The sequence below is a fragment of the Quercus suber genome, unplaced genomic scaffold, assembly GCF_002906115.3.
Source record: "Quercus suber isolate HL8 unplaced genomic scaffold, Cork oak 2.0 scaffold_16, whole genome shotgun sequence".
In the NCBI taxonomy this organism is placed as follows: Eukaryota; Viridiplantae; Streptophyta; class Magnoliopsida; order Fagales; family Fagaceae; genus Quercus; species Quercus suber.
In genome coordinates this window covers 1,266,700-1,338,788 of record NW_027069481.1, presented here as the reverse complement: position 1 = coordinate 1,338,788, position 72,089 = coordinate 1,266,700, and the positions used below count along the sequence as shown (strand labels likewise).

At 35.9% G+C, this 72,089-nt stretch overlaps 4 protein-coding genes across 4 annotated transcripts; all 4 read left to right on the top strand.

Annotated features, from left to right (window-relative positions):
* The first annotated feature begins 45,284 nt into the window (after nt 1-45,284).
* On the top strand, nt 45,285-46,457 carry LOC112007114 (protein PHOSPHATE-INDUCED 1). The gene has a single exon (XM_024039418.2). The coding sequence runs from the start codon at nt 45,400-45,402 to the stop codon at nt 46,330-46,332; it is 933 nt and encodes a 310-aa protein (XP_023895186.1). The 5' UTR covers nt 45,285-45,399; the 3' UTR covers nt 46,333-46,457.
* A 3,591-nt stretch (nt 46,458-50,048) lies between these two features.
* On the top strand, nt 50,049-51,241 carry LOC112007116 (protein PHOSPHATE-INDUCED 1). Its single transcript, XM_024039419.2, has one exon. It carries the CDS (start codon nt 50,143-50,145, stop codon nt 51,097-51,099), a length of 957 nt encoding a protein of 318 aa, XP_023895187.2. The 5' UTR covers nt 50,049-50,142; the 3' UTR covers nt 51,100-51,241.
* Nucleotides 51,242-56,591: 5,350 nt separating this feature from the next.
* On the top strand, nt 56,592-58,818 carry LOC112007117 (protein PHOSPHATE-INDUCED 1). Its single transcript, XM_065782903.1, has 2 exons — nt 56,592-56,712; nt 57,770-58,818. The coding sequence occupies exons 1-2, from the start codon at nt 56,628-56,630 to the stop codon at nt 58,669-58,671; spliced, it is 987 nt and encodes a 328-aa protein (XP_065638975.1). The 5' UTR covers nt 56,592-56,627; the 3' UTR covers nt 58,672-58,818.
* Nucleotides 58,819-62,746: 3,928 nt separating this feature from the next.
* On the top strand, nt 62,747-69,677 carry LOC112007089 (protein PHOSPHATE-INDUCED 1). The gene is made up of 3 exons (XM_065782895.1): nt 62,747-63,473; nt 69,108-69,245; nt 69,354-69,677. Exons 1-3 carry the CDS (start codon nt 62,832-62,834, stop codon nt 69,528-69,530), a joined length of 957 nt encoding a protein of 318 aa, XP_065638967.1. The 5' UTR covers nt 62,747-62,831; the 3' UTR covers nt 69,531-69,677.
* The last annotated feature ends 2,412 nt before the right edge of the window (nt 69,678-72,089 follow it).

Sequence of the window (72,089 nt, the reverse complement as noted above, 5' to 3'; positions counted from 1 at the left end):
TAGTTGCATTACATTCATTAATTCATTCATTACCTTTTTTTTATTTTTTAGAGATGATGACACGTCCCAGTTTGTATTCTGATCATTTAGCTAATTTTTCGAAGCATTCTCACCTCCATAAATAAAGAATGCCTCTCAAAATTTAGGACACTTTTTCATGCTTTTTGACCCCCCCCCCTCCTCTTTCTGGCTCTTCTCTTCTTTTCCTTTCCCCTTACGATAAAGACATTCTAGAGGCTCTTGCCTTAGGAATTTCTTTTTAGGCTTCAAAGAGCTGAATAAATTTCTTTGAATTCTAAAATATTCTTTCACTAAGAAGAGCACGCTCATGCAAGAGGTAGTCTATTTCTTTTCTTTTTCTAGTCTTCTCTATTAATTTTGTTGATGATGCATGTTTGATTATTTCTGATTCTTGATATAGTTGCCATGTTTCGTTTAAAATCTTTCTTTAAATATTCTTTTAGATTTTTTTTTTTTTTTTTTTGTGATTTTTCTCTTGAATCTCAAAATCTACTAATTGTCAAAGATCTCTTTAAACTAAAAACTGATCGAAATTTTTTGGATCTAATTTTTAACATGCAAAACTTATCTAAATTTTTTAGATATGATTTTTAACACTAAAAACTTATTTGTATTTTCATTAGATGCAGATTTGATTTTTTTTAACACACAAAACTGATCTGTATTTTCATTAAATAAAGATTTGATTTTTTTAACACATAAAACTTATATGTGTTTTCATTAAATGCGGATCTGATTTTTTTTACTCTAAAAAAGCTGATCTATATTTTCATTAGATACAGATCTGATTTTTTAACACACAAAACTTATATGTATTTTCATTAAATACAGATCTGATTTTTTGAGAAAAAGTTTTCTTTGATAAAAATTGCAAATTTTGGAATTTAAAAGAAGAAATTAAAAATTAGGTTGAAGTCTCTTTTTTTTCTTGATATGTGATGCATGTAAAATAAATTTATCTCATGAGTGTAAATTCTCTTTCAAAAAGTCTTTTTTATGATATGTCCAACAACAGATCTGATTTTTTTTTTTAATTGTTCAAAAACAAATTTGATTTTTCTTTACAAGTCTTTTCTTTTTTAATTACACAAAAAATAAAAAATCTGATTTTTCTTTACAAATCTTTTTTTTTTTTATCTGCAGAAAAATAGATCTAATTTTTCTTTACAAATATGAATTTTTCTAAAAAGGGGGGATACATTCGTAAGATAAATTTACTTGAATTAGTTTTGGTCAAGTGCTTCTCATGTATGTTCAACATATCATTGACATCATGCAAAAAATGGGTATATTGGTCATTAGATTCTAGAAGACTAGACTTTGACTGGGCAAAATGGGTGCCTAACATCTTCCCATTTCGTAACCTAACCTCCAAACTTAGGTTTTTGGATAGGTAGATTAGTTTCTTATTTTATTTTTTTTTATTTTTGGTAGATTGTAACTAGGAACAAAAGCTTTGTATTCTTTTACATGGTTTGTAACTTGGACTTAAAGCCTTGTAAGGTTTAATTTACCAAAATTGTATTTATCTTTATTCAATCAATGACAATGAAGTATTTTGATCATGTATTTTATATTTAGTTTTTTCTTATTTTTTTGCACAAAAAAAATAAGTGGCGACTCCACACCACTTACCCAAAAGGAGAGGTGCCCTTAGAAGTACCCAAATCTCTTTTTTGAGAGCACCCTCTCAAGAAGTTGCGGTCTCTCACACACGGTATCATGGCAATCACAAATATTATAAAAAGCATACAATTGGAATATAAAACAAATATTCAAACAACATACATCATCAAATGCAATGCATGACTTACCTTCACTTACCTTTCAACAGCACAGCACCTGTGGCATTAATGAATAGACATGTGAATGAATGGCATGGAATTAAAACTAAGAAACCCTAATCTAAACATATGGTGGCAAATAAATAAACAAACATGTGAAACAGAGACTTTGGAAGCGTAAAAACACATAAAAGAAACTAAACAGGACAACATGTGAAAGTAGAAGCAAAACAAACAAATAAAAATTAAGGTTTCTAGGCAGTGGCTCACGCATGCAAAAACAGGCTTACGTACGCATAATCAAGCCTGCGTGCATGCAAGCAAGATTATGCACACGCAAGTCCTTGCCTAGAAAACCTGACAACATAGAAATAGAGTAGAACTTTAAAACAGAAATTCTAACAACCTAACATGCATTTTAAGCATACAAAAACTTAAACCTAACCTAAAAAGGCATATTAAAACATATTCTAACAAAAAAACAAATCAAGAAAGAAGATTAAAATGCAAAAAATAAAAGAAAGGAAAAAGAAAAGTTTAGACTAGATACCTTACACAAAAGCTTTCCAAGCTTGATTTTGACCATTCCCCTCAATCAAGTCTATTCGCAAACCAATAAGAAAGTGATTAGCAACGTTAAACTAAAAGGATTGGGGACAGAAAAGGTCCCAATCAAATAAGATTGACTTAAGGGTGCTTTGTAAAAAACTCATTTTTGATTCACTATTTTCTAATGAATCATGTATTTTTCCCTTGGGATTTCTATGTGTTTTGAAAATGTACCATGTAAGGCTTTATATAGTGGAAAAAAGGGGTTTGGAACGGTTCCTAGATGATGTGTTTTTTCTTTACAAATCTTTTTTTTTTTTTATCTGCAGAAAAATAGATCTAATTTTTCTTTACAAATATGAATTTTTCTAAAAAGGGGGGATACATTCGTAAGATAAATTTACTTGAATTAGTTTTGGTCAAGTGCTTCTCATGTATGTTCAACATATCATTGACATCATGCAAAAAATGGGTATATTGGTCATTAGATTCTAGAAGACTAGACTTTGACTGGGCAAAATGGGTGCCTAACATCTTCCCATTTCGTAACCTAACCTCCAAACTTAGGTTTTTGGATAGGTAGATTAGTTTCTTATTTTATTTTTTTTTATTTTTGGTAGATTGTAACTAGGAACAAAAGCTTTGTATTCTTTTACATGGTTTGTAACTTGGACTTAAAGCCTTGTAAGGTTTAATTTACCAAAATTGTATTTATCTTTATTCAATCAATGACAATGAAGTATTTTGATCATGTATTTTATATTTAGTTTTTTCTTATTTTTTTGCACAAAAAAAATAAGTGGCGACTCCACACCACTTACCCAAAAGGAGAGGTGCCCTTAGAAGTACCCAAATCTCTTTTTTGAGAGCACCCTCTCAAGAAGTTGCGGTCTCTCACACACGGTATCATGGCAATCACAAATATTATAAAAAGCATACAATTGGAATATAAAACAAATATTCAAACAACATACATCATCAAATGCAATGCATGACTTACCTTCACTTACCTTTCAACAGCACAGCACCTGTGGCATTAATGAATAGACATGTGAATGAATGGCATGGAATTAAAACTAAGAAACCCTAATCTAAACATATGGTGGCAAATAAATAAACAAACATGTGAAACAGAGACTTTGGAAGCGTAAAAACACATAAAAGAAACTAAACAGGACAACATGTGAAAGTAGAAGCAAAACAAACAAATAAAAATTAAGGTTTCTAGGCAGTGGCTCACGCATGCAAAAACAGGCTTACGTACGCATAATCAAGCCTGCGTGCATGCAAGCAAGATTATGCACACGCAAGTCCTTGCCTAGAAAACCTGACAACATAGAAATAGAGTAGAACTTTAAAACAGAAATTCTAACAACCTAACATGCATTTTAAGCATACAAAAACTTAAACCTAACCTAAAAAGGCATATTAAAACATATTCTAACAAAAAAACAAATCAAGAAAGAAGATTAAAATGCAAAAAATAAAAGAAAGGAAAAAGAAAAGTTTAGACTAGATACCTTACACAAAAGCTTTCCAAGCTTGATTTTGACCATTCCCCTCAATCAAGTCTATTCGCAAACCAATAAGAAAGTGATTAGCAACGTTAAACTAAAAGGATTGGGGACAGAAAAGGTCCCAATCAAATAAGATTGACTTAAGGGTGCTTTGTAAAAAACTCATTTTTGATTCACTATTTTCTAATGAATCATGTATTTTTCCCTTGGGATTTCTATGTGTTTTGAAAATGTACCATGTAAGGCTTTATATAGTGGAAAAAAGGGGTTTGGAACGGTTCCTAGATGATGTGGGATTCATTCCAAACCTCAGCTATTATTGCAGAAAACTTGTATTTTTCATACTTCTGAAACCCTAGCTGCATACGCAGGAATGTGCCTACGTATGCATGCTTTAGCCCACGTACGTAGGCTGCTGCCCACTTACATAGGTAGAGGGGCCTCTTTGGTCATTTTATTTCCAAAAATAGATTTTTGCTCTCTTGTAAGTAAGGAGGGAAAGGCATGTAAAGTTTGCTTCGTATTCAACCTTTCATTTCAGGAATGCTTAGATATCTCCAAACATGTTGCTTAGGATCTCCAGTTCCATCAAATTTTTCTGCATCTGAGATTTTGAACTTGGGAGGCAATGCAATAGGAGTTTGAAGCCCACTCCCCCCATGTTGTAGAAATAATCATCCATTCCTCAAACCTTGTGAAAGGCTGGTTGCATTTTGTCCATCTATTCCTTTATGGTCATGGTATCTGCAGTGATCTTCTCAAATTGCTTGTTTCTTTCATATTCAGCCTTATTCCTTTCATCCCAATCTTCCCCTTCCTCTTCATCATGTATCTCCACATGTATAGGCTTCTTCAGCTTACTCTCCTCTAGTTTGGAAAGATGGCCTCCTATCTTCTTGAGGGCATTACTTTTCTCTTCTATTACTTTGAATATCTTTGGTGCGATCGGGTCATCAATTGGAGCAACCATTCCTTCTTGAGACACTTCCTCTTGAAATGTCTCTTTTTGAGATACTTCTTCTTGATATTGTAAAGTTGTAATTTACAACTATGTGTTTTGTTGGCTTTTATTCCGTGTCAAATTTGATTGTAATTTCATTCAATCTTTTGTACCCTGTATTTAATGTGGGATTTGATTATAAGGGTTGAGTGATAGAGAGAGAGTGTGAAGACTCAAGCAATTAAGGACTGAGGAGTTCTCGCGGGTAGCTCGTGACCAAGCATCCCACGAAGTGAGCCATGTCCCTACACATGATTGGAATGCGAAGAGTTAGGACATATGGTGACAGCTGTGTTTCGCAAGTAGCTTGTGAGTAAGGCCTTCTCGCGAGACACTCGCGAGACATTTTGTTTTGCTTAGGTACATCGGGTAGATTAGGCTTGGAGGGTCTCTTACTAACCCATGTATCCCAACTAATTGTCTAGTTGATTGATTACTGCTTGGAGGGTGACAGAGAGGTTTTTCACTGAGTTCTTCGGTTTCCTCTTCGATAACACATCGGCGTGTTATCTTGTATTTGCATATTTCTTCCCTACTCTTTTACATTCCATTTTACTGCTGTGTTGTTTAGTTTATGGATTAGAGTAGCTTGTTTGTTTATCCGTTCACATTTACACTATTTCGCACTTAGTTTTAAGTTAGTATAAGATCTATCGAGCCGTAACTTTAATTTGGGGGTCTAAACAGCTCTTGTGTTTTCAACACATTTTCGAGCTTTCAATTGGTATCAAAGCTGGTGCACTAGCTGTGGTTTAATTACCTTAGTGCGATTCTTGACCCCGTTTGAGATGGACCTGTCTCAATCTTTAAATGTTCCACCATATCTTGATGGTAGTAACTATGCCTTTTGGAAAGTCTGAATGAGGGCATTCTTGTGTTCAATTGATGATACTATTTGGAATGCGGTAGAAGTAGGATGGATTAGGGTGGAGGCCGCTAAATCCAATTGGGATAAAGCAGCACTTGCGGCAGCTAACGCTAATAGTAAAGCTTTGAATGCAATTTTTTGTGGTGTTTCTCCAGATGAGTTTCACAAAATCTCTCATATAATAGTTGCCAAGGCAGCTTAGAAGATATTGGAGACCACTTATGAAGGCATGAAGAAAGTGAAAGATACTAAGCTGCAAATGCTAACCACTCAATTTGAAGAGCTGGAAATGAGTGAAGACGAGTCATTCTACTCATTCTATAGCAAGCTAAATGTGGTGGTTATTGGTAAGTTCAACTTGGGCGAGAAGACGTAGGACTTAAAGATAGTGAGGAAAATCCTTCGATTATTACCGGAGAGCTTCCAAGCAAAAGTCACAGCTATAGAGGAAAGTAAAGATTTGGATGAGATCAAAACCCAAGAGCTGATTGGATCTCTCTAAACATATGAGTTGGGACTGCCTTCTCATAAGTCGAGTAAATCTCTTGCTCTCAAAACCATCACTGAAAGAATGGATGATTCCCCCGAAGAAGATGGAGTGGAGAAGGAGGTAGTATTTCTTGCAAAGAACTTCCTAAAATTTCTGAAAATGAAGAACAGTGAGAAACCGTTCAGTAGAGGGAAGTTTTTATCCTCCAAATGTGATAGGAAGGAGTTTAAGAAGAAAGACGGGAAGGACTCTCAATCTCCTCAAGGCATTGTGTGTTATGAATGCAATGGCCATGGACATCTCAAGAAAGAGTGTCCTAACTATCTAAGTGGGAAGGGCAAGGCCTATGCCACAACACTTAGTGATTCGGATTCTTCCAATTCAGATTCGGAAGAGAATTGTGATGGAGAAGGGAATTACTTCGCTTTTATGACTATTGCTCATGTTGAGTCCTTAGAGGACTTGAGTTTGCTAGTGGAAGAGCTCGGTGAACATAGTGAAGTAAAGTCAATGGGAGTAGTAGAAGAATCTGATGCCGAAGAAGATGAAAGTGCAGTGGGACTTCGAGAAAACTACAATTCCCTACTTAAGAAGTCAGGAGAATATACAAGGGTGGCCAAGTTAGCCGTTAAAAAGATGAAGAAGGCAGAGGAGGAATATAGTAGTCTTCTAATGTGATATAAGGAGGCCAAATGTGAAATAGAGGCGCTGAATGGAGAGCTGGCCGAAGCCTACTCAAAGATAAAATTTCTTGAGCTTGAGGTGGTTCAAGCCAATGCAAAAGTAGAGCGAGTCTCCTCCAAGAAGCTTGATAAAGTCCTCTCTCATCAAAAACATTTCTTCGACAAAACCGGATTGGGATATACTGAAGAAAGTAGTTCAACTATCAAAGTAACCAAGGAAGTGAAGTTTGTGAAAGCCAAGGAGCCAATTGTAGCTACCACGAAGGCTGAGAAAGTAAAGCCAGAGAAGAATAGAAATGTGGCTAACCAATGAATGTTGAATAAGCCTCATAACCAATTAGTGGTTAGGTCTGAAGCCAAAGGGAAATCACTTCCAAAATCACAAAAATGTCCGAGAATTCAACATTTTTGTCATCATTGTGGACTTCAAGGACACACCAGACCAAATTGTCATAAGTTAAGGGTATTGAAGAATGCAAGTGATCAGAGGTCAAGAGGACCAAGAAATGACAAACGGAATTGGGCTGTTAAGCAATCAAGAGGTCAAGATGGTGATTTCGGTGTGACAGATGTGATGAAAATGATTGATGCATTCACCACCTATTTAACAAGCTTCTCCAGAAGGTTTGAAGGCCACAATACTCGTACTCAATCCTATTGGGATATCACCCCAAACGCACATGCCGTGTGGGTGAAAAATTCAAAAATTGATCTTACTTTATTTGGTTTGTTTTATAGTGTGTTCAAAAATTCAAAAACCCATAAAAATTGAAAATCTTCAAAAAGTTTGATCACTTGTGCTGTGTATATCACATGTGAGTTTGGTCTAGTACCTTCGTACTAATGGCGTAGTGCATTTACAAGCTTAGCTTGTTATGTATGCACATATATTTGTGTGGAAGAAATCTTGAAAACTATGTGTGATTGTTGTAAATAGATCTTCAAGCTTGTCATGAATAATTGGTCAATAGTCTTGATGGTCTTGATACTTGCATAGACTTGTGCCTATATCTCTTCCCACTTTATTTTTATTTATTTTTTTGTTTTTGCAATAGAGCTCACCAAATGTGAATCTCCAAATGAAAAGAGATAATGGGCTACAAAAGCCTATCGCACATACTAGTATTTAACTAGGAAAAAGGGAAAGCGACTTTTGTATTGAAATGTGTGGTGCTCAAAAAGTCAAAGGCTAATTCTGAATGTTGAAATACCAAAATTTTCAAGCACCGATCTCAAAAAGAGATGTATTATCCAAAATAGATCAAATGTTATGATTTATGTAGAAGCCAAATGAAAAGCTTTTATTCCGTGTCAAATTTGATTGTAATTTCATTCAATCTTTTGTACCCTGTATTTAATGTAGGATTTGATTGTAAGGGTTGTGTAATGGAGAGAGAGTGTGTGAAGACTCAAGCAATTGAAGACTAAGGAGTTCTTGCGAGTAGCTCATGACTAAGCATCCCGCGAAGTGAGCCATGTGCCTTGCACATGACCGGAATGTGAAGAGTCAGGACAGATGACGATAGTTGTGTTTCATGAGTAGCTCGCGGGCAAAGCCTTCCCACAAGACACTCGCGAGACATTCTGTTTTACCAAGCTATACTATCTGATACACACTTTCTGTCCCACACTATTTATACCCACATTACCCACAAAGGTTGAGGACTGCTTCTAAGAGAAAACCCTATCCAAACACCTTGAGAGTTAGAGATTGTTATACCCATAATCCTCTACACATTTGCTTGTGGAATTTCCTTAACTCCTACCTCTCCATTTCCATACTATTGAGAGGTTGATAGCCCAAACACTTACCACACTCTTTTAAAGTGTCAAGTGAGGTTTTGGTGTTGCTAGGAAGCATTGGAAGAAGCCAAGGATGGCAGATGCAAAATGGAGCTTGTTGCGGGATCCGGATAGTTAGACAAGACACGGTTCCGAGAAGCCTTGTTGGATTAGGAGCTTAGAGGGCTTAGGTACATCAGGTAGATTAGGCTTGGAGGGTCTCTTGCTAACCTATGTATCCCAACTGATAGTCTAGTGGATTGATTACTACTTGAAAGGCGGCGGAGAGGTTTTTCGCCGAGTTCTTTGGTTTCCTCTTTGATAACACATTGGCATGTTATCTTGTGTTTGCATCTTTCTTCCTTACTTTTTTACATTCCAATTTACTGCTGTGTTGTTTAGTTTATGGATTAGAGTAGCTTGTTTGTTTATTCGCTCGCATTTACACTATTTTGCACTTAGTTTTTAGTTAGTGTAAAATCTATCGAACCGCAACATTAATTTGGGGGTCTAAACAGCTCTTGTGTTTTCAACACATTTTCGATCTTTCAGATATGATTCCTCAATTTTGACCAAACACTAATCCCATGTCTCAATTAAGAGGCTTTTTATTAGATGTTCTTTGAAAAAGTCTTTAAGTCCATTTTAATGAAGGCCCAATTACAACAATAACTGCCTTTCCTCTCATGAATCTTACCCCTTGTTTCATTTGGTCGTTAGTCCATTTACAAAAAATCTCTCATCTTTACTCCTGTGGGTTTTCATTAGATAGTGCTTACATATTTTCAACTCTTTGTCTCAAATATGAGCTTAGAACATATCCATCACCTCTGGGCTCCTCTTTTTTCATTCACTATCATCTTTTTTTTTTCTTTTTTTTTTTGAAGTAGCCCATTAGCTAGAATATATTGTAGCCCTCCTTTCAAAGTCCATGAATTTGTCATCATTTTGGGCCTAGGCATGCAACAAGGAGGCCCAAGATTAGGGAATTTCATATTGGCTTTGTAGGATGTTGGATGCTATATGCTGGATGCTAAGCCCATAGCATATTTATTGCCTTAGGCCCATGGTTCTCCTTTTCAAGAGGCCTTTGATTTGGGCTTGTGATAGCAATCAGGCTATGGTCTTATGAACTTTTCAAGTTAAGATATACCTTTGGACTTTAGGATAAGTCTCTTAAATGTGAGAACTTCTTTTCTTTTATCACAACATCTTAGGGTATGCCATAACTTTTGGATCAACCTCAAATTTTTATGTCTTTTATTTTTCCTTTAGAATTAGGTGAACACAAGATATATGGTTGAACAAATAAGAGATATAAGTAGTACCCTCTTATTGATAGGATCTAGGATCTCTCTAAGTGTGGGTAGGCTCCCTAAAAGCTAAAAGGATAGATAAGTAGATCACTCACAACTAGGTGGGCCATGATTCCAACCTTGCCCTAAATGGACCATTGTGGATTGGTGGAAAACCGTTAATGTACCTCAAACCCCATCATAGGCAATGGCACAAATTGTTAGTTGATAGGATGAATTTCAAAAGACTTTGGCCCAAATGGAGCATACTCATGTTCCTAATCATCACCAACCAAGGTGAAAGGGACAAAAGTACCAAGTGACATTGGGTGCAACAAGTATTAATCAAGCCTTTATTAAAATTAAGAAATATAACACATTGGAATCAAACTCTCTATCCCGAGTGGAGTCACCATTGTGGGTGCAACGAAGAGGGGGAGTACGCCTTAGCTGAGTGGACTGAGGCAGAGAAAAATAATTGGAGTCGCTACCTAGTCTAGGTCTAGGAACCATATATATAGTGCCCTTTCATGGAAGGACTGATCTTACTACTAGAGTATGGGTTCAAAGTTGAGATACAGCTTGAGAAGGTGTTAGGCACTCAAGACCGCCCGACCTGTGGGTCGGCTTCCACTTATTGTGTTTTACGTCTTAATTTTATTAAAGACATGTTCAATATTGCATCATAAACTCTCACACACACTAGCATACATCTAAGCATACAACATGGCATTCTCATCCCAAACCCTAACATGCATCTATCATGCTACTCATCACTTCATAAACCCTCAAGGGCAGAAACACATCATGGTAGAAGCATAAAAACATGTTATTGCATCTCACTATAAAGGAAAAGACAAACAAGCAAACATTATCCATGTTCATAATCCAAAACAAGATCATATTCAAAACAATGCATGTTCATATGAATGCATGTCTTACTTCACTTACCTCACTACATCACAACACCTACGCATTAATGCATGGTCATATCATATGCATGTTCATGGGAAAGCAACAAAATTGGAGGATAAAACCTTAATCTAGCATGTGAGGAATAAACAAGACAAACAACATGAAAGCAAAGACTCAAAAGCATAAAACCGAACAAGGCAGAAGCATGTTAAATAAGTGAAACAAAGAAATGAAAACAAAAAGGGTTGAATTAGAGTTTCTGGGCACGAGTATGCATGCACATACACAGGGCCTACATACGCAACCCAGCTGTATGCATAGCATACTTTAGGTATGCATATGCATGCAAGAAGCATGCGTATGCATACTCGCCCTTAAAACCCTGACCTAAAAACAGCAAGAACACAAAATAGGGCAGAGATTAAAACCATCAAATCTAACAACCTAACATACTTAAGGACAGAAAAACTATGTAAACCTAAACTAGACAAACATATTACAACAAAAACAAACAAAAGAAACAAGGAAATGGAGATCAAAATAGAAAAAGAAAAGAAAAAGGACTTAGAATATTACCTCAAAAACAAAAACTCCTTGACATGATTTTAACCATTCCCTTCAGTTAAATCTATTCACAATCAAATACAAAAGTGATTAGTAATCTTAAAATTCTAAAATCAAGGCTAAAAAAGGCCCTAATCAGAAAATATTGACTTGAGAATATTTTGTGAAAAACTTCCTCTTTGATTCACTATTTTTAGTAAATCTGGTCTTTTCTCTTAGGATTTTTTGTGTGTTTTGAAAAGCTACTATTTATGGCTTTATATAGCTGAAAAATGAGGGTTTGGAATGGCTATTAAACGATAGGAGATTTATTCCAAACCTCACACTTAATGCTAAAAAACTTTTCTTTCATAGTTTCTGGAACTATAGCATGCATGCGCAGGCCCGTGTATGTGTACGCATGAATAAGACCTGCATACGCAACTTGAGGACATGTGTGAACATACGCGTGTATGCGTACACATGCCTTAGGGGTTCTTGGCCTTAATCTTCAAAAAATAGATTTATTTAGTTCATAAAAAAGTTATATTTTTCCAAAACACCCCCCCTCAAGTCAATTTTAATTTGATCGAGCTCTAAACCAACCTTGGGCCTTAGAATTCCAACATCACTGGGGAACGAGGGCTTGAGTTGTAAGGGGTACAAAATGCAGTGTCTACACTTACAATAGGAAGTTAACCGTAACAGATAAGTTAGTTACAACAGAAATATTTGTTCAACAAAATAATTGATACGTTAAATATAATAGAATTCTAATTGATGAAGTGGTGTATGCAAGTGTTGAATAAAATGTAAGATGTCAACTCTTCCTGCAGGATGTGAACCAAAGAGAACCTAAACCCCAACTTGAACAACCTTTTTATTGGGCTATGCCATTAAAGTTGTGCATTCTAGGGAATGGGCCTGGATGGTCACTAGCTTTTATTTTGGGATTTCAAATAGTGGGTTTACTGTGTGAAGGAGGGAAAAGATAGTCTATTGATGCATGCATTTCTGTTGTATTAAATCTTTTTTTCCTTTTCATTTCCTTCATTCCCTTTTCTCTATTATTTCTCTATTAATTACCTATGCTTTCTTGCTTTGGTTACTCCTTCTCCCTCTCTTTTACATCTATGGCTATTGTTCCTATTTATACTAGGCTAATCCTATGCCATTTCTCCCTTTTATCCTTAGGGCTTACCAACCATTTTTGTCTACTGTGGACACCTTTTTAAAGCTGTCCTCCCACCCATTGGTTGCCTAGCCAGTACTATTCCTAGGCATGCCCAGTGCGTTCTCTCTCTTCCACTACCCATCCCACAACAAACCCCCCATCTATTTGGTTCTACTGTGAGCCTTTCCCCTTTGTTTGAATGGATAAGGCTTTAGGTTTCTCTTTACTCACCTCTCTGGCATGCAACAAGTGGTCCCAACCATCTATCACCCTTTTTGGGCAAAATTTCATCTCAGCAAAGCATTTCCTCAAAAATGGCCCTGGCTAGAAATCGAAAATAGGCTCTTTTCCCCCCTCCACCAAACCACACCCTCTATAAAACCCTTGACAGCGGGCCCACCTTCATTACACTAGCTGGGTACTAGTTGGTGGTGCTCAGGACAATGTGTGGTTGCTCCACTACCTTTTTTTTTTCCACGCTATTTCTTCTATTGCTGACTAACTTTGTTTCATTATGCTCTGTGTCCCTTAAGCCCGTGCTTATCCTTTATGGAAGACAACGTGGACTTCTTGGACTTACCTCATTTTTGTCCCTTTCTAGGCCCGTGGGTCTGCCTGTTATTATTTCTTACTAGTTTGGCCCATTGGGCCATATTTCTTTCTTTCTTTCTTTCTCGAGCTTTTGTGGCCTGTTTGCTACTGTTTTGCCTTTCGTTTGTTTCTTTTTGTGCCTGTGGGCCTGTTTCCTATCATTTCCTATCAAGCTGGCCCACTGGGCCTTATTCCTTTCTTTCTTTCTTCTTCAAGCCTTTATAGCCCATTCGCTTTTGTCATGCTTTCATATCTCTTTTCTTTATTTTTTTTCTTTGCTTGCTACTAGGCTTGCCTGCTGTTGGGCCTCTTTTATCAAAAATGAAAATCAACAGCCATTAATAAGCTTCCACTTTTTTTTTTCTCTTTTTTTTTTTTTTTTGAGAAACAACTTCCACTTTTTTTTTTTTTAAATCAACAGTCATTAATAATCACAGTTTTTTTTTTTTTTTTTGAGAAACAACTTCCACTTTTTTTTTTTTTAAATCAACAGTCATTAATAATCACAGGCTTTCTCTTTAAGAGTCTTAAAGAGTGATTTATCTCCTGTCATATGACGAGAACATCCACTGTTAAGATACCATAAGCATGAGTTAAAAACCTTCAATGAGGTGTGTACAAATAGACAAGCATGAGACAATCATTCTTGACCATCAAACATAACTTCATCTTTATTTTCCATGCTTCTGCCAGATTGAATTTTCTTTTTCAAATTATCAACCTTTTCACACAATGTTCTATTTCTTCTTTTGTACTTTTCAATCAAAGAGTTAGACTCACATAGACTATTGTGTAAGATGTGGCTTTTATTTTCAAAGTATTTCAGCATGTGAACGAACATCCTAGCATGTTTTCTGGATTTAATTAACTCTAAGAGTTCATTTTTAGAACACCCTTCAAACATACTCATAGAGTCATTATCACAAACATTTAAACAACAATTCAGCAAGACCTTTTTCATAGCTGCATCCATAGCCAAGGGATCTAGGATCGTACTCAGGTAATCAAACCACAAAGAGTGCACCCACTCTGATACCAATTGAATGTTCAATATGTGTGCAAAACACTCTTGAACATTTAGACCCCAAATTACAAAATATCAATTCAAGCTTATTATCAAACAATTAATGTGCAGAACATGAATATAAGCCAAACACAGAATTGATAAGCAATCTAAGCAAAATATAATCACATCCACAATATAAAATAAATGGCAAAGATAAAGGAAGAGAGATGCAAACACAAGGACAACACTTGATGTGTTATCGAAGAGGAAACCGAAGCCCTCGGCGTAAAACCTCTCTGCCGCCCTCCAAGCGGTCAATAATCCACTAGAAAATGTAGTTGGGATACATGAACAGCAATAGACCCTCCAAGCCTAATCTACCCAAGTACCTAAGCCCTCCAAGCTTCTTGCTCCAACGAGGTTGTGCCAAATCTTTTTCTTTTCTAGCTTACCGAATTCTGCTATAACCCATAACATCAACTAATAACCATTGGTCCCTTCCAAACTACTTCTCTTAGCACCAAATGTACATTCTCATAGACGTGGGTGTGATGAGAAAAGGATTTGGTCAAAAACCTCTCAATGATGTACCAATGGAAAGGAAGAATGGAGAGGAATTTGTCGAGTCTCTTAGTAAAGATTGGGGATGAGGTAATCTTATTTTTCTCTAGGGTTTCTCTCACAAAATTCTCTCTGGAAGCTCTCTACATTTCGTGGGTATAAGGGTCTATATATAGTGGTGTGTGTTTGGAATACAAAGAGTCAATTTTTGCCAAACAGGGCTGATTGGCGGCTTGGCCTCACGGCTTGTCCAAGTCGCAAGTTCTACTGTTTATTTTAGTTTTTATAACTGTTGTTCTATGCTTATAGTTTTTACTGTTTTTATTTAAAACTTAAATACTCTGTTTTAATCTCAGTTTTATTTCTATTTATTTTGTGTTTATCTCAATGTTGTGTAGCATTTTTTTGTATTTTTAAGATATTGCTAATATGTCTTAAGTACCTCACACTTATGCCCTAGTAGGATCTTTTATCCTAGATGCAAGTACTTAGTGTATTTTGCATTGGTTGAGTGTTGGACATGCAATTGATCCTTTGGATTTTTCTTAATTGCATTGCGTGTCCGAATGAGCATTTACTTGCTAAATGTTCATTGTAGTCATTTGTTAATGACAATTTTTTTTGTCTAATCAAGATATGCTTACATGTTATGACATGCTTACAAACTTGATCGTACTTTTCTTGCTCATGTACGTACCTTGTATTTAACTTGTCATAAGCTTATTGAAAGTTTTGTTTGTGTGCAAGTGTTTCAGGTAATAGGTATATGCTTGCAAGTGCTTCACGACTTCTAGATTAGGTGTGAGTGAGTTTTGCCATTGTTCCCAAACTCACGTTTTAGTCTAGAGTCTGTTTTAGGGGTTTTGTCACGGAATAGCCAAAGGGGAAGATTGTAAAGTTGTTATTTACAACTATTTGTTTTGTTGGCTTATATTCCATGCCAAATTTGATTGTAATTATATTCAATCTGTTGTACCTTGTATTTGTTGTGGGATTTCATTGTAAGGGGTGTGTGATAGAGAAAGAGTGTGTGAGGACTCAAGCATTTGAAGACTGAAGATTTCTCGCAGGTGTATTGTGACTTACCTACCCGCGAAATGACTCATGTGCCCTGCACGTGCTGGAATACGAAGAGTCAAGCAAAATGGAGACAACTGTATCTCGCGAGTATCTCGCGGGTAAGGCCTTCCTGCGAGACACCCGTGAGGCATTTTGTTCTGCCAACCTGTCCAATCTGATACATACTTTCTGTGCCTACACTATTTATACCCACATTACCCACAAATGTTAAGGAGTGCTTCTGAGAGAAAACCCTAGCCAAACACCTTGAGAATTAGAGATTGTTATACCCACAATCCTCTACACATTTGTTTTGGGAATTTCCTCTCCTCCTACCTCTCCATTTCCATACCATTGAAAGGTTAATAGCCCAAACACTTACCACACCCTTTGAGAGTGTCAAGTGAAGTTTTGGTGCTGTTGGGAAGCATTGGAAGAAGCCTGGAATGGCAAATGCAACATGGAGCTGTTGCGGGATCCAGAGAACTAGACAGGACACAGTTCTGAGAAGCCTTGTTGGAGTAGGAGCTTGAAGGGCTTAGGTACAGAGGGTAGATTAGGCTTGGAGGGTCTCTTACTCACCCTTGTATCCCAACTGATTGTCTAGTGGATCGATTTCTACTTAGAGGGCGGCGGAGAGATTTTTCACTGAGTTCTTCAGTTTTCTCTTCGATAACACGTCTCGGTGTTATCTGTGTTTGCATTTCTCTTCCCTATTCTTGTTCATTTCATTTTTACTGCTGGGTTGCTTTAAATATGGATTAGAGTAGTTGTCTTGCTTATACGATTGTATTTACACTATTCCGCACTTAATATAAAGTTAGTGTAAAATCAACCAAGCTGTAACTTTAATTTGGGGGTCTAAACAGCTCTTGTGTTTTTAACACATTTCCGAGCTTTCATATTTTATCATTGTTTATGCTTCCATATTACTGTTGTGCTCTCTCCTGGGTAGTCATTGGTATTAGAGCATCTGGATCATAAAACACCTAATGAACAGTGAATGATTTATGCAGAAAAAACATTGAAAATTTTTTCAAATAATGCTGAAAAGAAAATAATTTTATGCAGAATGCTAAAAATAGTTTATGCAGAAAATAGTGAACAATTTTAATTAATGCAGAAAATAGATTTTATGAATGCAGTAAGCAGATTTGAATATACTAATAAACATGATGTATGGAGAGAAAATTTTATTAATGCAGAAAAACAAATTCGATTATTGTGAAATTTAAACATGATAAAGCATTTCGATTTGGACATGATTTCACTAAGTGTTTTATGAGAAAACAATGATCAATCTTTTAAATAATGAACAGAAAATAATTTACGCAGATGCTAACTATAGTCATACGAACCACATGTAGAAAATAGTTTGAATTAATGTAGAAAACAGATTTTATGAATACAGTAAGCAGATTTGAATATATAGTAAACATGATGTAGCACAAACTGTGGCATGAGTAGTTTTTTGAAGACACGTCACCAGCCCGCTGCTATAGCACCAACTGTAGTCATACGAACCATATGCGCCAATAGATGCCACTGTTTCACACGTGCTACTCAGCAGCTTGGCACAATTTCACACACTATCCAATCATATCATCCACAATCATGTGAATACTTAAATATATGAATAATCATACCCTGGTGCCATGGACATAGCACTGTGTCAATTAAATATGATGCTCTATTCAAGAATAGTACAACTACCACCGACATCTTCAAATCTCACTGTGACATTGGGAACATTTAAAATCCTGTTCATATAGTGTTTTTCCAGCCCGTATTGACATGACAAGCCCTAATAATTGAAATTATAATGCTTGGAACATGAAATGAGATTATAAATGCACCACAACAATGATCTTATTTCTACCCTACTAACTTCGTAGATTGATTAAGCTATGAGTCGCAACGCCTCAACATCAAATCGTATAATGCGAAACAAGTTTGGATCTACTTCAACAAATGGATTATCACAAGTTCCAACAAATCAGCGACTATAGACATACACAGACCATTATGGAGGGAAATGTGTTGGAAAGAAGAGAGATTTCCTTAATATGCCAATATACACGTATGAGAGTCTTGGAAGCGTCGGGCTCATCATGGTTGGCAAACCTACAAAACTAAGTACAGATACCACCACAATAAAGTTCATCGTAGCAAAACCACCATGGTTAACCCTATACGAGAAGAGGTGTGAGTTAGAGGTGTATTGTCGATGGCATGGGTTACGAGTTCCTAAAGCACGCTCAGCCAAGTTACCTAGAGATGAACCTACCAACATATTTGCTCTTCTTGAACAAGAGAACAATTAAATGCAAAGGCGATTAGACTGTTTTCATGCAATCCAAAAAGCTAGGAAGCATCTAAAGGGGAAGGCACAAGAGTGAGCCCTCAAGTCTATTAATGAAGTTACTGAGTTAAATGATGAAAGAGATATTTCAGACTTCTCAGATTCAAGTAATGATGATTTCCAAACATTTCTACCTACGAACATTAGACATTGTTGTTAATGTCTACACATTCTGTGCAATACAAAATGCTGTTGTTAATGTTTGACAACTGATGATTATGTACATTCAACTTTTGCAAATCTAAAGATTAACTGTTCATTAGTTTTTGCTAAGTTTATATGAAATCACTTGCTATTCTTTGTTGCTACATATGATTCTTGTGCTTTGGTTGGACAATGTCCTCTACTTTGTAATGTAGGAAAAACCTTAGGAAGTGAAATGCCTCCAGTTAGATATGTTGATGTTTCCAACATTCTGTTTGTGTAATTTGAAATGTTACACACATAACACTTATCACCTAAATTAGATTTATTATTGTACATTACATGTAACAAAATTTAATAGATTCAATACATACAACTCATCCAAACCACACAAACCAACCACCCTTTCACAAAAAAACCATACGGCTCCCAAAGTAGGGCTTGCCACGTGAATACACAGATATGCAACCTTTTGCAATGTACCATTTTCAAGGATGCAGAACTTCCTTAGAAAGTTTATGCACCAATTTTTAGGGTGAGCTATGTCCACTAGTAGCTCCCATAATCAAACGTACATGACCATGATGTTTGATCAAATAGTTATTCAAAATTTGCGGCGTAACAGTAATTGGCTATGATTACAAGAGATATTTCAGTGTTTCAGGTTGTGGGGCTGCTTAATTTGTAAGAGTGACGGTTCTGAGAGCAAAGTGATGCTTTTAATGTACATATTTATGTGATGTGATTGCTTGACAGCTCATTTTCAAGGTTCAAAATGGCTTTACCATGTGCTATTACTTCTAACTAGTAGTCACAGATTATAGGAAGAGCATTTTAACTAGCATCCTTGAAAATGACCAAAGATAATAAACAGTTCGGCACTGTTGAGCCCTGACTAGAAGTACCCATGTGCTATTACTTCTAACCAATAGTCACAGATTATGGGAAGAGCGTTTTGACTAGCATCCTTGAAAATGACCAAAGATAATAAACAGCTCGGCACTGTTGAGCCCTGACCAGAAGTACCCATGTGCTATTACTTCTAACCAGCAGTCACAGATTATAGGAAGAGCATTTTGACTAGCATCCTTGAAAATGACCAAAGATAATAAACAGTTCTACATATGCTGCTCAACAACTCAGCACTGTTAAGCCCTGATGAGAAGTACCCATCCACACTCACGTGAATACACAGATATGCAACCCTTTGTAATGCACCATTATGAAGGATGCAGAGCATCCTTGGAAAGTTTATGCATCAATTTTTGGGGTGAGCTGTCCACCATTGCTACACTGATGTTTGTAGTGCTGCATATGCTGCTCAATGATTTGGTACATTCTTTGATTTTCCATTGAGTTTACACGATTTTATTCATTTAATGATTTCGAATTTTTCAACAAATTTAGATGATCAATACATTATTACACAATTTTCCATTTAATTTTCACAATTTTGTACATTTAATGGATTCAAACTTTTCAACAAATTCAGACTATCTGTATATCTAATTTACACAATTTTATTTTGTACTTTCAAGATTTTATACAATCAACAAATTCGAACGATTTGTACATCTAATGTACACAATTTTCTCTTGAATTTTCACAATTTTGTAATTTCAACGAAATCAAATTTCTCAACAAGTCCAGAATATTTGTACATCTAATGTACACAACTTTCCACTGAATTTTCATGATTTGGTACGTTCAACAATTTTGATTTTCCATTAAGATTTCACGATTTTGTAAGTTTAACAATTTTGAAATTTTCATCAAATCAAGATGATTAGTACATTATTATACAGTTTTAAATTGAATTTTCACAATTTTGTACATTTGACAACTTCAAATTTGGAAACAAATTTGGACGATCTGTACATCTAATGTAATTAATTTTCCATTAAGTTTACTCAATTTGATATGTTCTTTAATTCTCATTTCAATTTTCACGATTTTACACACTCAATGAATTCGAATTTTTCAACAAATTCGTACTATCTGTACATCTAATGTACACAATTTTCCTTCAGTTTTCACGATTTTGTAGATTCAACGAATTCAAATTTTTAAACAAATTTATATGATTTGTACATCTAACTTACATAATTTTCCATTGAATTTTCATTATTTGTACTTTCAACGAAGTCAAATTTCTCAACAAGTCTAGACTATTTGTACATCTTATGTACACCTTCACGATTTGGTATGTTCATTGATTTTCCATCAATTTTTCCCGAATTTCTACATTCAACTAATTCAAACTTTTTTACAAATTCAAATTTTTTGAGACATTTACCATTAGGTGATTTATACGAATCATTCATTTTCATAGAGTTTGTCCATTATTCATATGGTTACATATTGAAAGTTCAAATAGTGTTGAAAACACTATGAACGTTTAGACCCTCAAAATATAAATTATCAATTCAAGTTTTATATCAAACAATGTATGTGCGAAAAATGATTATAAACTTATGCCAGAATTGATAAACAATCTAAACCAAATAAAATCACATCCACAGCAGAAATTAAATGGTAAAGATTAAGGGAAGAGAGACGCAAACACAAGGACAACATAGTGATGTGTTATCAAAGAGGAAAACTGAAGCCCTCGGCATAAAACCTCTCCGCCGCCCTCTAAGCGGTCAATAGTCCACTAGAAAATGAAGTTGAGATACATGAATAGCAATAGACCCTCCAAGCCTAATCTACCGAGGTACCTAAGCCCTCCAAGCTTCTTACTCCAACGAGGTTACGCCGAACCTTTATCTTTTCTAGCTTACCAGATTCCGCTATAACCCATAGCATCAACCAATAACCATTGGTCCCTTCTTAACTACTTCCCAAAGCACCAAATAGTCTCCTCATAGATATGGGTATGGTGAGAAAAGGATTTGCGTAAGAACCTAACACAACAACGCACTAAGGGCATAAGAGTGATGTACTTAAAGAAAAATGCATGACATTTAACAGTAAGTACTAAAGCTACAAAGCATGGGTACATGAACCTTAAAAGATTACAAAAGCAATAGGTACAAACCCTTAACACATACACAATATAAAATATCATAAATATTAATCAAACATAATACCATGAGTTTTAAACCTTTAAACCAAAACTTTAACCACAATGTATCAAACCCATAGTGAGAGCATTAACCAAACACAATACCATAAGAAACATAAAGTAAAAACTGAAACATAAACTGAATAAACACTGTTTATGGCATTCTCCCCCTCAAAATGGTACTCCCCCTCAAGAGCTGCCCCTTAAAAATTCTCCCCCTTTTTAACCGGAATGGCCAAAGGGTCACTGCTGGGTGTTGATGTTGTCAAACTTGGCTGAAAGTGCATTGAGCTGATCCTAAATTGCTACCGTCCTGTTAGTATGCTCATTCTGAACTTCTCTGAGACCATCAATCCTCTCCAGGATGATCTGAAGTGCATCTGGAGGTGCAGCTAATGAGGTTGAAGCTCTGCTCCTCTTGCCTCTGCTTCTGGGTGTGAATGTTTGTCCTGCAGCCTCTGCTTTAGTTTCCATAGGATCACCTTCACCTTGGTCACCCACATCTTCATCACCTAGAAGACGAACTTGTATCCTTGTGATGGTTAGTTTGTTTATGGCTAATAGTGGAGTCATGGGATTGATATCTTGAGGGATTGCAACACCTTTTACTCTGAAAAGTCTCATGAGAAGACTAGGAAAGATCAACTTGGGCCTGGAGGTGGTTCTAGTCTCATCCACAATTATGTCAAATATGTGAGAGCTGATGTCAATGAAAATTTTCTCCTTGAGCTCCACAAGGAAGATAACTTTGGCATTAGTAAGTGTAGTCAGCTTCCTTATTGGATACAGGTTGAACATCATGATGGTGGTCAGACACCTCATGTTAGCAGGAAAGGCATTAGTGTTGAGACATCTCCCCTCTTTAATACCACCAATCTGAGTCTGGACAATGTCTATAGATAGCATCCTATCTTTGTAGTTGGTGAAATCATAATCCTCTAATCCCTCAAGCCATAGAACCTCATCAATATCATGTGCATCTATGGTGAACTTATGTCCTCTGATCCAGCACTCATCCTCCCTTATACTCACATTTGCATAAAATTCCCTTATTAAAGGCTCACACACTACAGGTAGATCACTGAGCAACTTATCCCATCCTCTCCCCTTAAAACATTCTGGAATAAAGGTATCCTTCAAGTCACTTAAGTCCACAAACCTTTCCTGGATAATTGTTCCTTTCATGAAAGAATCTTTGTATCTCTCAAAGTATTAAACAGACCTAAACAGATTGTGGTCCATTTTCAATCTTTTATCAGTCTTTTTTGCAAGAGTCTTCTTCTTTGTAGGTGTGGGAGCCATCTATAAACAAGCAAAAGAGGCCACCTCAACAAAGCATAATAGATGAACACAACCATTAGTAACAGGTAGTGGTATAGAGAAGAACAAAAGATCAAGCCAACATAAAGACCATATATTGCTTAAAGGCAGTCATTGAAAGAGATATCTTATACTAATGCATAACACATAGAGGTATCAATGATCAAAGAGCACAACATCTTAAACATGAAAGCTTTAGGGGACAATGCCAAACATATACTTTAACATGCAGTAATAAAATGTAAAGACTCAAAAATACCCCTCAATCAGTGTAAAAACACATTCAACAAAAAAGGGGGCAAAAGACTATGAGATATGTCAAAAAGAGTGTGAAGTGTTCAAACCAACACAGAGCAGACAATATCCATAATACAGAAGCAACACTCATGATAATGATAAATAGATTAAATAGATATCCCAACCATCTAAACACAACCATTTTAAAACCAAAAAAAAAAAAATCATAACACAATAGGTATGAGATTCAAACACCACACAGATCAATAGACACACTCAGTCAATATCAATTATGAAAGCAAGAGAATAAAGTCCAAAAAGCCTAATCAACAATACCTGTACAGTTTTTAGACCCCTTAAAACATAACCGGATTAACCTAGTAAATTAGTCAAGTGATTACTTAGTCCAAATTTCAAATCTAGATTATCACAAACAAACAATCATATCATGTATAGCAGCGGAAATATAAATAACACAAAGATATGATCACCTAAGAAAACCAAACCGGTAAAAAACCTAGGGAGGATTTAACCTAACTATCCTCAAGGTAAACTTGAATCCACTATAGAAAGAATTGAAATTTTACAATAAGACTTAGACCACTAAAATCTTATTGCGACCCACAGTAGAAACTTATTGAGATGACCACATGCAAGCTCCAAGACCACAGACGCCTTCTTTCTTGGATTCTCCAGCAAGTACAAGCACCCCCGCTTGTGTATCTTTAAGCTCTTATGGAAGCAATTGAATGATCATCAAGTTCTTTAAGAAATCTCCTCCTTGATAATCCTAAGTTTGTATGAAGGAAAGCTCCTCACAAATTTCACAAGAGATTCACATAAACAGCAATATGAGAAACAAGAGCTACTCTAAAAAACGTGGCTATGGTTTTCTTTATATACTAGGAGAATTAGATCTGAAATCCTAATCCTGAATGGGCTTGGGCTGAGTTGGAAATTCTGCAGAAAAAATATTCTGCCCGAGATTCGATCGATCGAAGTGGGCTGTGAAGTGTTTTGCTGGTCTGAGCTAAAAGACTTCTGAAGTGCTAAAATGGGCCCTTCTAATGGTAGCCAAAAATTAGGACTTGCTTCAGACTGGAGGAGGCTACCTTATATAGAGGAAGGGAGCATCGGATCCTGCCGAAGATTGTTGAAAATTCGGAGGGGTAAAATGCTTTAACTCGGGTGAATAATCATTTCAGCCGAAAGCAAATAGTAACTCCATGATTTTTGTCGGGTCACTGTACATGAATAGTGCTTTGTCCCCATGCTTTTCAGATTCATTGTTCATCGTTACTGTTGGAGGAATAGTGAATTGTCAGAGAGTTCTAGTACTGTTCATGTCAGGAATTTTGAACAGTAACCAGTTCTGAACACTGTTCCAAATAGTGACTAGTGCTATTTGGAGAATCTAGTCTTCATCCAAATTGTAGCCATTATAAGGATCTTGGGAATCCTAGAGTAGGTCAAATGGATACTTGTTGATTGAGGCTGCTGAAGAGGCAGGAGAAGCCTTTTCTACTGACTCTAGCTTTTTTGCTTGGATTTGCAATTACTGGGCAAGATCTTTTAATTCCTTGCTAGATTTTCCGGCGATCTGGACGAAGTCTAGGCTTGACTAAGATCTTGTATTATAAGCAATGGCTTTCGGGAGGAGGGAAGTCTTTCTCAATCTGTCCGATGTCTTGTGAGAATCTAAATTTGTCCCACCATTTTACTAAAAATTCTCTATCTAACAGATTGGAGTTGATTGCATAATTCCACATGCTTATCCAATGGATTCTGTATTTGACTGTCATATGCAGAATTGCTGGAAACTGCGAATCATGTGCTGTAACTTGAAACTTAGAACTGAAATACCTGATGGCATCTTGTAAGGGTTTTGGAAAGATTTGGAGTACTGGTCCAAACATTTCCCACCACTTTAAGAACCATGAGGGTATCTGGCTGGAGAACTTTTTATCAACATTATGAACCAAGAGTGGTCATAATTTATGTTTTGGTAAAAAATAACTTTTTCAAAGGCGTCCATGTAGTCATAGTAATTGTAATGGAGTTCTAAACCTGTGAGACTTTTGAGATCCTTGAGAACTTTTAACAAAGAGGGATGCTGGCCCCAATCTTTGCAGCTAACAAAACCTGTGATAATGAATTTGTGGTAGAGAACCTGTGACGGGTCTCCTTTGTTCATGATGTTTTCTATTCGAGCAAAATTTTCTTGGATAAGGATGCTCTTGTAGAATCTAATGTTTTTCTCTAGGCTTTTTGGGAGGAAATGCCATCCATTGGGTAAAACTTCCATGGCCAGTGCTAGGGGGTCTGTTATATGGGCCAAGTGAGGCTCAATATAAGAGATATGCTGGACAAACAGTTTTCTGAAATGGGGAGAGCTTGATTTCCTGGATTGGTACGAAGGCTTTTGGGGTACTATGGGGCCAAAAGGGTCTTCTACTGTGTATGGGGTGATTGCCCTAGAAGAAGGGGATGCTAAGGCGGAACTATAATTGGGTTGGCCTTGGGTTGGTCTTTGGTAGTTGGGTCTCGAGATTGTGGAGACGACATATCTGTTGGCTATAGAAGAGGCAGGGATGGGAACTAACTGGCGACCAGGAAGGTTCTTTGCCTGACTGGTAGTAGAGGTAGTTTGTTGTTTAGGGAGTCCTGGGGGTTGGGGTTGTATGGGTTTTTTCCTGGACATCTTGGGTTGGATTTTGCAAAAATTCACGGGTTAGGAAGTCAGGGATACTGTTTTGAGTTCCTTTGATGAATTCTATATCAAAATCAAAAATTGAAAGGATGGCTTGCCATCGCGCAAAAATCTGTTTTAATGCAATGTTTTGAACATCTTTTTCTAAAATATGTTTTGCAGATTTACAATCAATCCTTAGCAAAACCTTTTGATTCAAAAGATCACTTTGAAATTTTGAAATGCATAGTACTATAGATAAAATTTCTTTTTTAATAGTACTATAATTAAGCTGTGTGGGAGTCCAAATTCCTGAATGGAAACAGACAATCTATTCAGGGGAAGTGGGACTAGCACGCTGGAGGAGAATGCCACCATAACCAATGTTAGAGGCATCAATCTGGACAATCTTGAAGGAATTATTTGATGGAATTCCTAAACAAGGGAGAGACCTGACATATTTTTTGGTTGCTTAGACAATTGCAGTATGATTTGGAGTCCAAGGGGGAGGATTTGCACGTAGTCTATCAAAAAGAGGTTTACATTGTTGTCTGAGATTTTGATAGAAATCTGCAATGTAATTAAGAGACCCTAGAAACCTTTGAAGCTGAGTTTTGTCCAGGATTTCATCTGGAAACTTATCAGCAAACTGAATAGCTCTATCTATGGGTTTGATTACACCATAGTGGATATCAAAACCTAAGAATCGAACTTTAGTTTGGAAAATTTGATTTTTGGGGCTGAAACTACAAGACCATTGAATTTAATGGTGTTGAAAAATGTTCTCAGGTGTTTCCAATGTTGGATTAGGGATTCTGAAAAGATAAGTACATCATCAATGTACACAATGATATGGTTGGAGAATGGATTGAATATCTCATTCATGATGTTCTGGAATTCAGAAGGTGCATTTTTGAGACCAAAGGGCATTACATTCCATTCGTAATGGCCAAAGAGTGTGGTGAAGGCTGTTTTGTATCTATCAGGCTCTCTGATTTGGACTTGCCAAAAACCACTCTTCATGTCAAACTTACTGAAAACAACTGCTTTGCTAAGCCTATTAACTAAGTCTTTTTTGTTTGGAATTGGATATCTTATCCATTCTAAGACCTTGTTGAGAGGTTTGTAGTTTATGACTAACCTAAGAACACCTCTTTCTATCTCAGCATTTTTCTAAACATAAAAGGCTGAACAGGACCAAGGGGACCTAGATTTTCTGATGATTCCCTTTTTAAGGAGATCCTCAATTTCTGCTCTACAAGTATCCATAAGTTCTTGGTTCATTTGGATAGGTCGAGCTTTGGTTGGGATATCCTTTTCGTGGAAATCTTTGACATAAGGGAGAGCAACCTCGTGTCTCTTCCTATGCCAGAAGGCTATTGGTAGATCAGAACAGACTTCTTGTCTAAGTTTTTCTTCAAACTTCCTGATCTCTTCTTGGGTATTTTTACAAGCTAGAAGTTCCTCAATCTTCTTGTATTTCAAATCATCCTGGAGGTAATTAAGATGGTGAGTTTTGGCATAGATAAGGTTAAGGGTCTAAGAAACAGCTACTTCTTGGAGAGTGCTAATATCTCTGGGTTTAGGGTTCCTAAGAAACTTAAACTTAACAGGTTGGCCAAAAGGCTGGGTAGTGATTCCTTCACTATCCGTGGTGAAAGGGTACAACAGACACATAAAGGGATTTCTCAATATCACTCTATCTGTCATGTTCTTGACAAGGACGAATGTGGTTTTGAAACATGTGTTGTACTGACACACATGTGCCTTAGGTATTTTGAATTCAATATGCATTTTTCCACCACTTGCAGAAGTCCACCTTTCTCTGGTTTTTTTGAAGTACTTAATAGGAATGATTGCGTCCTGAATGCAGTTGAGATCAGCACCTGAATCCATTAAGGCTATGGTCTTGAATTCAAAATCTTTGCTAATGACAATCCTGATTTTGGAGTGCCATTTCTGGAAATTAATCCTACTGATGGCTACTAAGAACTTGTCATTGGATAGGACAAGGTCTTGTTCTTAAACCATATCTGTAGTTGGATTAATTGTTTCTTTAGCTTCATCATCAGAAGGGTTTTGAAATGAGGTTCCTTCCTCATTGCCATGATGAGAAGTACTTTCCAGATTTTTTAATCTTTGATCAAGGAAATTGTGATCAACTCTAAGGATGGTTAACTCTTGCTTAAAGGTTCTAACCTCAAACTTGGTTTCCTTGATTTCCTTTTGAAGGTCGTTGACTGTAACTTCCTTCTTGGATTTGGTAAATCTCATGTAGATTTGTTCTAAATCAACTTTGGGTTCCTGAAGCTTAGGTTCGGGTTTACTGGTTTCCTTAACTAAGGTTCTCTTGAATTCTGTAAGCTTCTGAGCTTTGATGACTGGGTCTTCGATCTGTTCTATGAGATCTAAGAGGAGCTCTTCTTGCTTAGAAAAAACAATGATAGTTTTGTTCCTATAACAACTATCTATGCAAGGTATGGGTTCATCTGGGCCACTAGAGGTGCTAGAAGAAACTCTAGAGGGTTCAGAGGATGACTGGTAAATCTGACGAATCTCACTACTAGAAGACTCACTTTCTGAGTGATTAAGTTCTAGGAGTTTAAAGATTTCATCTTTACCGGCTTGGTCACTAACGAGGGTATTGATAAGGGATTTGGCCTTAGCTTTACACTCTTTCCTGAAATGACCTCTCTTTTCACAGTTGAAGCATTTTCCTGATGCTTTGGGTATAAACTTTCTTGTGGATCTGGATTTACCTTTCTTATAGAAATCATCTTTGATGTACTTCTATTTTTTATAATACTTGGCTGAAGTTTTCTTCCTATGAGGATGTTCAAAGGATTCCTTGCCTCTGTATTTGGATTTTCTCTTGGGGAGGATGGAGGGTAAGCCATACTGTATACAAAAGTTTCCTACTTCGTACTAGGCTTCTCCTTTGTTGGCTTTGCTCTAGATTTTGAGATCTTTGCACATCTTCATTCCTTCACTTCGAATGGTGCTAGAGATGTCTCCATAGGTTAGGTTATCATAATCTATGACACCTAAAGGGTTACACAAGGTTTTATTAACCTTTTCTCCAAAAAGGGTAGGTAAACCATTGATGAACTTCTCCTTCCAAAATGGAGAGTTGCAATCACTTCTGTGCATGACTCTGATAGTAAACACATCTTCGTACTACCTAAAGTTACTAAGGGTTTTACATCTAAGATTACTCAACCAATCGTAAATCTAAGATGTGATGTGACTGGGTTTTCCTACGAAGTGTTTCATGATCGTATAGATCAGGGTATTAACTCCATCAAGGATACCTCTTCCTAAGTTGGTGTCAAAGATGGGGAGTCCTTCCTCATCTTTTTGGACAGCATGCTTAATGTCTTCCTTTCTTCTGTAAGGCAATTGTTCCACCATTGGAGGAGTTTACCTGTGAATCCTAAGGAAATGAGTTCTATGACCTCAGTATGGGGATGTCCTTCACTAATGTAGTTATTGGCTACCATGGTCATATGCTGGAGTTTATTCAGGATTTCCTATTCAGACAAACCATCTATGTTCCATTCATAGAGTTTACCTGAAGAGACTGAGAATTGGTTACTAACGTTCCTTTCCTCAAACTAGAGGTCAGGGGGTGTAGGTCTGGGATACCAATTCTAGTTAGGCTAGTGGGGGTTACCTTTTGATTGGTAAGCCTTTTTAGCTCTAAATTCCTGAACTAGTTCTCTAGGTGTTCTATCTCCTTTTCACTATCTGAGGAGGTTTTGCTAGAACTGCTAGACGTTGTGTGGACGTCTAAAACCTATAATCTAGTTTCTAGATGGAGATCAACAATGGTTGAAGTACTAACTAGTGGAGGGGTGAATGGTTCCTTCTTCACTAGTTCTTCAAGCTTTTGGTTGACTATTTCTAAGACTATTTTATCCTTAGATCTAAGGTTGGGTTGCATAGATGTAGGGAGCTTGACTAATGGTTTTTCTAGGGTCTTGACAGGTTTGCTAGGGCTTCTTGATTGGGGAATGGCCTTGCTATCTATTCTGTCTTCTATCTTATCAAGCTGTTTTCCTATGACAGCTAAACACTGGTTAGTGTAGTTGTTTTGCTCTATGACCTTCTTCACTACCGTTTCTTCTTGAATGGTAGGGGTTTTGAAGGGTGAGGCAATAAGATCACTTCTACGGTGGTTGAAGACTATGGCTTCCTGAGGTGGATGGTGGGATCTAACAACTTCTAGGGGTTTGGGTTAGCCACTAGTGTCCTTGCTAGGGGGTTTGTTTACCCCTAATTGGTTTTGGTGAGAACACAAGACTTCTTGTGCCACTCAAAGTGGTTCTCAAAATATTCAAAGAAAGGGACATTATTGGATATCTCTTTCATGAATGTTGTCCAATTTCTGAGAACTTCTTTCGTTTGTTCAACGGTATGGTTGGCTCTATAGGCCTCTCTTTTGAGTTCGTTTTCTTCTGACTCAAACTCTTTGCCTAGGGCATCCATATCAGGAGTGAATTCTTTCCTGATAACCTTGAGTTCATAATCTATTTTAGGTTCTGGCTGAAATGGATCTTGGGGTTGATGTTGATGTGGATTCATCATATCACTACCTGATGGTGATGGAGGTTTCTGACATTTTTGACTTTTGTTGTCTTCTTCCTCATCAACAACTGAATCTTGCTTGGTTGTGTAACAGGGTGTGCTAACCTGGGATCTGGTCTGGACACCTTGGAGCTCTAGATCTAAGTCTCTGCTAGACTTGGGAAAAGGTGCTAGAGGTCTAGATGTGCTACACTGGGATGCAGGTCTATCACTAAGAGGGATAGGAAACTGCGGGATGTGTTAATGTAGATCTACTGGGGATCTAAGCCTAAGTTCATCATATCCTGATGGAGAATAGAATGGTGAACCTATGGGTGGTCTAAATCTAGAATGGTCAAAACTAAGTCAACCAAACCGTTGGCTAGCTGTTGGACAAAATCTAGATCCGGATTCTAGGCTGGGTTTTGGATCTGATGAGTGAAATTCTCATTCTCAATAGTCCAATTTCTAGGGAAAGTAACCTCTGACCATTTCAGGGTTTTGGGTACCTGAATATTAGATCTAGTATCCGTGGGCTGGATGAGGGTAGTTTCACCTTTTACTCTTTTGTCAAGTGCTTGAACATTGAAATTCATTCTCATGCACTTATAATAAACTCTGTATATCAAGGCCAACTGATTACGAAAATATAAAATAAACAGGTTACAGTTGCGGGTACAAGTGTAAGCTAGGATACAAACTAATGCCATCTGATTACAAGATTGTAAAGGAGAGGGCTGTGAAGTGTTTTGTTGACTCTGAGCTAAAAGACTTCTAAAGAGGTAATGAAAATTAGGACTTGCTTCAGACTGGAGTAGAGGCTGCCTTTTACAGAGGAAACTGGATGATCTGGGGAAATTGGATGATTTGGTCTAGGCGTGTTAACTTGTTTAGCCTAACAAACCCATATTCAAACATCCTGGAAAGCCAGCTTGAGTTCCTTACTTCTTCATCTGTCCCATCTTCTAATCCATCTTCATAATTGATTATGAGACCAGGGAATGGATGGCACTTCTCATAGGCTCTGTGGCTGCTTCCAAAATATTGTTCCCATAGAGACTGTGTAAGAGCACGGTCAACTTCTGTGTCAACATCACTATCAGTTTCCCCGAAGACGGGTAAGTGGGTGGTGACCAGAATTCTGAAGTGTTTGCACCATTGATTAAATGATTCGAACATAGCCTTGCAACCAAAAATATTAGTTTGTATTTTTGGGGGCAAGTTGGCAATGGCACTTCTTAAGACAGTTTGAGCCTTAAGGCTAAACTTTGCATAATTAGTGCCCATAATAGTTGTTTTATCTATTGAATGGATATCCTCTTTACCAAAGAGTTGACTAGTGATGGCTTCATTTCTTGCCTCAAGGTCAACTAGGTACATTTCTAGAGCTTTGAGGGTTTTTTGGAAAAGGCCTTTTTTGTTTAAGGTCCATGCTGCTTGGAAGTTATCAAGGATAAATTTGATGGAAAATGGCAAGTCTTTGTATGCGCCTTTTTTCCATTGCAGTTCTTCTGATAAAACTTCCTGCAAAATAATAGCCATATCACAACTGGAGTATGTCACCTCTGCTGGGACATATTCTTGAAAGGATGTTGTTCCTCTTTGGTTTCCCTTAGAGGAAGCCCCTTCATGCTTTACAAAAGACTATCCTGCTAGGAGCCTTTTGTCTTGAGGATAGCCCTGTGCAGGTGCTTTTCCCTTATTCTTTTTCTCTGCCGAAGAAGTCAACTTTCGCCACATTGCAGTGGGATAACATTTTTGCTCTTTTTCCTGCCAATGATGAATAACATGTATTTGCATGATTTTGGAAATACTTTTATTCAATGCATGAGATGTTATGGAGCAAATACTTTTTTGTAATGATTGTTGGATTTGAATTGGGCCAAAAGAATCATCAACTATGGTGGACAAATCAAGGTTCTTGGCTTGATTGTGATTATTGGAATAGATAAGGTCAAGGGTCTTAGAAACTGAAACATTTTTGAGACTGGTAATCTCACTTGGCTTAGGACTTCTGAGAAACTCAAACTTGACTGGTTGACCAAAAGGATGGCTAGTGATTCCTTCACTATCCGTGGTGAAAGGGTATAACAGACAGGTTTGCTAGGACTTCCTGGCTAGGGAATGGCCTTGCTATCTATTCTGTCTTTTACCCTATCAAGCTGTTTTCCTGTAACACCTAAACACTGGTTGGTGTAGTTGTTTCGCTCTATGACCTTCTTCACTATCGTTTCTTCTTGGGTAGTAGGGGTTTTGAAGGGTGAGGCAATTAAATCACTTCCACGGTGGTTGAAGACTATGGCTTCCTGAGGTGGATGGTGAGATCTAACAATTTCTGGGGGTTTTGGTTTGCCACTAATGTCCTTGCTAGGGGGTTTGGTCCAATTGGTTTTGGTGAGAACACAAGACTTCTTACGCCACTCAAAGTCGTTCTCAAAATATTCAAAGAAAGGGACATTGCTGGATATCTCTTTTATGAATGTTGTCCAATTTATGAGAAATTCTTTCTTTTGTTCAAGGGTATGGTTGGCTCTATAGGCCTCTCTTTTGAGTTTGTTTTCTTTTGACTCAAACTCTTTGCCTAGGGCATCCATATCAGGAGTGAATGCTTTCCTAATAACCTTGAGTTCATAATCTATTTCAGGTTCTGGCTGAAACGGATCTTGGGGTTGATGTTGTTGGTTAAATTTGGTTTTGTATCTCATACAAAACACATAGCGGAAGCAACAAACAAAGATCTATTTCATTCATGATTGATAACTTGCACTATGTAAATTCTAGAATTTAAGAACAAAATAGCGTACCTTGGTGTGGAGAAATTCAAAACAAAAGATTATAAGTACTTGGGAACGCTTTTAATCTTCACTCCAATTCCACTTTACGCCCAAGAAGTGTGGTCTCTCAATCAATTTCCAAGGGAGAATAATTGAGTGGTTTCACTCGCACATACACACCATTTCACAATGGTGTCTCACTTTTACTCTAATCTCTAATAAAAATTCTGTATGTCTCTTCCTTTATATATAACTGATTATCTAATTGGGCCGGCCTATTGGGCCTTTCCAATTGGGCTTTAATGTGTGGCTTGGAGTGGGACCAAAAGGACTAATAAGACACTAGCTCCAATGGGCCTTGGGCTTTTCTGTCAACTCTTGACAAGTCCAAAGTTACCATTAATTATATTTAATACCACTATATAAATATAATTGCACTTTAGGCCTTATTAATAAATTATATCCCAAAACTTTATTATACATGCAACCCCTTCATAAAATATTCGTAGTAATTCAAAGTCATAAATATAGACTGTCACTTTGAAGATTACTATACTCGCACATACACACCACTTCACAATGGTGTCTCACTTTTTCTCTAATAAAAATTCTGTATGTCTCTCCCTTTATATATAATTGATTATCTAATTGGGCCGGCCTATTGGGCCTTTCCAATTGGGCTTTAATGTGTGGCTTGGAGTGGGACCAAAAGGACCAATAAGACACTAGCTCCAATGGGCCTTGGGCTTTTCTGTCAACTTTTGACAAGTCCAAAGTTACCATTAATTATATTTAATACCACTATATAAATATAATTGCACTCTAGGCCTTATTAATAAATTATATCCCAAAACTTTATTATACATGCAATCCCTTCATAAAATATTCGTAGTAATTCAAAGTCATAAATATAGACTGTCACTTTGAAGATTACTATGTCTTAATCCTTGAGTACCCGGTTTAATTCTTTTAAGTTATTCATTATATATTTATGAAATCCAATTTCATAAATATATACTTTAGTAATTTCTTACCAAAGTGGGTAGGCCTAACTCTCTGAATAACTAAACCCATTAAACTTATCTCAAGGGAATATTTTATATCTCTGTTAAGAGACTATGAATTCCATCTTGAGAATATATGTTTCATCAACACGAAATGTGGTTGCCCAACATACTAAGGTTTTGACCGTTACTTTAGATCTCACTCCTGATATATCAAAGCAACCTACACTTCATGATTAGGTCCATTATTCTCTCAGGATTAAGAGTTCATGCAAATATAAGTTGTGAGATTTATTTTTCAATTTACAGCCGTTAGGAGAATAATAAATCTCACAGCGGTCCAGTTAAATATGTCTTAACTCTTAAAACATATTAATACATCGACTAGAAGTCTCCACTTCCATGACTAAGACAAATCATCTTAGTTGATATGTTATAGTCTTCGCAGATGAAATGTCCAATTTCATCACCGACTACGAACTAAAATTCTGAGTTTACAAAGAACTTGTGACTTATATCTTCTGTGACTAAATCACATAAATCACATACTATGCATCTTATGGACTATGTGATAATGTCCAAATATTCTTGTTACCATTATTTCAGATAATAATAAAACAACTTTATTAATCACAACATTAAGTCATACATAATGTCATACATAGCATCATACAATAGGATTTAGGGGCATTAATCCTAACAATCTCCCACTTGCCCTAAAGACTATTGTGCACTAATCTAACTCCCATTCGCTCCAAATGTGACTCGAAGGTCCTTTGAGGCAAAACTTTGGTAAAGGGATCTGCTAGATTATTTGCACTTTCAATCTTTGCTACCACCACATCTCCACGAGCAATAATATCTCTAATGATGTGATACTTTCTCTCGATGTGCTTTCCTTTCTTGTGGTTCCTTGGATCTTTTGATTGTGCAATTGCACCACTATTGTCGCAAAACAATGTGATGGGTACTTGTTCCATTCTCATTACACCAAGGTCAGAAAGGAATTTCTTGAGCCATACAGCTTCTTTTGCTGCTTCACAAGCAGCAACATATTCTGCTTCCATGGTGGAGTCTGCAATACAAGATTGTTTGACACTCCTCCATGTTATGGCTCCACCTCCCAAGGTAAATACACATCCTGATGTGGACTTTCTGAAATCTAGATCCGACTGAAAATCTGAATCTGTATAGCCAATGGGTATCAAATCCTCACACCGATAAACAAGCATATAATCTCTTGTTCTCCGTAGATACTTGAGAATATGCTTTACAGCTTGCCAATGTTTTGGTCCTGGATTTGATTGATATCGGCTGACCATGCCTACTGAATAACAAATATCTAGTCTAGTACAAAGCATGGCATACATAAGACTTCCTACTGCAGAAGCATAAGAAACTTGTCTCATCATATCTTTTTCCTCTTGAGTTTTAGGCCTTTGGTCATCAGATAGAGGAACTCCATGTCTGAAAGGAAGTAATCCCTTCTTGGAGTTTTGCATGCTAAACCGTTCTAGAACCTTATCTATATATCCAACCTGTGATAAGCCTAACATCCTATTCTTGCGATCTCGCCAAAGCTTGATCCCCAGAATAAAGTTAGCCTCACCCAAGTCCTTCATATCAAATTGGTTTGACAACCACACCTTTACCGATGACATTATCCCTACATCATTTCCAATGAGTAGAATGTCATCAACATAAAGCACTAGGAACATTACTACTTTATCTCGATGTCTTTTGTACACACATGGTTCATCAAGATTTTGTTCAAAACCAATTGACTTAATTGCTTGATCAAATCTGATATTCCATGACCTAGATGCTTGTTTAAGTCCATAAATGGACATTTTTAACTTGCATACTATATGCTCTTGGTTCTTTGCCATGAAACCTTCCGGTTGCATCATATAGATTTCTTCTTCAAGATTGCCATTAAGAAATGCAGTCTTGACATCCATTTGCCAAATCTCATAATCATAATGAGCAGCAATGGATAAGAGAATTCTCATAGATTTAAGCATGGCTACTGGCGAAAAAGTTTCATCATAGTCAATACCTTTTTTTTATGTATACCCTTTCGCCACTAGTCTTGCTTTAAAGGTTTCAACCTTTCCATCTACCCCTCTCTTCCTTTTGTAAACCCATTTGCAACCAACAGGTTTAATGTCATTAGGCGCCTTTACAAGATCCCAAACTTGATTGGAATACATGGAATTTAATTCAGATTTCATAACTTTGATCCAATGATGTGCATCTATATCATTCATTGCCTCTTCATAAGTGTAGGGATCCGATTCAGCCTCTTCTGAGATAGCTTCATAAGTTTCTCCCAAACCTATGAATCTTATAGGAGGCCGAACAATTCTCCCACTATGATGAGGCACTTGTGTACTAGACATTTCATGAGTAGTATCTTGTGGTGTATCTAATACAACCACATCATCCTTAGTTTCATCTATTGGTTGTTCAACTAAAAGTTCATTCATTTCAGCCAAAACAACTTTATTTCTAGGATCAAAATTATTCATATAATCATCTTCCAAAAATTTGGCATATGTGCTAACAAACACTTTGTTATCTTTATGATTATAGAATAAATAACCCTTTGTTTCTTTTGAATACCCTAAAAACATGCATACTTCGGTTTTAGATTCCAACTTATCAAACTTCCTTTTCAACACATGTGCTGGACATCCCCAAATGTGGAGATATTTCATACTAGGCTTACGCCCACTCTATAATTCCTTAGGTGTGTTGGGAACAGATTTTGATGGAATTAAATTCAAAATATGTATTGCAGTTTTTAGTGTATATCTCCAAAAAAAACTGGTAAAGTTGAGTAACTCATCATGGACCTAACCATTTCCAAAAGAGTCCTATTCCTTCTTTCTGCTACACCATTCTGTTGGGGAGTTCCAGGCGTAGTCAATTGGGATATAATCCCATTTTGAGTTAAGTAATCCTTGAAATCCCCAAGAAGGTATTTGCCACCCCGATTAAATCGAATGGCTTTTATGCGTTTACCTAATTGATTCTCAACTTCAGCCCTAAACTCTTTGAACTTTTCAAAGGCTTCGGACTTTCGTCTCATTAGGTACACATAACCATATCTAGAGTAATCATCGGTAAAGTGATGAAATACTCGTAACCTCCTTTTGCTTGGGTTGACATAGGACCACATACATCTGTATGAACTAATTCAAGCAACTCTTGGGCTCTTCTACCTTTTGCTTTAAAAGGTCGTTTGGTCATTTTGCCTTCCAAACAAGATTCACAAACTGGAAATTCATCAAAGTCCAATGGCTCTAAAAGTCCATCTTTGATCAGTCTGAATTCTATTTGGATTAATATGACCCAAATGCAAGTGCCAAAGATATGCTTCATTAGTAGAAGGAAACTTTCTCTTTAATGATTTTACATGAGAGTTATGATCTAATTCAGAATTATATAATTCATGCTTATCAGGAGTTAAAATATAATGACCATCCACAATATTGCCAGAACAGATAAACACTTTATCCTTCTTTATTACAACATTGTCTTTAAGGATAACATAATATCCATATTTACCTAAATAAGTTGTAGAAATTAAATACTATTTATTTACTTTTTGTTTTCTTCTTTTCGTTTTTCCGTTTTCTGTTTTTTTTTCCTGCTGCGAAAACAATTGTGTCTTTTCGGTGGTGCTTATTTAGTTTCTGTGGGTAACTACTTATTATTGTTTATATAGGCTGTTTATGTTGTGTTTTCTTCTTTCCATTTTTCCGTTTTCTGTTTTTTTTCCCCTCTGCGAGAATAAACTCAGCGAACATTGTGGACAAAAAACAGAGTGTCCTTGATGCTATTGCTATTGGTAATTCTTTTCTTCACAAACATTAGTTGGTCTTGCTTATTCTTGCATTAGTTGGTCTAACTCTTTCAAACCCACACCGTTTCAGTGGGTAACTACTTACAGCGGAGATTGTGGACAAAAAACAGAGTGCCCTTGATGCTACTGCTATTGGTAATCCTTTTCTTCACAAACATTAGTTGGTCTTGCTTACTCTTGCATTAGTTGGTGAGAAATATAAAAGCCATGGAAGAGTTGGGTTTCTGGCTTTAAATTATTCATGGTAGAATTTAATTAGTTATGTAGTTCCATATATCAAATACTCTTCAATTTGTTTCTTCTACCTGTTTCTTTGTTATTTGTTGCATTACAGGGACTGTTCAATTTGTCAATAGGTTGTGTAATTCTGTTTTTAATAATAACGAATGTTAATAACTAAGACATTGAAATTTTGTGCACACCATCTGTTTGACAAAATGCCTTACTTACTCTTGCATTAGTTTGTAGCCACTTTATAGTTTTTGCATCTTGGTTTAAGTTGCTACTGGTCATTGACTACTTTTTGTGCATCTTGCATAATTGGTTTTATTTGATGGATGCATGATTGTCCACCTGTTGTATTGGTTTTATTTTATGGATGCATGATTGTCCACTTGTTGTTTTCTCAGCTTTTTGGCAATTTACTGGGTTTACTGGTTTTGTCTACGTGTGGAAGCTTTCTCATGTTTTAATCGAAGGTTTATTTAATGTCTTCAAATTGTTACTTATCTAACCTTAAATTACAGAGACATTGAGAGTTGAGAGAGACTTGGAGAGATGAGGATTTGAATAGGATTGGAGTGATCGGTGTTTGTTTGAGATTTTGAATATGTTTAGAGAGACACGAAGAGAGGCTGTGGTTGTGTAAGATTAGAACAAAAAATAGTGGATTGTGGAAAGGAGTAAATAATGAAACACTCAAAATTTATAACCACCCTTAAGCCAAAACGTTGTCTCTACTCTCTAATAGTTTTTACTTTCTATAACATTGTGTCTAAGTACTTTTTATTTCTCTTTCTTGCAGTTTTTTTTTTTTTTTTGGGTTTAAATATGTACCTTATGCAAAACGTTGAACCCTGCAACTTACATGCCTTCTGGTTTAATCTTATTTATATTTTCTAAATTTTCTTTGGATTTGTTTATTTGAATTGGTGATCCTATACTTTGTGCACTGGTTCTTTGTATTAGAACAAAAAATAGTGGATTGTGGAAAGGAGTAAATAATGAAACACTCAAAATTTATAACCACCCTTAAGCCAAAACGTTGTCTCTACTCTCTAATAGTTTTTACTTTCTATAACATTGTGTCTAAGTACTTTTTATTTCTCTTTCTTGCAGTTTTTTTTTTTTTTTTGGGTTTAAATATGTACCTTATGCAAAACGTTGAACCCTGCAACTTACATGCCTTCTGGTTTAATCTTATTTATATTTTCTAAATTTTCTTTGGATTTGTTTATTTGAATTGGTGATCCTATACTTTGTGCACTGGTTCTTTGTCCTTGCACACACAGCCCTCTTGATTTCCATTATAGGTTGCAGCTGTAGCCTGTAGGTCACATTATTTATAATGAAGGATGATATATTCATAATAATAATAATAATAGTATATAGTTTAATAAATGTCTGAAACGTATAGCTGATAGCAAATGTTTTAGCTACATGATTTTATTTTACAAATTGAATTTTGGTGTTGTAGTAAAATAAACCAAGATTAAATTTTATATTGTACTCATGTCTGGAATGCATTAAAGATAGAAAACAAATGGCTATTCCTAGGCAGATCAAATGAACATGAATGGATTTGGGTGAACATGGCTTATGAACCTAATTAATAGTTTAAATTTTAAAATTAAAGAGTTTTAAAAAAACTTAGTTTGCAAGTCCTCTCATTTTTGGATAAAGAGCTGCATTCTTTTTGAGGGAAAGAGCTGCAAACTTAACTGTGTCAACTCCAGATTTGTTAACAGCTCTAATTTTTTTTTAAAAGTTTATGTTGCATTTCTTTTCTACATATTCAGAATAATTATAGATGTCATCTTTAAGAAAAAATTACAGCATAAAAAATTATTACTGAAAGCAATTAAATTCCACATAACTATATTTTTAAATTTCCAGAAAATGCTAATTAACAATAAATACATGCTTGAAAGAATATTACATTTTTTAACGTCTATTTGCTATCTTTGATTTATACAATATTAGTTATGATTTGATCTTCTATGAATACTATGTTTTTTATTATATTTTTGAAGTATGGAATCCACTTTATTTTCAAGAGCGAGAAGAGAAGTGATTCTATCGCAGAAAAGAGACAGAAATGTACCTACCAAATTTACAAATTCTTCATTAAAGGGAAGTCTTTTAGATGTTTTAGTAACTAGAAGAATGCTATTAAATAAAAAGAGAAATGTTTCTGATGGTGTATCCAGTCCCTTATCTTGTGGTGATACTTTACAAGGAGAAGTTTCAATAGAAAGAGACTCAATTTCTTGGAACATATTGTCGCACACCACTATTCATGAAACATAATCATTGCATTCTGGAAGCAATGATGAAACATTTGTAAGAAGAACTTGACGGAGACAATATAATCACGAAGCTGAAAATAGAAAGTCATTAGTGAATATATTAGGAAGAACTGTTGTGAATGAAGATGGGAGTGTTACCACCAAACACTAAACAATTGTATCTTTTCGGTGATTTGCTTATTTAGTTTCAGTGGGTAACTACTTATTATTGTTCTTCTTTTGCTTTTTTCATTTTCTGTTTTTTTTCCCCTCTGCGAGAACAAACCCAGCAAAGGTTGTGGACAAAAAACAGAGTACCATTGACTTTATTGCTATTGGTAATTATTTTCTTCACAATCATGATATTGTTTTCTGTTTTTAATTTTTAATTTTTATAATAACAAATATTTATAACTAAGGCATTGAAATATTTTGTGCACACCATGTGTTTGAGAAAATTTTGCATAAAGTAAACCAATTGCCGATAAAGTGTTTTGCCTTTATCATATTTGCTGTGTTTGCTCTGTGTCTGAGATATTTTCCAACCATTGTATAAAGTTGTTTTGATGCTTGACAGTAGTGGTGGGATTAATTAAATTATATTATATTAAGATATTTGTCTTCTTGAATCTTTGTTTGACAAAGCATTGGTCAATATATTTGCTGGTCTGTGCGTACTGTGCTTGCGCTGCATTGTTTGGTTTTGAAATATAGTTGGCTTATAATATATTATATGATATTAAGCCTTTTTGTCTCTAACGGTTTATTGCTTGGTTGGGCATTGTTTAGATTTTGTAGTGTATTCGTACTGTGCTGCTCTTTTTCTGCAATTCGATGTTGAAGTCAAAGAAAATGTTTTATTTGCATCTCTTGGTAAGTAGTGATTAGTCATTGTAGTACATACACGACAGTATATGGTAAGGCAATGAATAACAACCTTAAGATTTTATGTTTCATACATTTTATGGATAGTTGAGGATATTTAAGATTTAATTCTTTATTTTATTTTAAACTTAAGTTTGATTTCTATTTTTCATTAATTAATTTAATGTTTCATCTTTATACAAAATAGTTTTCCCGTGCATCGCACGGGTTAACGACTAGTTTTTAATATTAAGAAAATATTATTAAAAAAAAAATCCTCTATAAATCTTTATACAAAATAGTTTTCCCGTGCATCGCACGGGTTAGCGACTAGTTTTTAATATTAAGAAAATATTATTAAAAAAAAATCCTCTATAAAAATAAAACTAGATGCCTTTTCAAAAAAAAAAAATTGACGTTAAAATCATGAAAATCGTATATATGATTGAATTAAAGAGTCTGTTACCTCTCTCCTAATTATCAAAATGTCAAAAGAAAAAAAAATAATTTCCTTTCAATATACAAAATTAAAGAGTCTATTAGAAAATCATATTCTTTCCTTTTTTTTTTCTTTTTTTTTTCTTTTTTTTGGGAAAGCTATAGGCATAGTGTCATACATATAATCATATTTGAATTAAAAACAAAAAACAAAAACAAAAACAAAACAAACAAACCTCATTTGAGCTACGTAACATAATATATATATATATATATATATATATTGTGCGCATCTAAGGAGGAGTTGATGGGCCAACCCTCACTTGAGCTCACAATCTACTTGTAATATGGGTTTTGGATTTCTTACTTTGGGTAGTTTCTTATATAGAGACTCAGCGAAACTGTCTTGCCCTTTGAATTAACTTACTCCATCTCTTTCTATTATCACTTCACTAGCCTGATACACTCTTGCTCCTACTCTTTACCCTTAGTTTCTTTGTGAACCTTTCCACCACCATTTTCCTTTCTTAGTTTCTCATATTTATAGCTCAAAATTAGTAGAAGAATCATGATTACTCTTATGGCTAGTGAGAGAGAAGGTCCAATGTTGTTATTGCTAAGTGGGTGTTTAGTTGGGAGTGGAGTGTGGTGAGAATGGCATTGGAACTGGTTCCCACCTCAAGGAAGTGATGTTTGGTAGCGGTACTTCTTATGATGACACCAAGCATTCGGGATACGGCCTTTCCGGGTAGTCACACTAGTCAGGGACGAGATTTGCCGAGCAACTTCCTAGCCATGAACCAATGGGTATATATTGCAATAACCTGCCTAACAGGTTCTGGGCCGAACACGATGATCATGGTGGTCTTTGAGCTTTGGAAGGGTACTAAGGCTTATTTGGGCCAAGGTCGTGAGCCCAATAGAACTCATATGCGCATGCAAGGTCCTAAGGTCTAAGGCCCAATGCTTAACAAGGTTAAAGTCTCATATACGTGACACCAATACATTGGATCTATGAACGTAGGAGCCTTAGAGGGAGTTATGCTCCATACATACATATATATATATATATATATATATATTGAGGAACCGTTAACCATAAGAATGGGTAGGAGGACCAAATTATTTTTTGGGTTCTCTAGACCAATTTTCAATTTTGGGTGGGTTGCGAGGGTGGAGTATAAATAGATGTATTCTCCAACTTTAAAATACTTCGCATGTACGGTAGAATTCTCCTACATTAAGGCATATAATAAGTAAAGTTTTTTTTTTTTTTTTTCTTTGAGAATGTAAAGTTTGGTATTTAATTAGCCTAAAATTAATTAATTTTGCATACTTATACCTCATAAAACTATATTATTATACTCAAATGAGTCACGAAATACCGTAATATACTATAATACTATATTTGATAAAGTATATTGCTTTTCCCCCTCAAAAAAAAAAAAAAAAAGTATATTGCTTTGAACACCCACTAAAACAATGAATGAAACTGGTATGGTAATCTCCATCCTTGCTTGGCTTACATTGCTAAGTTAAGAGCATGAATATCTAAATCCAATACCGTGACTCTCTTTTGAGTTTTGACTAACATATCTTGGACTATTTCCTCCAATTTTTTTTTTCCTTGGAAATATTTTAGACCAAAAAGACTTATAAAACTTTTGTTACAACTTATTATGTGGTGAGTTGTCAATGGTGAGTTTTCCTTTTCACTTCCATTTGTCCCCCACCAAAATCTTTCTGTCAAGGAATTAAGTTCACCACGCTATGTCTTGAGAAGTTTAAAGCGTGACATATTGTAAAGTGTCAATGGCTTGAACCACATATTTTACTAGGATCTCCCTTCTTGCTCTTGAAAGTGTCTAATCTTTACCTTCAACCTCTAATTTTCTCGGTAAGGCAAAAAGGCCTCCATCACAAAGTAAGAGTAGGTATGGAGAGATAATGAATCACCTTGCCTTATACCTTTAGATGACTTAATATATCATCTTGATGAATGAATACTTCATATATATGATGTGGTACTGTGGTAGTCACACATTCCTTAATGAGATCTACTCATAGCAAATCAAAACACAATTTAATTAGTTCTTTCTCAAAGAATTCCACTCCACTGCTTTGCTCATATGCAAGGCCATAATTATCGAATCATATATGTACGGCACCAGGCCCCCAGGACCATTTGGACCTTGGGCCCAAACTCCACAGAATGGCTCGTGGTTACTAACTCTCGTGTCAAAAGCTGGGCTTATGGCCCACTAGGGACACGGATGCATGCCCTATGACCTCATGTTTAGCCCATAACATGTTGGCCAGTTGTTGAAATATTTGCTCATTACTCCACGATGGGGGAACGTGCCTAGCAAGTCTCATTTCCAACAAAGTACAACTGCTCGGTAAAACTGTATCTTGGATGCCTGGTAACGCCCTACGTGATACCGCCGTCGAGCATCCTCCTCCAACAGGAACTAATTCCAAAGCCACTCTCACCAAACTTCCACCTAAGGATAATAGCATTGGACCTTTCAAACCATTGGACCCTTCAAACCACTAACTACAAAAGTAATCATAGTACCCCACTAATCATGATGCTATAAATAAGAGAAGTGGGAGAAGAAGAAGGGGTGGTTGAGAGGGTTCTAAGGAAAGTTGAGAGTAGAAAGTGAGTCATAAGAGGGAGAGGGAAACAATACTGAGGTTGGGGAGGTTTAGTTGGGTCTCTTGACAAGAATTGCCCAAGATAGGAAACTCAAAGCCAACATTACAATTTTTTTGTGAGCCCACGAGTGAGTTGGTTCTATAAGCTCATTCTGAGTGCCCACAATATATATTATATTAAAGTTGAATCACATAGAATTGTGTGATGTATGAATTTAATTTTTGTTATTTTCCACTTATTGTATGAATCATATTATATTACAAATATGTTGCATGTATTTTCCACTTATTGCAAAAATTGAGGAGTTTATTGAACTTGTGTTATAGGTGACACAAATTTTTGTAAGAATTATTATTTTTTTAATATAAGAATTCTATAGTAAATTAAATTTTTACTTTTAAAATTTTTATTCATTTTAAGACAATTAGACAACTCATATTTTTATAAAATGGACTCTAAAACATAACACACTGACCAACCTTGTAAAGTAGACATAATAAAAGAAAACAAAATAAAACAATATATCAAACCTGAGATGTTGAGGATACAATAAACAAAGAATTTGATGCCTAGAGAGTTCCCTATATTTTAAATGAGTTTCAATTTGTACTGAATATTATTCCATCACTTTTATAGATTTGTAAATGTGTAATACTTCCGAGTTTTGATATATTTAAAACTATTTGGGTTTTACTAACATATTTACTTAAAGTATATATTAGTAAATCATTTAAAAAAATTATTTATAAAAAAATGAAAAAAATTACCAAATTTTTTGACAATTTTTTCAATTTTTCGTAAAATGTTTCAAAAAATAAATGAATAATTTTAAGGATTCATTTACCCGACCCAAACTATTTATCGCCATCTTAAATTACCTACCCGCAAAGCGGTATCTATCTGGCCTCTACCACAGAAAGTTCTATATATATTTCCTCCTCACTTTTAGCACCATATCCAAATGTAGCCATTACCGTTTCTTCTTGATCAGGTCTATGATCTATCTGCCTTTTATGGCTGTTTTAGACCAAATTCTGTTTAATATCTATATTTCATATGGCCTCTTGTGTCTCAATAACCCAAATAATTTTTCTGATCGTCTTGTTCACGTTTTTGTTCCTTTTCAGCTCCGCCAAACCAATCCAAACACAGCAATCACTGCTCTTCCAATACCACAATGGCCATCTTCTAACTGGGAATGTCTCCATTGATATCATATGGTACGGCAAATTCGCATCCTACCAGCAAGCTATCATCACAGATTTCATTCTCTCTCTCTCTTCTTCTACACCCACAAAAGCCCAACCCAACATTGCCACGTGGTGGAACATCATCGAGAAATACTACGACCTCGTTAAGCCCAAGATTTCGAAACCCGTACCCTCGTTGGGGAACCAGATCACGGATCCGAACTACTCAATCGGCAAACGCCTGAACATTAACCAAATCGAACGGTTGGCTTCAAAAGGTAGCCAGAAACACGCCATTAACGTGGTTCTAACATCGGCTGACGTGGCAGTCCAAGGTTTCTGCTCCAAATGTGGGACCCATGGGTATTTGGAGAGTGAACTCGTTAATAAGCAAAAGCACCGCTACAAATTTGCTTACATTTGGGTTGGCAATGCAGAGACTCAGTGCCCAAGCAATTGTTCGTGGCCATTTGACCTAACCATTTACGGACCCAAGACCCCACCATTGGTTGCACCCAACAACGACGTGGGTGTGGATGGCATGGTCATGAACTTGGCTAGTCTGTTGGCTGGGACGGCTACGAACCCATTTGGAAATGGTTACTACCAGGGTCCGAAGGAAGAGCCACGAGAGGCTGTATCGGCTTGTCCTGGTATGTATGGTATGGGGGCTTCTCCTGGCTTTCTTGGGAAACTCTTGGTGGATGTCAAGACCGGTGCTAGCTATAACGCATATGGTGTTAATGGAAGGAAATACTTGCTTCCCCCGCTCTATGATCCATCTACCAAAACATGCTAATTCGATTGTAATTTGAGGGAATGTTATGTGCCCATATGTTGATGTACAGTAGAATAGAATCAATACTTATACTTGGCCATAAAAATTTTATCAATATATATATATATATATAAATATTTTTTAAATTGTCCATTTATGTTGATGTACAGTAGAATAGAATCAATACTTATACTTGGCCATAAAAATTTTATCAATATATATATATATATATAAATATTTTTTAAATTGTCCATTAATCAATGGCCTAAGAGCATTTATTAATTAGCTAGACCCCATTTTTTTTTTTTTGAATAAATTTGAAAGAGTTTATTGATCATTCAAAATAAAAAAAATACCAACAAAATTTCTCATAAAAAGAAAAACAATTTTTTTTTTTTTTGAGAATGTCAACATAATCATTTTTAAATCTTCCATACTTCTGCAAGAATTATGATCCATTAAAATAACAATAAAAAATAGACCGCAAAGTTAATGAATTATTGTTTTGAAAAAGAAAAAAAAAAAAGGAAGAAGGAATTTAGTTAGTCTTACATTCCATTTGTTTTGGAGTAAAATATTATTAGGTATTTGGTATGACAAGTAAATTTTTTTAAACAAACCACATAACCAATAACTTAACACAGAAACCGCTAGTGTTGGAGGCCCAGTGATCAGACTGTTGGAACTGGCAGTTAGAGTTGTGGCTCTAACAACTGAATTGTTGATGATCACCGTTGGAGCGGTATCTTCAGTAACTATACAACCAATACTAGTCGACAAAATGGCATCTTCAGTAAGCAGACCTCCAGTGCTGGTTGTGGTGCGGTGATGTCTCTGGCCACATGACCATCAACATCGGTCATTTGAGCGAAGTCTCCGATCATTGAACTGTTGGCACCGGTCATTGGAACTGAATCTTCGACCATCGGATGTCGGGCATCGATTGCCACTATTTGCTTTTGGAAAATATTTTACCAAATTTTTGAAGGTAAAATATTTTATAATTTTTTATAAAGGATTTTACAGTCAATAAAAAATAAGTTTGACTATATTTTACATGCAAAGAAACACATGAAAATATGAAAATATTTTCTGGAAAATATTTTTCTTTTTAAAAAATATAGGGTTAAATACATACAACTATCTACTTTTAATTTGCATTAATTCTTTTTCTTATAACCATGTTAGATCATCGTCCTCAGGAGTGAGTGATGGGGTGGCATATAGCATATATACCATCCACACAAACAAGATTCTTAAAAAAATAACCAACAACAACAACAAATCACCATAAAAATAGGGCCGACTCTTCATCTAGGCCATAAACACCTTAATGGAAAAGAGCCCAAAAATTTAGATTAATATTTCATCCATCTCAATTTGTTGATTATATTTAGAAAACTCAACTTTTTAAGAGAACATATCTTTTTTTTTTAAAGAAAAAGAAAAAAAAAATCATTACTCATGATCAATTTTTTACAAAAAACTTTGTGACTTTATATAATTTTTGTAAGTCTTTCACATGCATTGAAGATTGTCAACTTTAGCCATTCTCTCTCTCTCTCTCTCTCTCTCTCTCTCCTAAAATCAAAATTTAGAAGAGTGGATTAATTTTGCATCTCACAAAAAAATAAGAATGGATACTAATCGAAAAAACTTGTAGTTGATTTTAAATTTAAAAAACTTTACTTAAATTATCATTTTAGGCCTAAACAGTATCGAACTAGCCCTAACAGAAACCCTTGGGTATAACACCATAACTATAAGGGAGATATAGGTAAAATTAGAAAACCTAGTGGGGATTGATAATCATAATAAGCCAAGAGGTGATAAAACAAACATTCCAAATGTAAGAGTGTTGTTGTCGTCAACTCTGCCGTGACCTTCTAAGACAAAATCATTGCATTATCTTTACACTTGATGGCAAGATTGCCTCCGCCTCCACTAGCAAAAAGCCAATCTCGCACATGCGATATATCATAGCAATGGCTGCAACGATGGCCCCTGAGACCATGTGAGTCGTGAGGCTGTGAGTTTTTGTTGTGAAGATCATGGCTGTCGATTTTGGATCAAATTGAGGTGTGCATGCATTTGACCAGTGAGATTAGCTTTGATTTATTTATTTATTTGATAGAAAAAGTAGATTTGATTTGGAAAGATGTGTTTGGATTTGTAAGACCTATGATTATTGAGTAATCTTTTAAAGATTTTTTTGACATCTTAATTTACAGGCCTTATCTTGCATGTTTTGGGTCACCACTTAAATTGTTGGAACCAGTTACTCGAGAATCAAACCACAAATAGATGTGCTTTTATACTAATTTTTATGACTGAAATGTGCTTTTATACTAATAAATAATCGTGTCTAATACAAAATTTTCGCATTTGATTAAGGAGAGGTGATTAAAATAAGAAAGATCACAACTTATTCAAACCAAGCAAAATAGTAAAAGTTCATGATTGATTCATCAAGTTTTACTTTCAACACAAGTCAAGTTCAAACTCAACGCTAAGCAAGATAACATGCTCATCCTTTTTTCTTTTTCTTTTTTTCATATCAAACAAGTTAGAAATTATTAATGAGTTATTTGATTAACTCAATCGTTCTCCAAATAAATTAAATATCACGATTAAAAAAAAAAAAAACTCTTGCAAATATATGATACTCTAGTTATTACAAAATTGTACTTAGGAGTATTAGAATTTAATTAGATAGAAATTTGCTTATGAAAATTAGAAAATTAGATTTGCTGCTATTATTTTGGTAAAAATTATACGTAAGTTTTACTATGTATAATAATTTGCTTTCCATTGAACATAATTGTAAATTTAGACAATTGTATTATATATATATATATTATACGAGTATAATATAAAAAAATGAGATTATAAATAATCAAATGGAGTTTCGTAATCATGAACTAGGATAAACATATTATTACATTTAAATTTAATTTAATATTCAAGCCTAAAGTTGATTTTGCACTTAACATGCTTTATAATTTTTTTTTTTTAAAGATAATAGCATTCATTCTTGATTATTTTTTTATCACCAAATTAAAATATTAACTGTTTTTTTTTAATACAGGCGAAATCAAAATCCCAAATCCCTTATTCCATGATAAGAAATCTTAATCCGGTGATGGAGACTAAAGGCTTACTTTCTTTCTTCCTTTCCTCGTTTTTAATGCTTGGGCTGGCAAGTAGAAATAGGCTTTTTCGGCTAGGGCATAATCACGGTCAGAATCGACACACCAAAAAAGCCTTTAAGTCCATCATTAATTAGGACTTTACCGATAGCCTTATGACTATAGGGATCCGATCGAAGTCCACCCAGTTTTTAAAAAAATCTTTTATTTATTTATTTTTTTTATGTTTGTTTTTTTAAGTTGAACAAGAGCTATTAAAAGTTTACAACTTTTTTTTTTTTTTTGAAAGGAAAAGTTTACAACCTTAGAAATAAAACATTAATAATAACAGCTGAAAGTCTTGACCAGAGGCACTAAACTCTATACTCATCTATCCTAATTGAATTGGGCTGTCAAAATTGTCTCACTCTCCTTAGCTGGCCTAAAGCTGTAACGTTATTGACATTTTTATTACCTAAAGTTGACTTCTCTGAAAGCAAGATCATTAAATAAAACAACGCGTTAGCAAAGCTGGGATTTCACTGCAACGATTCCTCCCCTTCCTTGTAGTTTCTCACCCACAGTTTTACGCACTATATATAAGATTATATTCCACCCACAATTCTTGCATTCCTCAAAGCATTCTCAGTTTCATACTCTCATCCTAGTGACCCTTACACAGTTTATAATCTGCAAATTTATCATGGCCTCTTTGGTTCCCACCTATCTTTTGCTACAATTAGTTCTGGTCATCTCTTTCTTCCAATTCAACTTAGCAGCAAGAAGGCTTGCTGATTCAGCTGAATCTCAACAACCTTTACTCTTCCAATACCACAATGGTGCTCTTCTCACCGGAAAAATCTCCATTAATCTAATCTGGTATGGCAAATTCAAGCCCACACAAAGAGCTATTATCTCAGATTTCATTACCTCCCTTTCTACTTCCACACCCACAACAGCCCAACCCTCTGTTGCCACCTGGTGGAAAACCACAGATAAATACTACCACCTAGTCAACTCTAAGAAGCCCTCCACTCTTGTTCTCTCAATGGGTACACAGATCATTGATGAGACTTACTCCTTAGGCAAATCACTCTCAAATCAGCAAATAGAAGAGTTGGCCTCAAAGGGTGCCCAGAAAAATGCTATCAATGTGGTTTTGACATCAGATGATGTGGCAGTTGAGGGCTTTTGTATGAGCAAGTGTGGAACCCATGGATCTCAAAAGGGTGCATCTATTCAAGGCAAAAGCTACAAGTTTGCTTACATTTGGGTTGGCAATTCGGAGACTCAATGCCCAGGTCAATGCGCTTGGCCATTCCACCAGCCCATCTATGGACCCCAAAGCCCACCCCTGGTTGCACCGAATAACGATGTGGGTTTGGACGGCATGGTCATGAACTTGGCTAGCCTATTGGCTGGTACAACTACCAACCCATTTGGAAATGGCTACTTCCAAGGACCAAAGGACGCGCCATTAGAGGCTGCATCAGCTTGTCCTGGTGTGTATGGCAAGGGGGCTTACCCTGGCTATGCTGGGGACCTCTTGGTTGACCCAACAACAGGTGCTAGCTATAATGCAAATGGTGGCAATGGAAGGAAATACTTGCTTCCAGCTCTTTTTGACCCGTCTACCAAATCTTGTTCTACTCTAGTTTGAGGGATGATTTTGAAACGTTCCTACGAGTTAATGTATAGTGCAGGATATTAGACAATAGGCTCAAGAAAGAGATTAATTCTTTGATTCATTTATTTATTGTAATATGTTTAAAATGATGAAAATGCTACATCTTTTTATATCATGTGCTCTAACTTGTGGGTCTTTTTATTTAATGTATTGATATTTATTATTTACCATATAAAAGAAATTAAAGGTAAAATTCCCACTTTACCACCATAAAAACTTTATTGAATCCAAACATTCAAAGCAAAGCAAGCTCAAGTTTTCAAAAAAATGAACTTGGCTAGCCTATTGGCTGGTACAACTACCAACCCATTTGGAAATGGCTACTTCCAAGGACCAAAGGACGCGCCATTAGAGGCTGCATCAGCTTGTCCTGGTGTGTATGGCAAGGGGGCTTACCCTGGCTATGCTGGGGACCTCTTGGTTGACCCAACAACAGGTGCTAGCTATAATGCAAATGGTGGCAATGGAAGGAAATACTTGCTTCCAGCTCTTTTTGACCCGTCTACCAAATCTTGTTCTACTCTAGTTTGAGGGATGATTTTGAAACGTTCCTACGAGTTAATGTATAGTGCAGGATATTAGACAATAGGCTCAAGAAAGAGATTAATTCTTTGATTCATTTATTTATTGTAATATGTTTAAAATGATGAAAATGCTACATTTTTTTATATCATGTGCTCTAACTTGTGGTTCTTTTTATTTAAAGTATTGATATTTATTATTTACCATATAAAAGAAAGTAAAGGTAAAATTCCCACTGTACCACCATAAAAACTTTATTGAATTATTTGGCATAAGGTGATAAATTTTAGAATTTTTTTTCATATTTAAATACTTTATTCAATTTTTTATATGCTTTTGTTTAAAAACCATTCTTCTTACTTTTTGAGATACAAAATTGCTTATATAATTTTCATATTTAAATTATTTGGAACATTCATAACAAACTTGAAACTTTTTTTTATTTATTTAAATTAAGTGTTTTTCAATTGTGTTAGCTTCTTTTGACTCAATATTTTGAGGCCTTCTTGAAGATGGGAAAAGAATGCAAAATCCACATACGTTATTTTTAATTATTTCTTTAAATAAATTGTGATTCTACAATTTTGGGTATTTTTGTACAATCTTGGGGGCATTTAGTTTGTTTAATGGGAGTCTTAAAACCTTTAAATAGTTTGGGACAAGTGTGGGCTTAGGGCCTAGGCCTTGAGCCGATAATGATTTGAAGGAAAACCCAATATGATAGTTTTGAAACAATATTATGAAATGATGAGTAGTCTTGGTTTGAATTATTTCAATATTAAGAAATTACTTCGTTTGTGTTGATTATGCAAAACTTGAGAATATAATAAAGAATCAATTGGAAATTTAGTTCATTTTGTAGGGCACTTTTCTCACTGAATACTCATGAATTTTAACCATTGGGTGCAGTGGCAGAGCCACTTAAGGATCAAGGGGCCTTGGCCCCCCAGTTTTTTTGAAAAAAATTAAGGATATATATATATATATATAAGAAAATCTAAAAATATTATAAAAAAAGTCTAAGAATAAATATAACTTTCATCTAAATAGAATACAATCCAATTAGTGATAAATATATACAACAAACAATTACAATAATTTGATATTCACTATTTTTAAAATGAACACATAGGTCACACACATATACACTTAAATTAAATTAGAGTAGAATTTCTATTTGTATATTAAAAAAATGAACACATAAGTATTTTAACAATTATCTCAACAAATAAGAGGGAAAATTTTCTAATTTTCATTGCAACACGTCTAGGTTTACTTTTACCACAAACAGTATCTCTCTCTCTCTCTCTCTCTCTCTCTCTCTCTCTCTCTCTCTCTCTCTCTCTCTCTCTCTCTATTTGCCTTTTCTTCTTCTTTCCTTTGGGCTGCTTTTCTTCTCAATTCTTTCCTTTAGGCTGCTGCAGTTTTGTGATTTGCAATGTAAAAAGTAAAATCTAATAAAGCTTTTGTGTGAATGTGGCTAGACTAGACAAGAAAAGAAAGACAAGCTTGAGCCTTGAAGCATCTGTGTAGGCCCTCACCCTATGTAGCACTGTGCCCCTGACCGACTGACCACTTTCCCAATTCTCACTATTTCCCAGGTAGTTTACTTTATTTTTCATTTGTTTTCTTTTGTTTTTCCTTATAATATATTATTTGTTAATATAATAATTGAAAGCTCGAAAATATGTTGAAACACAAGAGCTGTTTAGACCCCCAATTAAAAGTTATGGCTCGATTGATTTTACATTAACTTAATTCTAAGTGCGAAATAGTGTAAAAGTGAGTGGATAAAAAAACAAGCTACTCTAATCCATAAACAAAGCAACACAGCAGTAAAATGGAAAGTAAAAGAGTAGGGAAGAAAGATGTAAATACAAGATAACATGCTGATGTGTTATGAAGAGGAANTGTTGAAAACTTATCTAGGGTTTTTTTTCTTTGAATTGGCCTCTCATACATTTGTGGGTAATGAGAGTATATATAGTATGGGTGAAGGGTAAGAAAGTCACTCTTTAAAATTCTCTAGGCAGAATGTTTAGCGACTACCTCGCGGGAAGGCCTTACCCGCGAGATACTCGCGAAATTGACAACCTGGCACGACTCTTCAACTTCTAGTCACGTGCTTCTCACATGGCTCTTTCGCGGGTTAGCTTCTTGTAAGCTTCTCGCAAAATCCACTGATTCTTCACTTAAGCTTAAGTCTTCACCAACTTGATACTAAACCCAATACAATAAAATCCCACAAAATACAAGAAACAAAATTAAAGCAATTACAACACTTTTTGTTATGAAATAAAGCCAATATAAAACATAGTTGTAAATCACAACTTTATTATAATCAATATATTATATATCATACATTATAAATGTAATTAATTAAAATATACTACTTGTGGGGTCAAAGAATTTGGCAACCCCGACCCATTTTATATCAAGCCCAAGGCCCACACCGAGGAAGAAGCAATGTTCGAGGATGAACGAAGAAGATCCAAATTACTAGAAGCCATTGCCGAGGACAATCCTATTCTCGGCAAATCGAGATCATAGAAGGAAAAGCGGCACGCCATCAAAGGCAGCCACCTAAGAAAAAAGACAAGTGCAATGAGTTAGCCATGGGAGCATAGTGGAGGAGCAATTCAAGGAGAAACTGTCACCTCCGAATTAAATGCCCACAATTAACATTCTGGCCGCATTAATGAAGAAATAACCCCCTGAACAGTGCTGCCTTGGTCACTGCAACTCACAGAAGGTTTGGTAAGGCAGCTGATGAGACGACAAGCACTCAAGTAGTGATCTATATGATCAACAAATGTGGGGCTAAGATCAACCGAAAGAGGATATATAATGTAGGAAATCCTCCATGAAAGGGGGGATCGAGAATTTAGAAACAGAAAAACATAGTAGCCATTTGTATCGTCTCTAAAACTTTTGTAACAGAGCACTGAAGAAATAATAAGAACTACAACTTCCTCAGGTGAGGGCTGAGGACAAAATTTCATACTTTAGTCCACATCATTATCATTCAAATCAGCCTATAACTGTGTCTAGTTATTGTAACCCTCACTAAGACCTAGTTCTTAAACTCATTTTCTACAAATTTATTGTATTGGGCTAGTTGGGCCTGAGTTAATTCATCCAGTAGTAGAAGTGCCCAAACCCAGTCCCTACACTACTATATTAATATGTATTTAGTGTTCATTAAAATAAATTAATATGTATTTAGTAATTGTTTAAAAAATTATATATGATCCTCCTAAAAATAAATTACTGGCTCTGCCGCTAATTTAGTGACAACAAGGTCTATGATTTTTGAGATGTATTAAGGATATCCCGTATCATATAACAAATATTTAGAGACTCATTTGATATATATAACCTATTTCTTATTTTACCAAAAGAAACTATAAGAGGATTTAATTTATTAATTTTTGAAATCTCATTGTTTAATTTCTTTTTTGGAAAGTAAATCTCATTATTTAATTAATTACTTTTGAAACCACTGTTACGTATAAATTAAAGATTTAAAAATAAATAAAAACTATAGAAATGAAGAAAAAAGTTGGCCATATATAATATATCTAAAATAACATGCACAATATTAGGACGTTTAATCCATTCCTTCCTCATATAAGTCTTGGCCAGACGCACCAAATTTTGTGTGCTCTCCCATCCTTATTTCACGGTCTAAATTGTCCTATTCCCCTTAGTTGGGCTACACCTGATATGTTATTGACTTTTTAAAAATAAAATAAAATATTTGAGAGACTGGATGTTATTGACTAATAAGTGGATTCGGCTGAAACTTTAAAGCGAAGCAAAAAAAAAGAGGTTGCGCACAAATTTGATTAAAAAACAACGCGTTGTCACTCTGGCATCTCACTGCCACTACTCAATCCCTTGAACCCCTTCCGTGTAGTTTCTCACCACACTTTTTGGGCGCTATATATATCTACTCACATTTCTTCATCTCCGCAATCCTAGATCCACATTGTATTCTCAGCTTCTTTTACTTTCTCAATTAGTTCTCAACAGGGGCGGCGTTACCCTTTGGTCAGGGGGTTCAAATGAACCCCCTGACTTCAAATAAAATATATATATATATATAATATTTTTTTTTGTTAGTTTAATACATAAATTTTTTCTTAAAAATATTTTTGCACACCCTGACTTAAATCTTATGCACCCTTATTATAATTATTTCTAACTCTAAAATAAGAGTAAATTTTTGTGAATTGTAAGTGTCATTCTTTATTATAAATTTTTTATTATGTGTGTATAAGTGCGTCTAATATTGATTTTGTGTATTACTTTTTTTTTTATTTTTTATATAATGTCATTTGTGTGAATAATGACATGTACATTGATGTTTGTGTGTAAAATATAAATATAATATAACTTTATATAATTTGATAATTAGAAAATAGAGATGATTTGTTACATAAGTGTGTATAGTTATCATGTTATAATAACTTTTTGTCATAAAGTTAGAAAAATTCAAGAAAAAAAATTGCAAAGTTAATGATTATTCAAGTATTTGATTGGTTAAGTAAACACGTAATGAATTATTTTATATATAAATTAGTGTGATTGTGTGCATCAATAATTAATGTAGAGCCAATGAGTTGAGTTTAGTCATTTAATTTAAATATTTTTATAAAAACAATGACAAATATATAATATTAACTGGATAAAAATAAAAATTTAGACAAACTTAACAAAATAAAATGGTCATAGCTGCCCATATTGGCAATAAATACTCATAATGAACTATCGTGTAACAATTCAAAATTTCAAAACTTGTAGAATGAAATTGTGAAAATTCAAAAAAAAAAATTTTGGTCTATAACTTAATATATTCAATTTCTATTTTTATTAATTTAAATTTCTTAATGACCCCCCTAAACAAAATTTCTAGAGCCGCCACTGGTTCTCAACTTCTAATCTTTAGTACTTACTAAACAGCTCAAAAATTCATCATGGCTTCTTTAGTTTCCACGCATCTATTACTACAGCTAGTTCTAGTATTCTCTTTCTTCCGTTTCAACTTGGCAGCAAGGAGACTTGCTGATTCAGCTGAAACCCAACAACCTTTACTCTTCCAATACCACAATGGTCCTCTTCTCACTGGAAAAATCTCCATTAATCTCATCTGGTATGGCAAATTCAAGCCCTCTCAAAGAGCTATTATCTCAGATTTCATTGCCTCCCTTTCTACTTCCACACCCACAAAAGCCCAACCCTCTGTTGCAACCTGGTGGAAAACCACTGATAAATACTACCAGCCCAGCAACTCAAAGAAGCCCTCCACTCTTGTACTCTCAATTGGTACCCAGATCATTGACGAGACTTACTCCTTAGGCAAATCACTCTCAAATCAGCAAATAGAACAGTTGGCATCAAAAGGTGCCCAAGCAAATGCCATCAACATAGTTCTGACATCAAATAAGTAAATCTCATTATTTAATTAATTACTTTTGAAACCACTGTTACGTATAAATTAAAGATTTAAAAAAAAAAAAAAAAAAAAAACTATAGAAATGAAGAAAAAAGTCGGCCATATGTAATATATCTAAAATAACATGCACAATATTAGGACGTTTAATCCATTCCTTCCTCATATAAGTCTTGGCCAGAAGCACTAAATTTTGTGTGCTCTCCCATCCTCATTTCACGGTCTAAATTGTCCTATTCCCCTTAGTTGGGCTACACCTGTTATGTTATTGACTTTTTAAAAATAAAATAAAAAATTTGAGAGACTGGATGTTATTGACTAGTAAGTGGATTCGGCTGAAACTTTAAAGCGAAGCAAAAAAAAAGAGGTTGCGCACAAATTTGATTAAAAAACAACGCGTTGTCACTCTGGCATCTCACTGCCACTACTCAATCCCTTGAACCCCTTCCGTGTAGTTTCTCACCCACACTTTTTGGGCACTATATATATCTACTTACATTTCTTCATCTCCGCAATCCTAGATCCAAATTGTATTCTCAGCTTCTTTTACTTTCTCAATTAGTTCTCAACTTCTAATCTTTAGTACTTACTAAATAGCTCAAAAATTCATCATGGCTTCTTTAGTTTCCACACATCTATTACTACAGCTAGTTCTAGTATTCTCTTTCTTCCATTTCAACTTGGCAGCAAGGAGACTTGCTGATTCAGCTGAAACCCAACAACCTTTACTCTTCCAATACCATAATGGTCCTCTTCTCACTGGAAAAATCTCCATTAATCTCATCTGGTATGGCAAATTCAAGCCCTCTCAAAGAGCTATTATCTCAGATTTCATTGCCTCCCTTTCTACTTCCACACCCACAAAAGCCCAACCCTCTGTTGCAACCTGGTGGAAAACCACTGATAAATACTACCAGCTCAGCAACTCAAAGAAGCCCTCCACTCTTGTACTCTCAATGGGTACCCAGATCATTGACGAGACTTACTCCTTAGGCAAATCACTCTCAAATCAGCAAATAGAACAGTTGGCATCGAAAGGTGCCCAAGCAAATGCCATCAACATAGTTCTGACATCAAATGATGTGGCAGTTGAAGGCTTTTGTATGAGCAAGTGTGGAACCCATGGATCTCTAACGGGTGCATCTGTTCAAGGCAAAAGCAACAAATTTGCTTACATTTGGGTTGGCAATTCGGAGACTCAATGCCCAGGCCAATGCGCGTGGCCATTCCACCAGCCCATCTATGGGCCCCAGAGCCCACCCTTGGTTGCCCCCAACAATGATGTGGGTCTGGATGGTATGGTCATCAACCTGGCTAGCCTCTTGGCTGGTACAACTACAAACCCATTTGGAAATGGCTACTTCCAAGGACCAAAGGATGCACCATTAGAGGCTGCATCTGCTTGTCCTGGTGTGTATGGCAAGGGGGCTTACCCTGGTTATGCTGGGGACCTTTTGGTGGACCCTGCGACTGGTGCTAGCTATAATGCAAATGGTGCTAATGGAAGGAAATACTTGGTCCCAGCACTCTTTGACCCATCTACCCAAACATGTTCAATTCTAGTATGAGTCTGAGGAATGAGCATGTAATGTGCCCACACGTTAATGTATAGTGCAGTATATTAGACAATAGATTCGAGAAAGAGATTTATTCTTTGATTCATTTATTTATTGTGTTATGGTTAATTAATGAAAATTCTATAACTTTTTATATCATATGCTCAAACTTGCGGTTCTTCTTCTTCCTTTTTCTTACCATATAAAAGAAAATTGCCCTTTGTATCCTATGCTTAAACTTTGTGGTCCTCTCCTCTTTTCTTTTCTTCTTCTTCTTTTTTATTTATTTATTTATTTATTTGGTGCAAAGGAAATTTAATTCAAAGTCTACGTTAGGAAACATCCCAAGCATCATCATATAACTGGTACAAAATATAAAAAGGAGGATGTGAATACAAAATAAAACTTGCACTAATAGAAGATCCTTCTTGGCCAAAAGGTCCGTGTATTGATTTTTTTTCGAATTAGGTGAGGTGGACGTGAGTCTCCTCAAAAAACTGGAAGAGTGACCTGCAATTAATGATCAACGTACTACATAGGAGAGATGAATTGGATGAAGAATAACCATGGAAGGTGAGAAGGGACCACTACTTTTGCATTAATCTAGATGTAGAGCATTCTAATGTTAAGATTTCAAACCAAGTCAAAACCATTACGAAGACCCCTTAGCAGCCATGGAGTGGTTGTGGCCAATACTTTTTGAAAAACTCCCAATCCAAGAGCCCTTGCAATTGCTAGCCCAAATAAGCCCACCAGCATTAGCTATACTAAGGGATTGCCACATACAAAACCATCCTTGATTAGTTTGAAGAAGCCCATGAGAGGGAGTTATCGACTAATGGGGATGCTATCATGGTGAGCACTCATATCTTTGATAGGTAAGGAGAAGAAGAGGTCGATCTTCTTTGTGGTCATTTTTAATATATTGATATACAATGAATTCTAACTCAATTCAAAGGCAAACACAATATATATTATAGTGAATAGTGGTTTAGAACAAGGTCATGAAATTATGATTGGTCTAGTTTTGAGTTATTTTAATATTAAAAAAAAAAAAAAAAAAACTTTGTTCGAGTTGATTTTGTTGATCGAGCTTGAGAACACAAAACGAAAATAATGAAGCATTTGGGGAATGTTTTTACATAAAACAAGCTAAGAATCTACTCCATATGCTAATCCTTGGGCGACAACAAGGTCCAAGATTTCTAAGATGGGAATGATTCCTAAGCTGTTACAAAATGAAGTCCATCTAGTAGTAAAATGAGTCATGGATATCCTGTATGACAGTATATATTTATTGCTCATTGGATACTCATAGAATTGATGATGCAATAAATCAGTTGTTGACACCACATTTTATACCTCTTATGACTCGAGCCCCAATTCTCTAATGATGTTGGAATTCTAAAACTCAAGGTTGGTTTAGGGTTTGATCAGATTGAAATTGACTTGAGGAAGATGTTTTTGGAAAAATGTAACTTTTTTATGAACTAAATAAATCTAATTTTGAAAAATTAAGGCCAAGAAACCCTAGTATTACTCTCTATCGCTATCACGAGGCCTTAAACCAATTTATTTAGGACTCCAATAAGTGCTCTTAAATTATTGAATTGTTCTTTTGTAGCCAAGTACCAAGAACCTTGTAACTTAATTAACACGTATTAGAGTTTCCAACAAAAACATTGAAGATTCAACTCTTCCACTTTTAACTATCTATATCCAAAATAATAATAAAAATATATATTTTTTAAAGCATCATAGTAATACCATTAGCATCTGGAGAGAACCATCTCATATGGTTTGCAAATTTATGCAATGGAAAACCAATAATAAATGACAAAAAAAAAAAAAAAAATCACACACATCCAACAACACATTGAATTATTCTAATGAACCATCATAGAAGAAATGAGTGGAGTGGTCTAAAAAATTAAATTTTTTTAGAGCAAGCTTTGATGAAAGTTTCTTACTGTGTCAAATTACAATTTTTAGCTCTAATGCTCCAAAACCAAGAACGGAACTTCCATTTACCAATCACCACTATGCTTGTTACGTAAAATATCCTAGAATTACACAGCTTTACCATCATTAAAAAATCCTTTAGTCAAATAAGAACCACTACAGAGATGGATTTCATTAAAGTGGGAAAACCCAAATTCAATTGAATCCACGAACCAAAAATGCACACACCAAAGCGATCAACGTCGTTTGTTCCAATTTTTGTAGGTGTAATTGAAAAACTAAGAAATCACGTAGTGGAAATTAAACAAAATTACAAAGTAACTCTCTTTTAATGCAAAACTAAGATGATCTAGATCAGCAATTGCAAAATTAAAGCCTTTGTGTGCCTGTGAATGGAAACATTATTTGATAATTAAGTCCAAGACATGACTTGTAAACAAATTCACCACTTAACTAATAATCTCACCTCTAATGCTTCGTTTGTTTCGACGTAAAATATTTTCAAAAAAATATTTTCACATTTAAAAAAAAATATTTTCACATTTTACAGTGTTTGTTTTGCAGTAAAATATTTGGTCAAAAGTAAAATATTTTCAGTCAACCAAATCAACTTAAGCAAATTTGTGTAAAATATTTTACACTTGAAATTTTGGTAAAATATTTTACATTTACTGCTCCCTTTAGTCTTGATATCCCTCTCATACTCTCTCCCTCTCATGCTCTTCTCCCACTCAATTTTCTCTGCACAACCTAGCCCCCTTTGATCCCTCTCTCCCACGGTCCCACCATTAACAGCTCCACCTTCTTCAGCAACACCTAGCGCAGTATTTTCTCCAAGATAGAAGAAGATGGTGGAAACTCAACATCATTTTGTGATCTTCTAAGGCTTTACCAGCATAGAGACCATTCAACGTTCAATACTTCCACAGCTCAATTAATTGTATGCCAAAAAAAAAAAAAAAACTATTTGATCTCCAATTTCAAGGTTCTTTTATGATTTGGGTTTTTGGCAGATTTGGGTTTATTGGCATATTTGGGTTTTTTTTTTTTTTTTGCAAATCTGTGCTTGGGCTGGTATTTTTTTGGGAGCTAATTTGAGTTTGGGTTTGATTCATGGTTGTGTTTTCTTTTTTTCTTTTTTCTTTTTTTTTTTAATAATTAAAATTGGAGAATTTTAGTTTAAGTTGGTGAGAATTTTGAGTTTGCGTTGTTTCTTATTGAAGATTTTTTTTTTCTTCATTTTACAATGTAGAAACACTAGAACTTGAGTAATTTCCAATACATTTCCAAACACTATAAAATAAATATTTTACATCTAAAAATATTTTACTCTGAAACATACAGAGAATAGTAATAATCTCACCCCTAGGGCCCTAAGATGCAGTGAAGCTTATATATTTGGAATTGCAATGTAATTGTAATTAAGATTTAATATGAGATAAACATTTAATTTGTTGCCTTCTGAAATCCCAAAGTTTAAAATACAATTTTGTAAAATTAAAAAAAAAAAAAAAGGAAAAAAAGTTTTAATATATATCATGGAAAACATATCATCATAAAGTTTGGTTTACCTCTGATACTCATTAAAACAAAAGGAGATTTTAATTAAAAAAATACTGGAAGTAAACCAAATTCATCATCATATACTCTTTTACGTCCATTATATCACATAAATATCTATAATTGAAGAGAAAAACATTCACATTTTAAAAAGTGGAAAAAATATAAAAATGAATGTCAAAAAAGGATATAAAAAGAAGAGGGTAGAGTATCATTAGACTTATATCCTATATGTAGATTAACATGAACCCTCGTAGGACGTTCAATTCATTCCTTCCTCATATAAGTCTAGACCAGAAGCACTAAATCTTTACCATTCAGTCGCATGGCTGGCTACCCCCTGTTTACGATATTGACTTGAAAGTGGATTCGGCTGAAACTTGAAAGCGAGGCTAGAAAAAGAGGACGCACACAAAGTAATTAAAAAACAACGCGGTTAATCAATTATCATGCTGGCATCTCACTGCCACTACTCAAATTCCTTGAGCGAGTCACCTACCGTGTAGTTTCTCACCCACACTTTTGGGCACTATATATATCTTCTCACAATTCTTCTTCTCAGCAATCCCAGTTCCACATTGTATTCTCAGCTTCATTTACTTTCTCAACTGCTAATCTTTACTACTTACTAAACAGCTCCAAAATTCATCATGGCTTCTTTAGTTTCCACACATCTATTACTACAGCTAGTTCTTGTATTCTCTTTCTTCCATTTCAACTTGGCAGCAAGGAGACTCGCTGATTCAGCTGAAACCCAACAACCTTTACTCTTCGAATACCATAATGGTCCTCTTCTCACTGGAAAAATCTCCATTAATCTCATCTGGTATGGCAAATTCAAGCCCTCTCAAAGAGCTATTATCTCAGATTTCATTGCCTCTCTTTCTACTTCCACACCCACAAAAGCTCAACCATCTGTTGCCACCTGGTGGAAAACCACAGAAAAATACTACCACCTAGTCAACTCTAAGAAGCCCTCCACTCTTGGTCTCTCAATGGGTACACAGATCATTGATGAGACTTACTCCTTAGGCAAATCACTCTCAAATCAGCAAATAGAACAGTTGGCATCAAAGGGTGCCCAAAAAAATGCTATCAACGTGGTTTTGACGTCAAATGATGTGGCAGTTGAAGGCTTTTGTATGAGCAAGTGTGGAACCCATGGATCTCTAAAGGGTGAATCTGTTCAGGGCAAAAGCTACAAGTTTGCTTACATTTGGGTTGGCAATTCGGAGACTCAATGCCCAGGCCAATGCGCGTGGCCATTCCACCAGCCCATCTATGGACCCCAGTGAAAGATTCTGAGCTTGCTAGAGTGCACAACAATGGCGGAAAAATAAGAACAACACAATGAGAAAGAGAAAGAATGGAAAGAGAGCGAGAGATTTCTGGAGAGAGTACTTGAGTCAAAATTATATTTCTTAGACTTAATGTACATACAACCATCAAAGCTGTTTATATAGTATAATTACATCAAGGTCAGTCCAAAACTAATATAACTGAATATAACCAACTCCGTGAATTAAGGGATGACAGCTGGAAGCAGTTATGGTGGTTGAATGGTTGGAACTTCCCTCTTCCCTGTGCACTGAAGTAACCAATTCTGTAGCTTAATGAGGAAACAGAGCACTGGAAGACTCACTGGAAGATTCAACACCAGATACATCATCCAAAGCAATCCGTCTCATTAATCATAAAATGAACCTAATTAAACAACATCATTTCCAATATGAAACTAGTCATTTAATTAGTCATTTGAGTCTGCTTCTTCTATTTTCACTGTGTGCTCTGTTTGAGTAGCAGGACTGACTTCAACATCCCCCCTCAAAACCATGGGGTCAAGTGACACCATGATTTTGGAGCGAAGAAAACCAAAACGAGAGGTGGAGAGACTCTTGGTAAAGACATCAGCAAGCTGATCACCAGTGGCAATGTACTTGATTTGAAGATCACGACGCAGGACCTTCTCACGAACGAAATGATAATCAACCTCTATATGTTTGGTACGGGCATGGAAAACTGGATTAGAGGCAATAGCAAGAGCTGAAACATTGTCACACCAGAGCTTGGGAGGAACAGGAAGGTAGATACCAAGGTCCTTCAAAACTTGGCGAAGCCAATAAAGTTCAGCAGCAGTGGTTGCTAAGGCTCTATATTCTGACTCAGTGGAGGAACGAGATACAGTATCTTGTTTCTTGGCACTCCAAGTAATAGGATTATATCCAAGATACACGATATAACCAGTAATGGAGTGTCTGTCAAATGGATCTCCTGCCCAGTCTGAATCAGAGAAAGCAGACAAGGAGAAAGGGCCAGGTTGAAGAAAGATGCCAAACTTCAAAGTACCATTGACATATCGAAGAATTCTCTTGGCAGCAATTAAATGAGCATCAGTAGGATGAGACATGAATTGACACACCTGCTGGACTGCAAAGCTAAGATCAGGCCTTGTAAATGTCAAATAGTGAAGAGACCCAACTAAACTTCGAAATTCATGAGGATTGGAGAGCAAGGAGCCATCAGTAGGGGTCAATCTTGTGTTAGGAGCAGATGGGGTACGTGCAGGTTTGGAAGTATGCATATTAGCCTTAAGAAGCAAATCCTGTGCATACTTAGTTTGAGTCAGAAATAGACCTTTAGAAGATCTGGTAATCTGCAGTCCAAGGAAGTAATGAAGAGGCCCTAAGTCTTTAAGCTCAAAGGCTGAACTGAGTTGGGAAATCAGAGAAGATAAGAACTGAGGATTATTACCAGTCAGGACAATGTCATCAACATAGACTAAAAGATACACCACCAAGGAGCCTTGTCTGAGAATGAATAAAGAGGAGTCTGAGAGTGAAGCTTGAAATCCCAGATGCAATAATTCAGTGGAGAACCTCTCAAACCAAGCACGAGGGGCTTGTTTAAGTCCATAAAGAGACTTAAGGAGCTTGCATACATGATGAGGATGAGCTGAATCAACATACCCTGGTGGTTGAACCATGAAAACCTCTTCTCTAAGAAAACCATGCAAAAAAGCATTGCTTACATCAAGTTGTCTCAGTGGCCAATTAAATTGAACAGCAAGAGAAAGTATAATCCTCACAGTGGGAGGCTTTATAACAGGACTAAAAGTTTCCTCAAAGTCAATTCCAAATTGCTGATGAAACCCCTTGGCAACAAGTCTGGCTTTATACCTATTAATAGAGCCATCACTGTTTCTTTTGAGTTTGAACACCCACTTACATCCCACTACATTCTGGGATGGAGAAGGTGGAACCAGAACCCAAGTACCTTGTCTTTGAAGAGCATCAAACTCAGCAGCCATGGCAGAACACCATTGGGGATATTTAGCTGCTATTCTATAGGAGGGAGGTTCAGTGATAGAGTAATCTGGCTTGGAAGCAGATTGGACCTTCATGGATGGTGCACCTTGTACTGAATCAGTCAAGACAGCAAGTGCTTTTGGCTTGAAAATGCCAGCCTTTGATCTTGTGACCATGGGATGAGCATTCACAATACTAGGAACCTGATTAGGCACAGGAGAAATAGTGGGCTGGCTAATGTGGGGTGAGGGTATAGGGGAAGGGGAGGTATTGGAAGTAGGCTGTACAGATGTAGATGCAACAGAAGGCAGTGCTGATGCAGAAGCACCAGGAGGTAATGCAGATGAGGGTGTAGTAGAAGACTGTGCAGATGTAGATGTATCAGGGAAAGTGTGTGGAAGGGGGTGGTGAGCAATATTTGGGTCAGATAAGATAGGATTGGATGACTGTGTATGTAGAAAGTGTATAGGGAAAGGGGATGAGTTGGAATGGGAAGTAGACTCAGGTGATGAACCAGTGGATAAAGGAAGAGAAGAAAGAAACTCATTTTCATTAAAATGAACATGTCTTGAAATGTAGACCCGTGAGGTGATAGGGTCTTGACAGATATAGCCTTTTGAATTAGAAGGATAACCAAGAAAAAGACAAGGAGAAGTATGTGGTAAGAGTTTGTGAGCATTGTAAGATTTTAGCAAGGGAAAACAGATGCAACCAAAAGTTCTAAGATGTGTAAGGTCAGGTTTAGATTTGAACAAGACTTCCCAAGGAGTAGAGTTGTTAAGAGTTGGAGTAGGAAGTCTGTTGATGAGATGCACAGCTGTGGAAACAGCATAGGACCAGAAACTTGGAGGCAGCTGAGAATGAGAAAGCAAAGTAAGAGCACATTCCACTATGTGTCTATGCTTCCTCTCAGCTGCTCCATTTTGTTGTGGAGTGTGGGGACAAGAAAATTGATGAATAATGCCATTAGAGGCACAGAAATGCTTAAAAGCATTAGAAGTATATTCCCCCCCATTATCTGATCTTAAGATTTTGAGCTTAGAATCAAGTTGATTTTCCACAGATGCTTTAAAGAATTTAAAAACTTCAAGAACATCTGACTTGTGTCTAAGAAGATATAACCAGGTGAATTTAGAATAAGCATCAACAAAAAGAACATAATATTGAAAATCATTAGAGGATTTGACAGGGGCTGGACCCCAAACATCAGAATGCACCAATTCAAGAGGTTTAGAAGCATGAAAATCTGAAATAGGAAAGGAAAATTGATGCATTTTACCACTCAAGCAGTGCTTACAATGAGAAAAAGGTTTATCAGTGTTTGAGATACAAACATTATCAATGGAAGATAAAGCAAGATTCAGTACTTTATCACTTGGATGTCCTAACCTGTGGTGCCACATTAACCACTTATTGGAACTATTAACATGAAAGCTTGAAGGAACTGAAGGAAGAATAGGAACAGGAATTGAAGAAGGATGATTCTGACATGGAGGAGAACCAGACTTGAAATGGGATGGTGGCTTGATGAAATTCTTGGAGTAGATTGGATAAACTCCATTCTCACTCAAGCCCTTGTAAAGGAGTCTCCCCGTAGGAATATCCTGGATTTTGATGGAGTTTGCATCAAAATAACAAGAGCAGTTATTATGAAGACAGAATTTGTGGACTGAAAGTAAGTTCATGGCAATTCTTGGTACATGAAGGACATTTTTAAGAGCAAATTTGTGATATTTGGTATGTAGGGTAGTATTACCTATGTGGTTGATGGGCAAAGCTTGACCATTTCCAACTGTAACTTGCTCAGGTCCCTTGTACTGAGATTGAATGGAGAGGTTGTTCAGATTTGCTGTGAGATGATCTGAAGTGCCAGAGTCAGCCAGCCATGGATCTTGGTTGCTAGTGATGGCAGCATTGGATGCACTAGCCATAGCAGCAAGTTTTGTGGGAGGATGCTTGCCTTGGTAAGCAAAATTCATCCTGTGGTAGCAATCTAATGCTGAGTGACCAGATTTGCCACAAATTTGACAAGATGGTCGTTCATGTTTGAAACCAGGTGAAGTATTCTGAGAGGGAAAACTCTGAAGACTCTGAGAATGAAAATCTTGAGGAGAGAAATTGTGGGAGTTCTGAGGGAAATTATGAGAACTCTGAGAACTCTGAGAACCATGTGAAAATTGTTGATTTCCACCATGACTGAACCTGCCTCCACCTCTTCCTCTAAAGTTGTTGTTTCTTCCTCTCCCCCTTCCTAAACCATGATTCTGTGACTGATATACTGCATTATTCCCTGGTTTACCATGAGAGGCAAACATAGCAAGAGAGCTGGAAATTGAATCCGTGTGATTAGACATAGCTTGTTCCTCACTTTGCAACATAATTGCAAGTTGCTCATAAGTGATTGGATCACTCCTAGTACGAATTGCAGAGCAGAAATGTGCAAATTCTCTAGGAAGTCCTCTAAGTACAATGCATATCAGTTCTTCATTGTCCACTGGAACTCCTACAGCAAGAAGTTTGTCACGAGAAATTTTGATCTTCTGTAAAAATGAATTCACAGATTCATTGCCCTTCTTGATCCCTTGAAGTTCAAGCTTAAGATTCAAGATATTAGCTCTTGAAGTGGAAGTGAATCTTTGCTCCAAAGTATTCCATACTTCCCTTGAGCTAGTGATACCAACCACAAGTGAAAAGACTTGTGGAGTAAGGGTTGAATTGATCAGAGAAAGGAGTGCCTTGTCTCTGATTCTCCATGCTTGGAACTCAGAATTAGCAACTGATGTTGCATTTCCTGTAGCATCAAGAACAAAAGGTAATGGCCTTGAAGCAGTACCATCAATATGTTCAATTAAGGAATATGCCTCTAGTATAGTGATTAATTGATGCTTCCATGGAATGTAGTTGGTGTAGTCAAGTTTGATTGACATCAGATTCGACATGCTGGATAGTAACAGCAATGGTGATGGAGTTGTGGTTACAGTTGATGATGTGGAAGGAATGGAGGTAGTATGAATTGGAGTTGGTGTAGTGTGCACAGATTGTGCTGTGTCAGTTGGATTTGTAGAAGCCATAGATCTTGGCTCTGATACCATGAAAGATTCTGAGCTTGCTAGAGTGCACAACAATGGCGGAAAAATAAGAACAACACAATGAGAAAGAGAAAGAATGGAAAGAGAGCGAGAGATTTCTGGAGAGAGTACTTGAGTCAAAATTATATTTCTTAGACTTAATGTACATACAACTATCAAAGCTGTTTATATAGTATAATTACATCAAGGTCAGTCCAAAACTAATATAACTGAATATAACCAACTCCGTGAATTAAGGGATGACAGCTGGAAGCAGTTATGGTGGTTGAATGGTTGGAACTTCCCTCTTCCCTGTGCACTGAAGTAACCAATTCTGTAGCTTAATGAGGAAACAGAGCACTGGAAGACTCACTGGAAGATTCAACACCAGATACATCATCCAAAGCAATCCGTCTCATTAATCATAAAATGAACCTAATTAAACAACATCATTTCCAATATGAAACTAGTCATTTAATTAGTCATTTGAGTCTGCTTCTTCTATTTTCACTGTGTGCTCTGTTTGAGTAGCAGGACTGACTTCAACACCCAGAGCCCACCCCTGGTTGCCCCCAACAACGATGTGGGTCTGGATGGTATGGTCATCAACCTGGCTAGTCTCTTAGCTGGTACAACTACCAACCCATTTGGAAATGGCTACTTCCAAGGACCAAAGGATGCACCATTAGAGGCTGCATCGGCTTGTCCTGGTGTGTATGGCAAGGGCGCTTACCCTGGTTATGCTGGTAACCCATTTGGAAATGGCTACTTCCAAGGACCAAAGGATGCACCATTAGAGGCTGCATCGGCTTGTCCTGGTGTGTATGGCAAGGGCGCTTACCCTGGTTATGCTGGCGACCTTTTGGTGGACCCTGCGACTGGTGCTAGCTATAATGCAAATGGTGCTGATGGAAGGAAATACTTGGTCCCAGCACTGTTGGACCCATCTACCCAAACGTGTTCAACTCTAGTCTGAGTCTGAGGAATGAACATGTAATGTGCCCACACGTTAATGTATAGTGCAGTATATTAGACAGTAGACTCGAGAAAGAGATTAATTCTTTGATTCATTTATTTATTGTATTATGGTTAATTAATGAAAATTCTATAGCTTTTTATATCATATGCTCAGACTTGCGGTTCTTCTTCTTCCTTTTTCTTACCATATAAAAGAAAATTTCCCTTTGTATCCTATGCTAAAACTTTGTGGTCCTCTCTTCTTTTCTTTTCTTGTTTATTTATTTATTTATGGTGAAAATGAAATTTAATTCAAAGTCTGCGGTAGGAAACACCCCAAGCATCATCATATAACTGGTACAAAATATAAAAAGGAGGATGTGAATACAAAATAAAACTTGCACTAATAGAAGATTCTTCCTTGGCCAAAAGTTCCATGTACTGATTTTTTTCGAAGTAGGTGAGGTGGATGTGAGTCTCCTCAAAAAACTAGAGGAGAGACTTGCAATTAATGATCAAAGTACTACAGAGTTGAGATGAATCGGATGAAGAATAACCATGGGAGGTGAGAAGGGACCACTTCTTTTGCATTAATCTAGATGTAGAGCTTTCTAATGTTAAGATTTCGAACCAAGTCCAAACCATTACGAAGACCCCAGAGTTCAGCAGCCATGAGAAGCCCATGAGAGGGAGTTATCGACAAATAGGGATGCTATCACGGTGAGCACTCATATCTTTGTGGTCTTTGTGGTCATTTTTAATATATTGATATCCAATGAATTCTAACTCAATTCAAAGGCAAACACAATATATATTATAGTACGTTTAAAACAAGGTTATGAAATTACGATTGGTCGTGTTTTGAGTTATTTTAATATTAAAAAGAAAACTTTGTTTGAGTTGATTGCGTTGAGCTTGGGAACACAAAACGAAAATAATGAAACATTTGGGGAGAATAGAATGTTTTTACATAAAACAAGCTAGGAATCTACTCCATATGCTAATCCTTGGGTGACAACAAGGTCCAAGATTTCTGAGATGGGAATGATTCCTTAGCTGTTACAAAATGAAGTCCATCAAGTAGTAAAATGAGTCATGGTCATGGATATCCTGTATCACATAATATATATTTATTGCTCATTGGATACTCACAGAACTGATTATGCAATAAATCAATGGTCACGCGTCTACACAAGTTTTGGAAGAATTGTAATAACAAAACCACGCAGAGTTTGGAGAGACACCAATTTGGTGATAGCCAAATATACTTTGATGCTTAAGTTAGCGTTCATAGTGGTAGTAAATGTTGCGTTCAGTTTTTCTAGAATTTTCTTATACCTTCACATGTGGAGTATCATATAGCACTTTGGCTGTTACCCCTATAATCTTTGCCATATCCCACAATGTGGATCAAAGAGCATGTTTGGAGGAAGTTTAGCTAAATTTCTCAAATTCTGCATCCACCATCAATATGGCACCATAACGGTGCACAAGTATTGCTCACAAGTACGACAGTGATCCTATCAATGGACATTTGTAAAAACTTGAATCAATTTTCTACGTTTTAATTCATTTTTTAGAAACAGTTGTGTATATGTCTATACGAGAATAATTAAAAGAATCTAACACTAAAGTACTACAAATTTTAACAAATTCAATGAATAAAGGAAAGAGCATTACTCTCTATCGCTATTACTAGGCCTTAAACCAATTTATTTAGGACTCCAATAAGTGCTCTTAGATGATAGAATTATTCTTTTGTAGCCACCTACCAAAAACCTTATAGCTCAATTGACATATACTGGAATTTCCAATGAAAACATTGAAGATTCAACTCTCCCACTTTTAATTATCTATATCAAAAAGAAAAAAAAAATTTAGAGTGTCGTAGCAGTAAGACCAATAGCATCTGGAGAGAACCATCTCATATGGTTTGCAAATTTATGCAATGGCAAACTAATAATAAATGACAATAATAACACATCCAAAAACACATTACATTATTTTAATGAACCATCATAGAAGAAATGTGGAGTGGTCTACAAAATTAAATTTTTTTAGAGCAAGCTTTGATGAAAGTTCTTTACTGTGTCAAATTACAATTTTTTAATTAGCTCTAATGCTCCAAAACCAAGAACGGATCTTCCATTCACCAATCGCCACTATGCTTGTTACGTAATATATCCAGGAATTACACAGCTTTACCATCATTAAAAAATCCTTTAGTCAAATAAGATCCACTCCAGAGATGGATTTCATTAAAGTGGGAAAACCCAAATTCAATTAAATCCACAAAACCAAAAATGCACACACCAAACCGATTAACGTAGTTTGTTCCAATTTTTGCAGGTGTAACCGAAAAACTAAGAAATCGGAAATTAAACAAAATTATGAGGTCAGAATGGGCATTTGCCCCTTTCGCCTAAAAGATGTAGTAAAATGCTCATGTTCTGAAACTATCTAACAAAATGCCTCTGTTTTAAAACTTGAATTTTAAAAAATCGAGTAATGTGAGAAATTTTACATGGAACTCAAGTTCCATGTATTTTTTATTTATTATTATTTTTTTTTAAGTTTG

Excerpts from the sequence above, each read along its gene's own strand:
- LOC112007114 (XM_024039418.2), top strand. The coding sequence starts at position 45,400 with ATGGCCTCTTGTGTCTCAATAACCCAAATAATTTTTCTGATCGTCTTG.
- LOC112007116 (XM_024039419.2), top strand. The coding sequence starts at position 50,143 with ATGGCCTCTTTGGTTCCCACCTATCTTTTGCTACAATTAGTTCTGGTC.
- LOC112007117 (XM_065782903.1), top strand. The coding sequence starts at position 56,628 with ATGGCTTCTTTAGTTTCCACGCATCTATTACTACAGCTAGTTCTAGTA. Across the intron at positions 56,713-57,769 it reads CAACTTGGCAGCAAGGAGAC|TCTTCCATTTCAACTTGGCA; the intron begins TTGCTGATTCAG and ends TAGTATTCTCTT.
- LOC112007089 (XM_065782895.1), top strand. The coding sequence starts at position 62,832 with ATGGCTTCTTTAGTTTCCACACATCTATTACTACAGCTAGTTCTTGTA. Across the intron at positions 63,474-69,107 it reads AGCCCATCTATGGACCCCAG|AGCCCACCCCTGGTTGCCCC; the intron begins TGAAAGATTCTG and ends TTCAACACCCAG. Across the intron at positions 69,246-69,353 it reads CAAAGGATGCACCATTAGAG|GCTGCATCGGCTTGTCCTGG; the intron begins GCTGCATCGGCT and ends GCACCATTAGAG.